The sequence below is a fragment of the Coturnix japonica genome, chromosome 8 (assembly GCF_001577835.2).
Source record: "Coturnix japonica isolate 7356 chromosome 8, Coturnix japonica 2.1, whole genome shotgun sequence".
In the NCBI taxonomy this organism is placed as follows: domain Eukaryota; kingdom Metazoa; phylum Chordata; class Aves; order Galliformes; family Phasianidae; genus Coturnix; species Coturnix japonica.
Genome location: NC_029523.1, coordinates 1 through 61449, shown reverse-complemented (window position 1 = coordinate 61449; position 61449 = coordinate 1). Strand labels below are relative to the sequence as shown.

General features: G+C 38.6%; 1 protein-coding gene and 1 long non-coding RNA gene across 12 annotated transcripts; both read left to right on the top strand.

Annotated features, from left to right (window-relative positions):
* Positions 1 to 14165: 14165 nt before the first annotated feature.
* Positions 14166 to 36659, top strand: LOC107317082. 5 transcript variants are annotated; one of them, XR_004308223.1, is made up of 6 exons: positions 14166 to 14332; positions 16251 to 16381; positions 16462 to 16656; positions 33462 to 33536; positions 33740 to 33837; positions 34471 to 36659. It is a non-coding gene; the product is annotated as an uncharacterized LOC107317082 (long non-coding RNA). The 5 variants fall into 5 exon arrangements; XR_004308225.1 differs by lacking the exon at positions 14166 to 14332 and adding an exon at positions 16003 to 16155 and having other exon boundaries at positions 16465 to 16656; XR_004308226.1 differs by lacking the exon at positions 14166 to 14332 and adding an exon at positions 16003 to 16155 and having other exon boundaries at positions 16462 to 16652.
* Positions 36660 to 37039: 380 nt separating this feature from the next.
* On the top strand, positions 37040 to 61252 carry LOC107317186 (pancreatic alpha-amylase). Of its 7 annotated transcripts, none has more exons than XM_032446272.1 (18): positions 37040 to 37091; positions 44797 to 44900; positions 46448 to 46516; positions 47923 to 48072; positions 49376 to 49643; positions 49776 to 49861; positions 52913 to 52958; positions 53062 to 53174; positions 55024 to 57378; positions 57825 to 57971; positions 58145 to 58342; positions 59012 to 59242; positions 59672 to 59805; positions 59893 to 60015; positions 60130 to 60229; positions 60395 to 60516; positions 60617 to 60742; positions 60933 to 61153. In XM_032446272.1, exons 9-18 carry the CDS (start codon positions 57211 to 57213, stop codon positions 61120 to 61122), a joined length of 1539 nt encoding a protein of 512 aa, XP_032302163.1. In that variant the 5' UTR covers positions 37040 to 37091; positions 44797 to 44900; positions 46448 to 46516; positions 47923 to 48072; positions 49376 to 49643; positions 49776 to 49861; positions 52913 to 52958; positions 53062 to 53174; positions 55024 to 57210; the 3' UTR covers positions 61123 to 61153. The 7 variants fall into 7 exon arrangements, with proteins under 7 accessions (XP_032302163.1, XP_015725024.1, XP_015725023.1 ...); XM_015869538.2 differs by lacking the exon at positions 37040 to 37091 and adding an exon at positions 44475 to 44580 and having other exon boundaries at positions 60933 to 61252; XM_015869537.2 differs by lacking the exon at positions 37040 to 37091 and adding an exon at positions 44475 to 44580 and having other exon boundaries at positions 48007 to 48072.
* Positions 61253 to 61449: the final 197 nt, after the last annotated feature.

Sequence of the window (61449 nt, the reverse complement as noted above, 5' to 3'; positions counted from 1 at the left end):
GTGACTAGTTCTGCTCCTTTAGCTGTTAATCCCAGTGGTTCTAGCACTCAGCAGTCCACTCTCCCGCGAGAGGATTTTGTATTTCCCACCTCATCACAAAGGTAAAATCAGTAGCTCTGTTTTTAAGTTCTTACAGAATTTAACATTTGGAGTCAACTGCAACTGGTGCATGAGTTTATAAATCTTTTAAGAATAGACTTTGTTAATTGTCTGGAATTAAAAATAGACATTCTCTAATTGCTCTCACTGGCTTTTCTTCATTATAAATTTCCACCAAATGGTGAACAGCAGATATGATAAAGTTATCCTCCCTAGGAAATGATTATTATAATCATAGGAACAAGGATATGGCTATTCTTTTGAAACTGTCTCCTTAGGATAGAAGAGGAAAAAAAACATGGGCTGACTCAAAACTTGTCAGTTTTAATGTGTTTCATTTTTATCTCAAAGAGGAGTTCTTGTTAAATTGTCGGGTCAAATACAATAGCCATAAAGCTGTGACTACAGTTTGATAGCCAAAAGGAGAAACTAAACATCTGAAGAGCGAAAGAAGATAGATCTTAGACTGAGTGAAAATAATTGTTAGAAACTGATAGGTACCATTCTAACAGTGAGTCAAAAAATATCTCTTTCGAGTGTGCAGTTGTGAAGCTGTGTATATTATTTATATAATTATTACTATTATTAAAAAGATGTCATAATGACTGAGTTAAGTGGAAGGTTAATGCTAGATATATTGAATACAGTATGGAAACATGCCTACTAATCTGACATATCAAGTACAAGTTCTCCAGAATATTGCATGTCTTTTGTAGAGGCTCAATGGATTGGGCCTAGGCGAGTGAAGTAACAACTAACAAAAAACATGATGCAACAGAAAGTTATCTAAACAACCAGAACAAAACAGAAGTAGCACAGAAGGGAGTTCTGACCACAACAAGCAGTGGAATCATTACCATTATGAAGGAAAAATATAGCTGAATTACACTGACCAACTTCTCAGAAACTATTGTGAGTTAGTAACATCTCAGCACAATGCAGCTTTGACACTGAAGGTTGTTTTGCTTGTTGGGGTGTCCCTGTGCCCAGGCATCCTGTCTGCGTGGGGTGTCTGGACTCCCACTGGAAGCCATGGAATCTCTTGCTGCAGCTGCACCATGGTGCCTGCTTCCACTTTACTGTAACTCCAAAGTAATTTTTCCATAAATTTGCTTTTGAGAAAAGATGACAGAAATATTTAGATACGGACCCACACACAGAGAATTGCTGGATCCCAGTTAGGAGCTTCTTAAACATTTGTTTTCTTAATCTGGTTCTTTAAAAAGGGAGCAAAGAGTCTACAACTTTATGTCAAAGTGCTTTTAAACCTGCTTTTTGTAGCTGCCTATATATATTATTTTTTTTAACATATTCACAAAATCCCACAGTATATTTCAATGTAATTTTTGTCAGGTACAATATTTCAAGACAAAAGAAAATCTATTTTTGCCGGTCAGGCAGAACACACATGAATGAGAGTGTCCATTTCCTTTATGTTTGAACTTTGCTTCCTTGATCATTTCCGTAATCTCTATCAATTTACCTGTCTGTGCCTCCACTTGTAGCATTGACCCTGACGTTTTGTAATAGATGTCTCATATGGCCTTTGCTCTTTCCTTCTCTCTCTCCTTTAATTTCCATGGTTATCCCCAGTGGTGTTTTTTTTCTTTTATAGCCTATTTATTTCCCAGTGATATGTTCTTCCTTAGACTCCCATCTAATTAAAGCTGTACTGTCAACTTGAAAATCACATTTCCATCTGAAAATGCTGTGTCTTCTCATAAGAAGCTCTTGATATGACTCTAACAGGCAGAGCCAATTTGGTGGGTTTTTTTTTTTTTTCCCTTCCCTTTTCTCATTTTGCTTACCTTGTATAACACCCAGCATTATCTGTGTGTCTGGTATTTCTGGTATCTGACAGGGTCCTATCTGTTGATAGGCCACTATCTGTTTGGGATGGAGGAGTAACCCTTTTTTCATCCCTGCATTTCTATTGTGGCCTTTCAGGAACACACGATTTCAAGAGCTGAATGAAAAAAGCTGTATTACAAGGCTCCTCTAAAGGAAAATTAAGCTCAAAACCCACTGCTCTGGTTGTTAGGGAGAGGCCAGAATGTGTGGGCAATTCTGCAAAGTATTTATTAATGCTTTTGTGACTTCTCAAATTATGACTACTTCTGTTCATTTCTTATTTTTCCCTGCTCTACCATTCTGTATTTATCTCAGTAAATATGGCCCTCTCAAATAAACTGTGTGGAATCAAGAAAAGGTTTTTGGTTTCTAAGTAACCTCCATTAAGAGAGAAATTACTCCTGATGCACCAAAGCTGTATATTGTGGGATGAGATTGAGTTTGTTTGTTGATTTGTTTTTAATTTCAGATTTTGAAACCTCATCCAAGATGGTTTTATACTGATACTATCATCTCTTATTCAGTTTGGCAGATGTACAGACTTAGGGAGTTATCTGTGTGACAGGAAGAAGAAAAATTACTTAAGAGTATTCCAGGTTTTCGTTAGAGGTTTTGTACCACTCATATCTTGCCAGCAGACTCAGCCATGACTTTTCTTTCTTGCTCAAAGGTACTGAACTTTATAAAGCTTTTACTCTACAGGTTGAAGGGTTTTTTAAAAACATGTTTTTTCAGAAGACCTGTACAGTGCAGACATCACTGATTTATTGCATGAACAAGGAATTTCTCCACAGTAGTATAATGTATTCAATTGCCTACATTTGTCAGTAGTCGTGTTTGTCAGTATTAACTGATGAACCGAAACTACGGTTCTCAGCAAAAGGCCTTTTACTGAAGTAATTTGCAAACTTGACCCCAGTTTAGATAGTTCTGTGCCTTCTGGTAAGAGTAAGTGCTCTCTGGCCTCATATCAGGTCTTTCTATGTGTGTTGAATTCTGAACTGAAAAATATGTTAATAAATAGACATGAATTTACTAAGAGCTGGAAATCAATGTCTTCCTCCATGTGGGGATGAATCTGAGAGGCACTTGGTCAGTGCTAAATGTGTGTCTACCAGAGGGAGCTATCATTGCTTTTCCTCTTGCACTGTCACAGTTGTTACTCCCTTGCAGGATTTCTGTTCCTATTCTGGAAGTGTTGTGTCAGATATTATAAAATATGTATCTTTCATTTTTGGTTTAAATGCATCTTTGTATTTCATATAAACTTGAAATCAAGCATTTTTATTCTGCATTTAACTCACTTTTTATTAGCTTTTTCTTAGAAAAGACACAGTACAAGATGAAGAGCACTACATTTTGGACTGAAGACAGAAAGCCCGTTTATAAGGTAAATAAAGTTTTCCTACAGGTAATATAATCAAAGTTCTTCAAGGCAAACTTTGCTCATTCACAGCCACAACCAGCGGTTCCCTTTTGCTTTGAATTTTAGCTTCAGTTCTGCTGTTGAGAAACATGTTAATGTGATGAGCAAGCACATCCTTGGGGTCCCTGGTAGGCAGCACTAGGTAGATGCTCTGCTGCTGTGGACAGTGCTTCTTTAGCATTCCCTGTGACAGTGCATTACTGTTGCCCCAAAGGGATGCCAGCTTTAGGTGAGTAACATTCTAACACACACAAAAAAAAAATCTTTTCACTGAAAAATCTGCTATCGTTTCCACTGAGGAGTACTAGCTATAGTTTTATTTCTATAGTTTTATTTTACAAATTTGGTAATATGTATTACCAGGCATACTGCTTAGGGCACTGAGTAATCCCCTTCTAATGTTTTTCACTATGTAACATATTAATAAATGCTTATGAGGCACCACTAATTGAACAAAAGTTTCAGTGTGTGTGGGTGTGGGCACTGTGCAGAAGGGATAAGATTTTATTTTTAGATTGGATACCTTTATAACTAGAAAAGGGAGGCAATTTTTAGTGTTGTTCTTTATAGAACCTAAACATGTTTTAACACCTGTTTTGGTTTTTTTGTTTGTTTGTTTGTTTGTTTGTTTGTTTTCTTATATATATTTGAATTGTTTCTCTCTGATTAAAATGAAGCGAAAGATACTTGGGTTCGATTGGAATAAATACACTAGGATTTTTAAGCACTAGAAGGGACACTGGTAGCTTAAGAGCTTATTTAAGTGTCAAAATCAGAAAGTACATCTTTCTACGTCCTGACAGTCTCTAAAATTTTATTCTAAAGATCAAAAAGAAAAGGATTTTATTCCTGAGGAACTTTCAATGAGAGCACACCAGTCCTCCACAGATCTGTCTGTACTTGACTTTCTGCAGCTTCGTGGAAAAGAATTACAGGATAAATGCTTTACTACCTGTTTGAAAATGTCTCNGGGACAGATCTTTGGTATAACTCCAGAACCAGTATTTCCTGCAGCTAATGGTGAATGACATTTTGAGGACATAAACGGTACTTGTTTAAGTTTCCAGTGAAATGCCATCAAATACTAGTGTTAAAATCTGATTTTCTTTGGATTGCTGGCAAGAGTTATCTATGAGAATCTAGGTATACAATAGCTAGGGATTGAAATAACTCGGTAAATAATAAATAAGTTGTTTCTGTCTTTAATGGAAAGACTATCTGAGCAAATAGCATGCCATTTTCTTAGCAGAGCTCATAGTTGAAGTGTCTTATTGGATATACATCTGCTGTTAGATGTTCAGACAGCAGACAAAATCACTTTTCCATCTTCAGTTGCCACAGATCTTGTGCCCTTTTCTGTCTGAATCCCTCACAATAGTAATCTGTGCCTTGTTGTTCCCAGATTAAGTTGCACTGGCCATATTTTGAAGTTCATTTTCAATTTTCGGTTCAGAACTGAAAGGATTGATTCAGCATTGGAGCACAGAACATATTAACATGTTAGATTTTATGCACTGTTTCTACATTCAGTGCGAGTTCCTAGTTTCAGTCTCTTCTTTAGACTTTTCAAATCTTTCTCCCTTGTCATGCTCTGCTGTTGTAACTGATGTGAGCTGAGGTTTGAGAAAAACCTCTGTAGGTATTTTCATATTTGGAAGAAAGGCAGTTTCATTGGCAGGACATAATTCAGAATTTCCTTCCATTTTTGACCTGCAGTATACATATCTCAGCCTATTAAATGTATCTTGCGGTTGCTTTCACAATGTACTTGAAAAGAGGGTGAGGTATGAAGGTGGTACTGTTATTCTGCCCTTCAGTCCAATTAAGTGAAACTTAAATCAGTGGAGATAAGTACCACTTAGTTTTTCCCTGCTGTTGGGACATCACAATTAAGAGGACTTGCACAAGGATCAGTATTGTCCATATGAATAAAAAGTAAAGGTTATTTTCTGACTGTGTATCTTAACACTTTTAACCTGGCATTATTGACGTATAGATGCATATGCACATACTCAGTGGTGTGCGTTCAGTCTTTCCATCTCTCACGTTAATGTAGGAAGAACTAATGTGCTGGCTGTTTCTAGAATGCTTGTTATCATAGTATGTGAGATATCATAAAATAAACTGTCTTTTTTCTCTTTCATTTTTCAAGAAAATTAATTTTGACTATTGTCTTATGTGAACTTGCATGACAAAAATTAGATTAAACAAATTTCATAGTTTTTCTACCCCACGTTAAGATGGACAGTTCCTTGTAAATCTCATTATCCTAATCAAATCCTACTACGTTATACTAGGACAAAACAAAAAGAGAAAAACAAAAACGCACACATTAAAGTCTACTTCACTGATTGGCATCTTTGCGATACCTAGGTGTTTTTGGGCTTTATTTATGAGACTTGAATTAGATGACCTGGAAGTTCAGAATAAATGTTTAAGCTTTACTTGTCTTTGAAAAGAGGAAAGACGGGGAAAGTGTTGCAATCCTTGTCAGTGAAACTACTCAAAAATTGGATTACATGTGCTCTCAGGGCCACATCTTCATGTGATTTACAGAAGCAAATTATCTCCACATACCTCCTGCACAAATAGTTTCTTGTTTAATGAAAACAACTGGAACATTTACTTTGACAAGCCAAAACTGAGAGTCGGTTTTTAAAGCCCAAAACCACCAAGCTATATATTAATAAATATCACTCAGCACTTCAAGCTCTCATTTCTTTCTGCAGTTGAGGGCACTTGGTTCCATTCTGGATGATGCTCTGTAGCTTGTATGAAGTGTACAAAGTGAGTTCAGCCTTTGGTTTTATTTCAAAATGATTAACTATCTTCAAAATGCAAAATTTTCTTTTAAATGGATTATGTATGTCCTAGTTTCCACGTTACACTTACCTTGCTACCTGGCTTTCAAGACAGTTTAGCTTATGTTCTGGAGGAGCTAGATAACACAGGCAATACAGCCTGCAGTTGAACTCTCTTACTAGGATGTAGATAGAGGTTGTCTGTGCTGCAAGTTCTTTCTGATATAGCCGTGCTGCCAGTGTGTGTAATGAATGTGAAATGTGCTTAGTTTCCTGTTGATGTAGATACACCATTTCCTTGAGAACATAAAGAAAATGGGCAAAAGATTTCTTTTGTAATAGATTTTTCCTTACCGACACACAGATACTCAACAGGTGGTCTCCTGTCCATTTGGCTGTAGCTTTCTGGAGTTGGACCCATTTGCATAGTCTCTCATTCAGCAAATTTGTTCAGACTGCTTAGGTGCATTTGTAGGTATTTTGTATTGCTGAACATGTTAAGGAAATGGGACAAGTGAAGGGCTACATTAAAAAGCTGTGCAAAGAAGATGTCAAAACAAGCATTATGTTGATGACAATAAGCCTCTTAAAAGAAGAATTGGTTAACAATTTAAATATAGAAGAATGATGGTATATCAACAGAATCGAAGATGAGAAAGGGAAGAGTAACTCTTCCAAGCTAAACTATGCCATTATATTATACTATGTTGCATTAATATCATGTGTAATTTTTTTTCTGATACCTAATGCAGGTGGAAATTTCCAGTATGATATACTTTATTAATTCATGCTCTTACAACCACTTCTAAAAGTTGTGGGCAGTACAGTTTGCTTTCTAGGAGACAGTATTTATTCTGTTAATAATATTTGGTAGACGAAAAGAAAATCCATGATAAAATAACGAATAGGAATTGGATTGCAACAAAATACAGTGCTTTTACTTCTAGTTCCAGACAAAGCTAATAATCAGAGAAACACTTTTTACTTCAAAGAATACAAAGGTAATAGCAGCAATAGTACCTGATACTACAGAACTGCAAAAGAGAACACATAGCTAATGTAAGACCCGCATGTCATGTTTTATTAAAGCTTTTGGTCAGGGGCCCTGCAACTTTACCCTTAATTACAGAACATCCCAAATGAAAGCTGAAAACCTTGGGTTTAATTAATAATAATTACTAATCTTAAGAAAGAGGCTTTTTTACTTGGATCCATAGAACTGTCTCTCTCTCTTCTTCTGGCATGCTCAGCCTAAGTCCAGTCAGCCAGCTTTATCTCTAAGCAGACTCCTCATAAAAATGATTTGACACAGTGAAAGTTTGTGGCAGGTAGGATGTGTGAATCGAAGCTTATTCTTCCACACTCTCTGTTTTTAATTTCACTCCGTGAAGCACCATATCTTCTATTACTTTTAAAAAACAAATAAGTAAACGAATTTGGAACTACTTTGTTCTTTAGTGAATTCTGATTCACGAACAATTATAGTCTAAATCAAAGCCACATTTAAAATGAGGCAATTATTCGGCATCATTTGTCACTTTGCATTTTAATGGTTTTGAAGAACTCTTCCGGTCCTCTCCTCCCCCTGGCAAAATAAACCCCGCAACAATGGAAAAAAACAACTTTTTTTCACTACCAAATTTTGCAATGAATTCATTTCCATATCTTTGCCCTTTGAGCATCGTCTTAAATCTGTTCTGTCAGAGAAACCATCATATATCCTTGTGATTTTCTTAACATGTTCTTTCTTATTATAATACTAATTAAATGGCTGGTGAAGCAAAGGACAGGCAGTGCTGGACAAATTACACTTAGCTCCAAACTATTTCTCTTATCTTTAAACTGACTCCAAAATCCATGACTTTAAAGTGCCACGGTAATAAAATTGCTAAATCGGTGGAATGCTTAAGCTGGATGATAATTTCTCTTATCACCATGTAATGTGAAGAGGGAAACTCTAATTTTTTTTGGAATAAAGTAAGTAATTTAGCTAAGTGTGAATTGTTCAAGTTATGATTTGTTGCTTAATTTTAAAAGTTTTCAAACAAAAAAAATAAATAAATAAAAATTGTTCAGTTTAGGTTCATTCTTCTTAAAAATGCACCAAGTGGATATTTTGGAAACAATGTGCAGATAAGAACAAACTTTCATCTAAGTAATTTTATCTGAAAACTACAAGTTTTTGATTGCACACAAGTGAGAAATCACACTTAGTACACAGGATCAACATATCATCTCACTATCTTCTTTTCAGATGCTCAGCTTAGCATTCTTGTGCCTTTGATTTGGTTTGAAATACACTGTTTTTCTATTAATCTCTTGACCATTTCCCATTTTCTTAAATACCAAATATTCTGAAATTTACAAGTTCACTTGTGTAAGATTTTTTTTCAGCTACCTGTATTTTTAAAAAGCCAGTTCTTCATGAAAATTACCTATAATAATTCTATCATTAAAAATGCAGGGATGGAAACTGTGTTGTAGGTGGGGAGTGAGCAGTGTGATTTCTAAATGTCTACTATATCTAGTGCCGTGACCAGTGATCCCAAGTCATCATAGGTTTTTATTTATGCAGTTTGATATGCAAATAATTCTGGAGCTCTGATCTCTAAACCTCCGTTCCTCATTTTTTCTTGCCTATAAACTGGTGATGCTGTTCATCAGGGTCTTTTCTCAGTAAGTACACATCACGGAGGAAAAGTACATCGTGGAGAAAAAAATGGTTGCAAATTGACTGGCTTGTATCACCCAGGGGTACAGGAGGCAGGATCTGCTTCTCTTCTGAAACTCTGTGGTAGAGCATAGGTTTAACTGCTTTGAAACTCATGGGCTGCTTTTCATAACTGCAAAGGCTTATACTGATGCAAATCCATTTGGCCTGATTGCATTCTCATATCAGCCTAAAAGAAACTATTCTGCAGTCAAGGAACTTACCTCAGGGTACAAAAGTAAAGTAAATCTTTTTTTACTTGGAAAATGTGTCATTGTGGGCATCTCAGGACTCGCATTCAACAGGCAGTGCAGTATTTTTTTCCCATTGGCAGTAGACATTCTGCAGAACTTCCCTCTAGCTTAGGAATAAGATCTCTTGTGTGAGCATGAAATGAAACAAGATTTTCTTCCTTTGGTTTCACCTGATGAAGCCCCACCACTTCAGAGCACATCAGTGCCAGCCTGCACTGTGTCCCCAAGGTGTATTTACTTCCCACAAAGACTCAGGTCCACGCCAAGCAGTGCAGCATTTTATCCTGCATGATGCAGGGCTTTGTCTTCTTTGCTCTGCTGTTTATTTTATAGCAGTGGTAATATAAAATATGTTTGGTTAATAAGAACCTTGCCTACGGTTACCTCAAGAGACCATTTGCTTTATTCATGAGACTTTGTGCCCAAAGTTGGATACTAAACCATAAATAGAATGATGGAGTATGAGGTAGGAAAATTGAGTTATTCCTGCATTATTCTGCAGGAATAAGGGAAAAAAAAGGAAAAAAAGAAAAAAAAATAACGAGCCAATAATTTTCATTTAAATCTACTTATGTATGGCACCTTTTCAAGAGAACGCATATTTCTATTAAGCAGGGATGTCAAGTCAAATAGTGCTATTTATGCATTTATCTGTAGCAGTTCTGCTCAACTTTTATCCATACGTTGTCCTTCAAAGATAGAAATGTATCTGGAGGCAGTCTTTTTTAACAACAGAAATCTCCTTGATCTGTCATTGTGGGACGGGGATGGGGGGAGAGCACTGAAGAAAAATTCAGCATTAGCAAGTGTTGTGAGAAAATCTTTACGTTCCTCACAAGATTTAGACAGTGCTTTTGTAATGCCTTTGCATGTTTCAAAATGTATTAAACAGGAAATAGATAGACAGCTTTAAAATGATAATCTTCCAATCATTTTTTCCCAGACAAAAAAAAAAAGAAAAAAAAGAAAAAGAAAAAGAAAAGCACATAAAATGAGTGTTTGTGTGTTGCTAAGTCTTCATTAAAAATACTGACACATATAATGCGGGTCATAATTTTTCACTGAAAGATGGAAGTGTTTGTGATAGCTCTCTATTAAAAGATAATTTAAGCTGACTCCTGAACGTACTCAGGTTCTGATTTCTATTGATATCTGCTTTTGTTGTCAGTTTTGCTTGCGTTTTCATCACAAGCGATGGTTGTTTAAGTGGAGAAATGCAACTCCTGGCCTGGAAGGATCATTTTGCTAATCTCCCTGAAAGTTTCCCCCAGGTATTCTTTCAATATGAGGTTGTTGGTAGGAGGCAACTTAAACTTAATATAAATCCTGGGTTGTTTTTTTTTGGAGTTTGATTTTAAGTTGCATGACATACCACAGTCATATAGAAGGCTATTTACTCGAATTATTCATTCGTTCATTCTGCTGTCCCCTAAATCTAAGACCCAGTTGGAATAATGTTTTCCTGTAGCTGCCCTGGCAAATTTGCCTTTTATTACAGGAGAATCACACAGCTTTCAAATCCAATTAGACTACTGCCATCCTGCTGTGACATACATTAAAATTTAGCAAATGAATCTTACAGAATGACCTGCTTCTTTTGCCATAGTATTTTTTCATTTTTTGCAGTTCTTTTAGTAAAGGTTTCTTCAACCTGGATTTTTCTTTTTTCCTGCTTTCCTACAGTGAGTTCTTTTAGGAAAGGAGAAAATAAGAAAACACAGAAAATGTTTTCAGAGGCAATGCTGTAAATGGTGCAGTAAATTCCATCTCAGATAAGCAAGATGACCCACAAGTTTAAAAGAAAACAACCCAAAGATAGAACCATTTCCAGGGTCTAAGTGGCAGGAGACCCCACAAGGCAAAATAATAACAATAATAATATTAAAAATATATTCACATGTGATTTAAAAATCCATATCTCATTAAGCAGGTGATGCCACTGTCCCAAAGGTACATTGTGAACTGATTTCACCAAGAAATCTAAGATTTATTGGAATTTTCCTCAATAAAAAGACACTGGCAAAATCACGGATCATTGAAGCCAGTTCCGGCTGATTCATGCTGACTGACTGAAGTCTTCATTTTTTTAGGTATGAGGTTTTCCAGTCTACCATATCAGAATATGAACTAGCACACTAAATATTTCATTCTGTGTAAAATTAAGTATCACAGGCTTTAATTATCTTCATCAGAAGTGTCCGTATTGCAAGTAAAGTAGCATCAGTTCAGGAGAGTAAGAGGGGACAGGCATAATAATTAATGCATAAATAATCAGAGCATGTGACTTCATTAAAATTTATTGTAGAAATATGTTTTTATAATCTAAACTCCCTTTAAAGGGGCATTAAAGCGTTCTGTTCTGGGGCACTGGGTTTTTGGAGCTTGCAAAGACAATCCTGGCAAATGGAATGTTGCATAAAGCCACACATAAAGCTTGTGGCACCATAAAGCCCCATCCTGCTCTCCTATGTCTTATCAAGGGAGCTTGGCAGCCATGAAAGGGGAAGTGTGCAGTCAGGAGTTCTACCTGTGTAGATCAATCCTTCATGAACCAGAGCATGCCTTTCAGATTTCCTTCAGGGACAGATCAGATTGTCTAGGTACCAAGAAGGCACAGGAGATGAAGTGCTCTGTGAGCTGGGAGCCTGGGAGTTGGCATGAGATACACACCATGTGTCTGCACAGTGCATGCCTGAGACTGATCAGTTCATGTACCAGCTCTGGGACTAATGAATTTAGCATAAACTTTGCCTCTCCTCTCCAGCAGACCAAACATAAATGCAGTGTGTCTGAGGCTCTTGTCTAGCTGCTGAGTTCTTATTTTGAGCTTAAAAAATGAAATCTCACCTGACCATGGTCAGGACTGTGTTTGCTTAAATACTGTGATAAAACTGTTCTATGTGAAACAAAGCTTTCCATAGTGGTTTTGTTTCATTTATCTATTACAGGTTATTTTCAACCATGGGTTTTCATTGTTTAATTCATCTTGTCTTGTGATATTATGAGATTTTTATGCTGAGACCATCCTGTTTACTCATGCACTTAGTCTGTCTGCACAGTTGCAGCTGTCCACCCTTTGCAGTCGTTATGGTCTTGCAGAAGCAGTCTGTGTACACCACTGTTCATGAGCATTTGGAGTCATATTTGCTTCAGCGAGTAATCTGGTATCACAGTGTACAGGAACTCTTTCTATTAGTTTTGTTATAATTTTTTAGTCAGAATGTAGAATCCGAGCTGACTTAACAGGGTTGAGATTGTGTTAATTTTGCTCTTCTGCCTTGTTGCCTTTTGATGCTGTTCTTTGTATTACAATTTTACCAGTTCTTCATCAAGTCTATTCAATTTCCAAGAGAGTGTGCCTGGAAGTAATCATCATCTTCTCCCTCTCTGATACCTGTGTTTTCTACTCAGTGACTCACTCAGAAACCATTTCTCTTCTCAACATTTTAATAGAAATGCCAAAGGTAGTAAGTCTACTTTAATGACTAAGTGCATTGAAAATCAGAGTGGATACATTAAAAAGAACGTTAGAGCTTGTCCTCAAAAAGCATTTGAAAGCTCACCAGAAATATGGCTAATCTTTAAGAGCGAGACTATGGCTGTGGTGTTATGCAGTAGGAGCCCATTCCATAGGGGATGGAGATGCCCTCCATCCTGAGGGCACTTTTTTGCAGCTCCTTTTGAGGTACAACGAGGTCAAAGAATTTCCCTGCTTGCCTATTCTACTGGGCCAGAGGGTGGGAGGATGAGAGCAGGTAAAGACCAGGGCCTTATTTTCATTTAAGTCTCTCCTCAGTGGTCTTTTTTCTGAATTGAATGGATAGTAGTTTACTGTTCCGTTTTGTTCAAGGATTGATACACAGTCAGAATCTAGTCTTCTGTCAGAAATGATGAGAACCAGTTGTTTTTAGGTCACTGATTCATCGGTGGCACTTTTTCCAGCTGAACTAATGGTGCTCCATCTAGCTGTTCTCCAGATCTTATTTATGTTTTATTTACATCAGCTTCTCTCCAGAGCCAACAGGCACAGTCATTAGCAAGGGATTCTTGTGCTCTTTCTGGCTGGAAAAGCCCTCGTAAAAGCTGGAGGCTGCTACAGAAGTGTAAGAATCAACAGTGTGTGCAGCCAAGCTCCTGGCTTGCTTTCACAGGGCAGCCCCTCTGGAAGCAGGGTTCTCAGTGTGAAGCACTCCTCCATAAGTTATTACCATAACGAGCAGTGATCTAACCCATAGGTATTAGACTTGAGAAGACCTCTGGAATCCCCTACTCCAAACTCTGCAAACAATGAGGGTTGACATGATCTACGATCCTCCGAGATTAACATTTGCCTTGAAATCAGTGACCCTTTCAGCTGTATTACTTCCCTGTTCGCTCATTTGATACTATTTAATCTACACTTTTCCCTTCAGTAATTTTGAGCTATTACTATACTTCTACCTGCTTTCCCTATGCTGCCAACAGCCTTCCCACAGCAGCCTCCAACTTAGTTTTGTTAATTCTTCCTAAGTACTCATTGTTGTATTTTGTCACTTTTTTCTCTAGACAGGGCAAATTCAGCTGGTGATTTTCTTTCCTAACCACTTTTAATACAATTGTGTCTTAGTTTCAGCTGGAATGGAATTATTTTCATCAGATTGTCTGGTATGATGCTATGCTTTTGGTTCAAGGAGAAAAACAGTGTTGATAACACACTGATGTTTATAGGTGCTGTTAAGCAGCGCTGCACAGAGCTGAGGCCACTCTCAGTGGAAGACTCAAGGAGCTGGGAGGGAGCAGAATAAGGACAGCTGATTTAAGCTAGCCAAAGGGATATTCCATACCATATGATATCCTGTGGAAGGAGTTTTGAAGGGGATGGGATTTCAGCTCTTCCTTTTGCTGTTCAGGGGCATGCTGGGCATTGGTCAGAGGGTGGTAAGCAATTGCTTGTGCATCACTTCTTATATACGTTCATATATATATGTATATACATGCATATACATATATTCAAACTGTTATCCTTTTCTTTTTCTCTCTTAGTATATAGTTTTATCTCAACACACAAGTACTACTTACTTCCATCCCACTGGGCAGGAGGTAACGAGTGAGAATGACTGAGCAGTGCCAAGGTACCCCCCGGGTTAAACCACAACAGATAGTTACTGGCCTCTGGTCTTTGGGGATTTTGTCTGTCTGCTGGCTGCCTCGGGTAAGTTTCTTTATTTTAGCTTCCACTGTTTGCTGGTAGGGAATGCTCACAGTAGTGCACATGTTGTCTTTACTTGCAAGGACTGTGTAAAATGTTATTTTGATTCCATGTAAAAAACCTTCTTTCATGTTGCCAATAGGACAGTAATCAACGGGATAAGCAGAAAGCAGTGAATTTTACAGAAGCCAAAGGTAAAGTCACTAAACACCATGGAAATCTGCAAATGATGCAGTTCAATACCCACTTGTAGGAGGGGATTGCCTTTTAATTACTATTAAAGAAATCAGAAGTAATATTTTAAGTCCCTCAATCCTTACGGTCTCCACAGAGCACTCTGGAACAAACTCCTTTGCCGATTAGCTGCCCATCTTGAGTCACATAAAGCCACAGTGCTTCACCTGTTGGCATGCAGGGTTCTCACCTGGTTTCCCTGTGCAAAGAATTGCCCAGAGTACCACATTTTATTGCCCAGTCAATGGCTCACCTCCCAAAGCATAACATTTACAGAGTGAGGTGAAATAAGTCAACGTCCAATTAGGTCACACTGATTTACATTCAGAGTGAAGAGCATATACTGATAGTAATATTACCAAAAGAAACACATGGCATATCGTTTTTAAGAATAGCTTTTGTATGGAAGGGATGGACGGGTTGGCATATAGTGTTTGTTATATTATATTAATTTGCAAATAAATTTGCATAATGTGCAGATAAGATTATTTCAAAAGAATTTACAGGACCCCCATCTTATTTCTTTTTCAATGCATTGTGAAAAACTAATGGGGGAGAGGAGAATTGATAAAAAACATAAACCTCTAATTAAAGGCATCTGTATGTGAAGGTTCTTTCCTTAGAATGTTATTCAATGTTGCCACCTTCAGGCCAAAGTGTGTCTAACAAGTAGGGAGATTTGAGCAACCCAGAATTTTATTATTTTGTACTATTACAGTTATTAAGCCACTCCAGTGCTTCCTCTTCTGTGTGCTGGAATGGCGATGGCTGGCAGTGGTAGCAGTGAGAATCTGGAGAAGTTAAATTCCTTGAGCTTAAGGGAAGAGAAGCCGAGGGGAGGAAAGAACCACAGCTAAAACAATAAACTTAGACAATAGGTGGTTTCCTTTAAATAATCATCTCAGAGAATTAGAATTTTTCTCGTTAGCTGTCTGCAGGTTTCTGCAGAACCACAAAGCCGTTGTGGTACCTTCCTTCTTGCAGATTTCTTTCCCAGACTTTGACTTTCTCCTTTGAATTCTAACTTGGCAGAGTAAAGGTGAATTGTAAAGTGTATAGATTTGGCTTGGTTGAAATTTCAATCAAAGTTTAACTTGAACTTATAGGAGGTATTCGCTTACTTATGTAGAGAGAGCAAATTCTGACAGAAAAGAAAGAAACTCGTGGTATAGAAACTACACATTGATCTCGATCTATTGCAGAAGTACTAAATGTGAGGCTCTCTTTAAGGGTTCGATATTAAAACTGATTTTAAATAGCTAACCCTCCTAGGTAGGCACTCACATTAAGTAACATTCCCTTTGTCCTCACCCTGCCTCTGCTGGTTTCTTCCAGTGCTGGGCAGGGAGACCGGTTTATGGCGCTGAGCTATTGATTAACTGGTGGCACAGTCCCATTTTCTGTGTATCCAAAATTAAATCCTTTTGAAATACAGCATTGCAAAAAACAGTGCCTTCCACCCAAAGAAAAATGTCATACTGTTCTGTTACAACAATGGCAAACAGTCTCTTTGGACTGAGGAATAACGCTTCACTTCCTACTTAAATGGTTTTGCACTGTTGCTCTAAAGAGCTGCACATTACTCCCCACAGGTGGCTGCATTTCAGTGCCTAGGTGAAGCGAGTCTATTTCATCTTTCAGCCGAAGTGAGTACTAAACATAACATAGGGCTCTTCTATTTCCACAGGCTATTAACCTTCCAAAACATTCACCTCGGAGGCTAAACTTCGCAGTACTTCAGCTTCAATTCTGAGAAATGTCTCTATTCCACAACAACATGATAAGTGAGAGTGAATTAAGTCCCTTGTGCACCAAATGGTAAGCATATGCTAAAGATAAGTAGGGCTTAAACGGCTTTCTGAACTTAGTCCTTCTCAAAAGTAACATTTTTATTTTAGCAGGTTTGAGCAATACCTCTTCATCCATCTTTAAATAACAAGAGAATGGCAATAAGAGACGTGATCTGACTGAACTTCTCTCTATGAAAGCATTTTAAATTATTGCTTTTCGCCCACAGTATTTTATGAGGATTTGCAAAATGCAGCAGAAATTTGGAGGAACTGACAACAGACCTCTCCGAAAGAAACCAGTAGGTCTGCAAAGACTTATAAGTGTCCTTGACCTTAAAAAAAAGGGGGGCAGGGGGGTTGGGGATTGGAAGGGGGAAAAAAAAATGAAGACACACAACAAACTAGATTTCCTATGGGGTGTCAGGGGGAAATCATAGGATCAGAGAATGGCTTAGGTTGGAAGGAACGTTAAAGATCATTGAGCTCCAGCCCCACTGTCATGGGCAGGGTTGCCATCCACCCCACAAGATCAGGCTGCCCAGGGCCCCATGCAACCTGGCCTTGTGTGCCTCAAACTGACAACAGGATCACCTAAACAAGTAGTTTATACTCTGTTAGTTGATGGTAATCTTTGCTTAAAAGGACAGCTGGAAAGGGTTGTTTACAGAAAGTAGTTGAGCTGGTTATTAAACCACTGCTACTTCAAGAGCTTAAAGTGAGTACTATCCCAGGCAAACTTCGTGGGAGGAGCATTGTCATGGACAGGGGGTATGTCTATATAGACTACATCTGGGTTAAACAAGATGATGCAAATGTCTATAAACTATTGCTAAAAACTGTTATAGAAAAAGGTAATAGCTAAGTATTCAATATCTCATTTTCATTCCCACCATTGTTTAGAAAAAGAAAAAGATGTAGCTGGAGATGAAATATACTCTGCATTTCTAAAGCAGACAATTATAACCAGGAAAATGAAGTGATTAGTCAGAAATACTTCCTACAATAGAAGGAGGAAATAAAAGTGAAATTAGCTGCTAAGGGGTGAAAGTGCCTCCAACAATAATTCAACATTCAGTCACTGGTAAAAGGAGCTTAGTGGTCCAAATAACAGATTTTGAAATATTTAATCTTCAGGATCTGCGGATTTATGTATAGGAATAGAAGTTTTGACTGTTTTCTCAAATTAAATTGATTGAGCTCTGTGCATTATATTACGTGGTTTTATGCTGATTAGATTTAAAACTAAAGGTCTTTCTGCCCAAGAGATATTCCAAGACTCAAGATTTCATCATCATCATTACCACTATTATTATTATTTTAATATTGTGGGTTTATATCAGGGACACTGCAGCATTGTATCTTCATCCACGGTAGCTCAGAAAGCAGACTGCCAGTAGGCTGTCACTTTCCACTCGAAAAGCTGCTGTGGTTCAGCGTGACTACATGGGGGCATTTATAATACACTCATCACAGTGGTATCTGTGCGCTGTATAATCACTGAAGTGCTTGAGAATGAATGGCTTATATGTATGTAGAATATTATTGCTGTATGCTTAATTGGGACATGCTGAATAGAGATAGCTGCATTATTGGGTCGATTTCCTTGGAAACTGATGACAGTGTATAGTAATAACCGTTCATTAATGAAGATGGTATTGGCATATGTTCTGCGTAAGAGGCCTGATTTAGATTCTTCCAAATAAAGTGTTGTTTAGCCTGGTGACAAATGTATGTGAAATACGAAACTGTTTATTGTTGTTTTTTTTTAACATGCGAATTGTGAGACCAAGATGAAGAAGTGTATTCTCCTGGATCCTCGGGTGGCTCAATTCAGGTTGGCTGAGTTCAGTGCACCGGCTGAGAGCAGGGGCAGCCTGCCAGCACAGCTTCACTTTCTTTGAATGTTGCACTGAAATGCTCGTGGCAATAGTTCTCGCTTGACGTTTCTGAGCTCATCATAGGTGAGTAAGTGCTTTGCCATGCCATCCAGTTATGAGTTTGATGAAGATCACCGCGGTGCATCTTCCCCCCAGTTTTCCCTAGTGGAAGACTTCAGGGTTTTGGAGGGCATATGCAAGCACGTGGCTCTCTTCAGTGAGTTTCCTTGTCAGAGCCTTGCAAACTCAGCTTCAAGCACAGATGGGTCCAAGTAGACACTTTCATTTGAATTCAGTAAGTCTCCTCAGCCTGTGGTTCAGTCAAGAGCAAAGCAGGAGTTCTGCTAAATTAAGCTGCTGTCTGTGGAAGAACTAATGTAATTTTTAGTGTTGAGAAACACTGCGGTTTGATAGACTCGGCACATAGGTGGAACTGCTTCCACACTATCATGACAGATAGCCTTAAATCATTTGCTTAGCTGTAATATAGGAATGTATGAATACATGCCTTCTTCCATAACAATTTTGATCATCTATCATCTGAAAAAACACCTATCTTCTTCACAGGAGAGAAACACAAAGTCTTTGATTTCTTTGTTAGAAAAGTTGCCATATTAGTAAATGTTGTATTATTTGTAGCAAGGTATTAAAATAAAAAGTCCACAAATGGTCATTAATAATTTACAGCCTCACTCTACAGCTGGTTAAGCACCTTGGACTGTCTTGTTTTACCAAGGAGCTAAAGAGAGTTTACCATTGCTTCTGTGTGGAGAAACCCTAGAGATAGTGATAAAATCATTTCTCAGTAAAAGAATCTGCAAAATTACCAGAGGGTGTGATCCCAGAAATTGTTTCAGCTTTCTTTTCAAAATCGGTGTTTCTTCAATACCAGAAGTATTGTTTTCTGTATCAGAAATCCTTTAAATATCAGTAAATCCTTTTAAATTATAAAATGGTTCTGGTAATTGCTGGAAAGCTGTCTTAGTAGGACTGCTTGAAATATACCTTGTATTTTTCTGTGCAGCTCCACGTACTGGAACACCTACCTGCCTCCCTGGTGAGCAGGGTTACTCAATGTGTTCAGTGCAGTGGCTCTCCCTGGCGCCAGCTCACTGCTTTTTGTGGAAGTGGGAAAGAATCAGGGGTGCCTCCTTGAGGAAACTCTCAGCATGACTCTTGGGACAGGCCATAAAAGCATTTCACATACTAATATTCTACTCACAGTTGCAGTTGTGTCATCTAGATGAGTATCTCCAGATTTAGAGATGTGAGAACAATGTAGCCCTGTTAAATTATCTGTCAGTTATCGGTAGTCAGATCCTAGATAATTAAAAACAAACTTCTTGTTAACAGACAGTGGGAATCAATTCTTTGCACAGTCCTAATTTATTGTATTTCGCAGAGAAGGTGAATCAGAATCCTGATTATTGTTATTCTCTGTAAGCCCTTTGAAGTCATAGGATGAAATAAAATTATGACTGAGCCTAGCGATGGGCAGGGATCGAGACGGTTTTTCTCTCTATCATGAAGCAGAATGGAGTGTTATGAAAAGGCTTTCTTGCAGTTTAGATTTAGGAAAAAAGAGTCAAATTGCAAAACAGAACATTAAAGAAAGGGAAAGCTATATTCCGAAATAGGCAGAGAGAGACCATTTCAACTCTTCCCAATTTGCTAGAAAATATCTTTGCCTCTCTCATCATCGCCTTTCATTTTCCCCTCTCTACTCTCTGTTAAAATAGTCACTGAGTACCTAAAGCTACAGCAACTAAACAGCTTGAGTGTGGGGTAAGTTTATTGCAGAATTGTCTAGGGTCTTGAAAGAACTGTACATCATTATGCAAATGTATATGCAATAGGCTAAATGGTGTAGCAAAGAGGAAAAGAAAGGAAATCCCTCATGGATAGACCAGAGAATTGACACAAGCATTTCCTCTGAAGCAATTGCGTCACATTGTGAAAATACATGCTCGGACCATTTTAATACTTTCTGTTATTTACGCAGTAGACCAGAACGGCTCTGAAGCTTACTGCAGTGTTTATTCAATAGACTAAGTCTGGTTTCTTTGGCCTATTTTGTAAATATTTATTTGAGTAATTCTGAAAGGGTGTATTTTACTCAATGGGCCATAGTGGCTTCTCTGGAGCCTGTTATGTTGTACAGTATTTTCTAGTATATTGCAGCCCCTATGTTAATATAGATACAGCGATCTTCATGGCATGCTTTTTAACTGTGCTCTGAGGACTGGTTCCCTAAGTCTCTCAAGTACCTGAATGGAATATCAGATTGCTCCAAGCAGTCTTACATTGTGCCAGGCTTCTGTCTTACTCTTTAAAAAATGAAAACCTTTTGGAGATGAGAAGGTGGGAATTACACCACTGTCCAAAGATTCCTGGAGGAGCTTACAGTTAAACTGGCATGAAAGAAGCCCAGTTCCCTCCAGCTTCCAGTAGTCTCTTCATGCTTGCTTGAAATATTTGTTTTTGAGGTTTATCTATGAATGCCTTAATAACATTAGCTTAAACACAAAGAATTTAATGTATTTTTCTGACAGCTATTGACCTTTGTCTTTCACTGATTCTTTTCAGTATTCCCCACTGAGGATCTGCATGTTTCTTAGCGACCCAAAAGCAAAGCTGTAACATCCTAGAAGTGTCCTAGGTACAGATGTTTACTTACAAACATGTTTTGGGGAGAGAGGCACTTTTGTGAACAGTAGCTACTAAAGACTGCAAGGCTTTTCACCTCTGCCTGGCTTTCCTGCAGAGTGGCAAAGCCACAGCTTGAGTTATCTTAGATGCTGTGACAGGGTGAGGATCCCATATTAGCCATGAAAACACCTTTTAGGTTAAAAGCTAGATTGGACTCTCAGTGCATTTTAGTTGTATCGCTGGAAGCGTTTTATATTGTCATCTCTGCTCTTTCCCTCACGTTAGCAAAACAAAATTGATTAGTGTTTGTTTGTTTGTTTGTTTCTGCCTTTTCTTTTTTCTTATTTCTTTCAATACTGTTGACATTACCAAGGCTAATGCCCTGTAAGAGAGAAGTTTGCATATTCAAATTTTACTCCCTTAATTACAATCAGGCACACTTGATTATGCTGCTGAGCCCCACAGCTGCAAATTTGTAAACAAAGGTTACATGCTTAGAAAGGAAAATGCTTTAAGTCATGTTTCTGTGATAGGCTTTTCTTAGTCCTTAGTCTGCTGTTAATGTGAAACCCAGAGCCAATTTAAATTCCTCATTCCTAGACTGGAGCACATGTTATTCCAGGGGCTCATATTGTGGTCATTTTGTTTAGGCTTGGGATTGCTTTATTTCCATTTTGTGTTTGCTCACCTAGCTTGGAACCCGTTGCTTTCTGGTTGGTTGGACTGAAGCAATTAAGGTCAGGTGAGTGTGATGAGGCATCTATAAAAATAACAGGAAAAAGAAGCCATGGATTTTCAGCTTTTTTACTTTGTGTTTTTTGTTGCTGTTTGTTTGTTTTATTTTCTTTCTCTTTTTCACCTCTGCTCTTCTCCCATTGTGTGGTCTTAATCCTTGGGAAGTCAAGAACGCTGCGTTTCTGCTGGAAGTTGTGTGCTCCATTCGTGGAGCTGAGGACATAGGTTGGTGAGATATTTTCCTTTTTTGGAAGACGTGTTTTTTTTCCAAAATGCTTGTTTCTGCCCTTGTGCATTTGTCTTTAGCCCCACTCGGTTACATTTATACAGATCTTCTTTCTAAATGGATTATTCAGAAGATCCGGTAAAATGAAAAGCAGTGAACCCAGTAGAGCATCCTAGTACTGTGTATTTTCTCTATACCAATTAGCTTTAGTGATTTCATTAAAAGTACAGCTCCATAACTAGTGCTGGCATAACCAGGTGATGTGTGAGCTAGGTGGGATGGGCACGGGTGAGGAACAGTTACTGTTTAGATCACATAGATTAGATCGAAGTCATGAGTGTACTGTGCAGATGGACCCTCTCTGATGCAGACAGTGGCATTAAGTTTTTGGGTTTTTTGAGCATAAATGCTATAGCAGTGCAGAGGGTTTGTTTTTCTAACAAATATGCAGCTGATTGAACCATCAAGTTCTTTTTGAGCACATATCTCCTAGTCTTTACAAGTAAATCCTGTTGTGGAACAATAGATGCTTATTCCCACAATCCTAGGTGTTTAAGAAGCCATGTATACAGTGCAAAGTAGGTCTGATGTTCTACCTTGCTGTTATACTATATTTGTTTTACAAGGAACAAGTGACTGTACAAGCTATTTGTCAGTAGAGAAGGAGAGTGCTGTAGGCCAGAAGCTCTGAGATTTTGGAAGGTTAAGACATGATATACAGTGTTAAAATCTCTTCTACCCTTGTTCTTAAAAATTTTTTTTTTTCCCCAGCATTGATCAAAACTTTAACACTTTGAGGTCTTCCATCCTTATTGTTTATGTATTGGCTTTTGCATGTTGTGAAATATATGTAACAAAATTTAGTACCTTCACAGACAATTTTTCCATAAAGAGGTGGATTTGGAAAATAGCAGAGTTCTTCAGGAACAGAGAATTCTGCAGCTGATGCAGGGCATTTCCAGTTCGTAAGTTCTACTAGCTCATTTTGCTGAAGGATACAATGTAAGTCCAAGTCCACTCATCACTTTTCACATGCATCCCCTAATTAGTTAGGGAAGACCAACAAAAATTACCACAAACTCCACAGGCCTTCTGAGATCATCTAGTGGGAAGACAGCTGGCAGGACCTAAGTTCAAGGCATATCACAGCTACCTACTCACCTAGCAGAGTACAGCCTTAGGTAAATTAATTGCAATTAAGAAATACAACTTTGATCAAATCCCATAGAAGCAAAGTGTATACTCAGCCGCCCTGCATGCTGACCCCACTGTAAATATGCAAATTGCTGTGCTCTCATCTGCGACATAGAGACTTCACATCATGTGAAAAACAGATCTCTGCATTTTGTCTTAATTTTGCAGAATATTTGGATTCGTGGTCACAGCAGCAATACCTGAACTAGATTATTAATAGAAAGCAATGCGTTTTCTGAAGATGAACTAGTATCCAAACAAAGGGCAAGTTTTGGTTATCAAGATAAAGTATCTTCTTGTGTCAGTTCCTGCACACAATGCATTAACATTAATGACAGTTTCAGCCACACGCATGTGTATCTCTCATTAACTCTAATGGACAATACATGCACATAGATCTCTGGTTAATACTGAGGGGAATTTCATGTACGTGCAACACTCATTAGTATTAATGAGGGTTCTCCTGTGGGTACCTAATGATCATTAATGGGAGTTACACGCATGTGTATTCTCCATTAACATTAGTGGCACGTGCATCTCTCATTAATATTGATGAGAAATACGGGAAGCCATATCTCATTAATATTAGTAAGTGTGATGCACACACTGTGGGGAGACAGCTTTTCCTGCTATATCCTCAATGAAGGAAGTCTGAGCCGTAGTTAATTATTTTCTAATAATTGGTGTTATCTTTTCTGGCGAATTATCCAAGGTCTCGGCGACCTTTGCCAGAGTGCACAGGTTTCCTTCCTGCATGGATGATTTATTTGTGAAAAAGCCCAAACATTTTTTCTTTCGTACTAGGAGGTATGTCATCTTTGTAATTTTTCTAAGTAAGCACATTCCTGAATTGCTGCTATTTCAAAGAAAATTCTCTGTGTGCTTTTCACATCATAGGGGTGGCGCGCGCCACCTGCTGGGTTATTGTTTATAGGCACATGAAATTTATTTCAAACTCTCATGATTGTAATGTTATTTTACCTTGTACACTAAAGCAGTGTTGTGTTAAACTTTGACATAGTTTCTGATGAATGTAGTGAAGATTAAAGGACATAGCCTCCCTTCGAAGAGGAAAAAAAAAGTATGAATTTACTACAGTACAGAGTTCTTCATCCTTCCAGTTACAAAGAGATTAAAGTTCAGATATTGCATTCAGTTCTGTGTCCCCCACTACAGGAAGGATATTGAGTTGCTCAAGCATGTGCAGAGAAGAGCATTGGGAGGACTATAAAATGAGTCATAAGGAACAACTGGACTGAGAGGAGGCTTCATCACTCTCTACAACTACCTGAAAGGAGATTGCAGCGTGAAGGGTGTCAGACTCCTTTTCTCAGCTGATAGGTGATAAGGCACAAGGAAACAGCCTCACGGTGTATCCAGGGAAGTTTAGATTGGATGTGGGAAAGAATTTATTAGTGGAGAAGGATGTTTGAGCATTGGAATGGGCTGCTCTGGAAAGCAATGGGGTCAATACCATTTGTGAAGGCACCCAGGTGATGTGTGGATGTGACACTAAGGGGCATAGTTCAGTGATGTGACTTGGTAGGCCAGGCTGACGGCTGGACTTGAGGATCTTGAAGATCTTTTCCAGCCAACGTGATTCTGAGATTCTATTTGATTTGTTGTTGCATTCAAATATGTATTTGCACACTTGCCAGATTGTCTTCATGATGGGGCTGACTGTGTTTTATAACTCCTTTTTGAACATCTGCCATTGGTGCTGCACACTGCCATTGCAGAGATTCATATTTTATGTGGTGGGGCAGACTTGTCCTTGTGAGCTGTTCCTGGAGAACGCTTCCTTCTCTCTCCGCTTTGGGGCATCAGCATCTGCATCAATACTGAAGAGCCAGGGAGAAACTGCACATGGTCTCCATGTGATATGAACAGACAGGGCTAAGGAGGAAGGTTGATCTACCTGTCCGCTTATGTAAATGGAGAGTGGGGAGTGGTTGTGTAAAGTTATGATCTGGCAAACAAGTGATCTACGAACAGTTCTCACAGACGTACCCTATCATAAGTTAAACTTTTCTTTTCCTGTTCTTTGTTGTATCTACCACCTTGTAAGCAGGAATTATAACCTGAATTAAGAAATCTGGATGCCACCATAATACTAACAGTAACAGCCATGCAGATATACGCTGTCTAAAGCAGAAAATAATATATTTAGTTTTGAAAATGGATTTTTGTTATATAGTCTTATTGCTTTTCTCACTTGCTTATAAAGAATTAGATTATCCATTGCCCGTGCAAATTAGTTAAAAACAAAAGAAAAAAAAAAAAGAAAAAAAACCTACATTTGCAAATAACGAATGAAATCTAAAGGATTATGTTTAGCACAGACAACTATACTAAATCAGATTCCCTAAAGCTGAGGGAGAACAGCACACTTTCCTGTGCCAGTAAAGCCTCTGCTGCACTGGAAGACTTCAGTGCAGGGAGTGGGAAGATGATATTAGTGTGGCTATTCCATTTCAGGAGCCTTCTGGAGAGAGGGAACGAGAGCAGTTTTAACTCCCACAGGAGCTGTGCAGACAAACTGCCTTGTGTAAGCCTTTTCCATCTGTCCCAGCGCTGCCCCTTTGGCAGCTTGCACAGAGCATCCTTTTCTTATTGTATCGGTCCCTCATTATTACCGTGGTTTGAGAGATGTCACCACTTTCTTTAGTGGCAGATGTTTTATTTCTGCTACCTGACCTCAGCAGGGTCCATATGGACCCTGTACTTAATTTCCTTCAATTCACATGAAAATCAATAATGAATTTAGATACGGCAGCCATCAAAGCCTGAAACTCTATGTGCACACATGCAGACTCAGACATATGCTTGTATAAGGCATGCATCCACATTCACCAGTTCTTGAAAGTCAAATGCAGGAAAGGTGATTATAGTGCTTAAGGGTGACAGATGTCAGAAGACATCAAGGAAAATCATAACAGTAATACTCTGTTAGGCTACAGCAGCATTAAAGATTCTAATCTGTAACTACAGCTTTCACTTATAATTCAGAATTCAGCTGCTAAACAAACTAAATAATTTATCAAGTACAATATGTTTTAACTCTGCAGCTTGCAAAAGCTGTAGCCATGCTGTTGTTTCAAATAGTTACCAAATGGTGGAAATGTCGGGCTCTTCCTTAAATTGCATCTTCCTGAATTCCCTCGGTAGATGCGACTGATTTATTTTTTTTTTCTTTCTAAAGATGTTTTATTGTTTTTCTACTTTTCATCAGGGTGGGGTTGCCATGGCAATAAAGTAGGATGTCTTGCTGGATTTCACCTTTGCTGTCTTGCTTCATATGGTTCTCTCTCCTCTGAGCAAACATGGTGGACGCAGTGCACATACAGATGTCTGATTTCAGATTTCTTTCTTGAGTGTGCTTGGCAGCTGCTCTCCTGAGACAGACGAGGCAGCACTTCACAGGCAGCGATTCGCATTCATCTTCCCACTCTCTAATGGCCACCATCATGCTTTGTGAGTTCTCTTTTAAGATGGACAAAGCTTTTCATGAAAGACTTCCACTGTAAGCAGAAAGTTTTGGTTAAGTATTTCAAGTAACTAAGTGACCACATCAGTTCTCTTTGCCTGGAAGCTGGTCAGGGTTAAATAGTGAAATATGCCACAACAGAAATGAGAATCATCCATCTCGCATCCCAGCAAGATGCCCAGAACAAAGCTGGTTACAGGATTTGTAAGGCTAGTTTTAGGTTGTGACACTGCTGTTGCAATTGCAGCTCTGAAATGGATCTTTCTCCAGTTTTCTCAGTTGAGCTTCCGGGATATAACTGGTTCAAAATTTAAATCACCGAGATTAAGATTTTTCATGTTATGTCTATCTTTCCCTACATGTTTCAAATAATAGTTTGTAAATCTTTTGTCTATGTTGGAATTCCACAGTAGTAGCATCTCCAAAATCCAGATAAAAAAGGATAATAAATGCTAACCTGCATCACAGTTCATCGGTTTGGACCTTGCAAATGAGCTCTTCTCTCTTCAAGGATTACTGTCAGTGGAAATAGTTGATATTTTAGGATACACTAAAGAATAATGCATCCCAGGAATGTATCATTAATACCATTAGAATTTTAAATCCTATATCCCAGTGATGTGAAACTTCACTGAAGTATTTAGATTTCTCTCTACAATTCAGCCGAAGTAAAGCTGAAGTGATGTGTTTCATGAATTCCTGTGGTTTAGCTGCGATGCCTGCCTTGGCCTCTTCTTAGTACCCTACTTTAAATGGCAAAGCTAACAAGATGCTTCCTAATTTCCAGTTCGTGGTCTTTTTCTCTGCTTTTTTTTCTGTCTTATTCACTGGAGTTGCATTAAATTTCCGAAGTCCTCTGATGTCACTTATGTTGCCCTGGCAGAGCATCAGTGTCATTTTAAAGTATCATTATAATATTTGCTCATCTGACTGCATTGGTCTCTGACTGCCAGTCCTACTTTTTCTCTTGACTAGATAGTATTGGCATAATTATTATTCACATGTTATAGCACCCAGGAGATACGGACACTGTCTAGTTCTCACTTAGAAAACTTGCAATCTGGGTAGAAGGCAAGGAACAGGACATAAATAGCAAAACAGAGGGAAGGACTGGTGCAAAGAGACTATACGAATCTGCATACTAAGCAGCAATATCCGCACTGTGATCCTAACGCATTTTGTATATTATGATAGAAGACCGAATGTGGGGAACCTCCAGAGCTTCTATATGGTTGGGTAGCTGTTCCTTTGTGAGATATTTTTTAGGATCTTGTGGGCCATCAAGCGTGCAGTTATTTGTTTGAAAATCCTCCAGTTAGCATAAGAGGTTGTCTTTCCAGATGAATGGGTGATTGATTTCTTAATGAAGAAGTCATTCCAAAGATTGAACAAAGTTTTGTGCGATGTAAGATAATTTAGAGAGCTTGATTTTGCTGAACTGGAACTTGTGTTTTGAGCCTGGTAATAATGACCTGCAAATACAGAATCATCCCTGCCATCATGACAAGAGCTGTATGTCCTGTACAAGACAGATGGTGCTTTTAAACCAGCCCTCATTCCAGCTTGATATATGTGGCCCAGCTTCCCTGGGTGTTGATAAGCCTTTCATCAGGGCAGCTCACGGTACACAGTTTTAATAGAAGCAGGTTCCGTACACATGCAACAGCATGTGTAGGTCTCTTGTCCTGGAAAAATGAAACTGTGGGTGCTGACTGCAGCTATTTCAAGAATGCACCAAATTCTGCATAGCGAGAAGAAGAAAATTTAAGGCTTTTAAGGGTAGTTACATCGCTTAGCATCTTCAACTGGAGAATTTCAAAGGTGAAATGCTCTTGAGTGCTCTTGCTCTTTCAAAGGTGAAAAACTCTTGAGTGAGTTTTACAGTTATCTACAGATTATACGTGATGAGACACAGAAAATGCAGATCAACTACTTCTTCAAATACGTACAAGAGGAAGTGATAAAATCAGAAATCTGATCCACCACCATTAGACGTTATAACTATCACATAGCCTGTGTCATGTTCACCTCATCTATTTATGATTGTAACTCATCTGCGCTCCTTGCCATTTAGTGCAAAGATAATGTGTACGTTTGGTGGCAGTAGAAGGGAAAGGGAAACCACGGCTATCTTTTGGGCAAGGGGTGAGTGCTGCTTATAGTCTAAAGTCCATTTTGAGTAAAAATCTGATGACTCTTAAAAATATGTTCCTGGACTTCTGTGCTGATCCTGCCAAGAATGCCAATAATCAACAGAAGTGATGTTTGTAACAGAAATTCCGGCCGTGTGTTTTGTTTATATTCCTATGCTATTTCTCTAGAAGAAAAAATGAACTTCAAATTAAGAAATACAGAAACTGTAAACATGGTTTTTTACTTACCATATTTGCCCAAAGCAGAACATAGCTTTTGCGTTCAGTTGTGTTATCAGAAACATCTAGCAGTATGTGATTAACAATTTTTTCATGGCCCAAGGATGCAGCTGACTGTGCTGAGGTGTATATTTCAATGCAGTTTCACCTGTGTGCCAGCGTGTTAGTTCTGCCCTTAGGTGATTCAAATAGTAAAGCCTGTGAGCTAAATATCAGCTTTGCTGTGCGTATAGTGACCGTGATATCTGCAATATCACATTACAGCAGAGATTCAGTCAGGTGCTGTTAATTTCCCCTAACTCTGTACAACGTTTTCATTAATAAATAACTAAAAAGATAGCTACCTCAGATTACCTTAATCTAAGGAAAGGAAATCCACATCTGTTGCTGGAAAATATTCTTTCCTGATACTACTGTATGAAAAATTTTCATAGGCATCACTGCCTGTGATGAAATGCCAATAAAATGTAGCAGTGCAACTAAGTAATGGTGGACCATGTATAAGCTTTAAAGTATGAAATATATTTTATTGTAGTCTGTCAAAGAGTTTTGCAAAGCAGATAGTGAAATACCTTAGATATATCATACTATGTAACAGCGGTAATAGGTAAGTTATTCATGTGGTAGTTTCTTTGTACTCGAGAAAGAATTGTCCCCCTGCACTCAGCTCTGGTGAGGCGCACCTCAAGTATTGCGTTCAGTTTTGGGCCCCTCAGTGCAATAAAGACATTGAGGCCCTGGAGCATGTTCAAAAAAGGGCAGTCAAGCTGGTAAATGGTCTGGAACACAGGCCTTACGAGCAGTGGTTATGGGAGCTGGGATTGTTCAGTATGGAGAAGAAGAGGCTCAGAGGAGACCCTATTGCTCTCTATAACTGAAGGGAGATTGTACTGAGCTGGGGGTCGGCCTCTTTTCTCGTGTAACTGGTGATAGGAATAGAGGGAATGACTTCAAGCTGTGTCAGCGGAAGTTCAGGTTGGATGTTAGGAAACACTACTTCTCTGAAAGAGTGGTCAGGCAGTGGGACGGGCCACCCAGGGAGGCGGTGGAGTCACCAACCCTGGAGGTGTTCAAGGAACGACTGGATGTTGTGTTGAAGGACATGGTTTAGTGAGAACTATTGGTGATAGGTGGGTGGTTGGACTGGGTGATCTTGTAGGTCTTTTCCAACCTTGGTGATTCTGTGATTCTGTGAAAGCTGCTTATAAGCTATTACAACTTTCACCTGTGCAGCAAATTCCCTTGTGCAGTACATGCTTCTACTTCAACTGTTATTTTACATATGCATGAATCAGGTATTTATTTGGCAGCCATTAAGTTGCAGTGTTAAAAGATTTATTAGTATTAATATTAATATTATTTACAATATAGCAGTGACTCTTCCTAAGGTGACAAATACTCAGTAACCCTTTTATTCACTTTCTAATCCTTTGGATGAGATGACCCGATACTGGTCACTTGTGACAGAAGCGGCAGTACAAAGACCCACGACGCCCTCTTTCCAGCAGCTGTAGAGTATATGTTTAAGAGGTTAATTCCAGCTTCCTTGTGCTGACCTTCAAATTGCCAGCCTAAAAGGAAAGGTCTGGGTGAAAGCCATGACAATCCTTGAATGTATTTATCTTTAGGACATTTTAGCAGGGGACGAGTGGAGATGAGTAAGACACTAAACCCAGGAGATTGCTACTCTTTAAACAAACGTTGAATACCTGACCTATAATTGAAGACAGGCCATAGTGTCTTATTTCTTGTGGATATTATAATACCCACAGTTAATCATAGAGGCAAAGGTTTTGAGATATTAGCACAATTCATATTCTGATGAGCTAGAGATCTGTCATTTAAAAACTGAGGTACACTTTGTCTGTGTGAGAGGCATTTCAGATTACATGATCCTGTTGCCTGTAATATTACCCCTTACTTTCATTTTTGTATGTTAGCAATACCCTGGAAAGAAGTATGACATACATAACCTTACATAGATTAGAAATTTGCTGTTATGTGCTTGTTAATGTTCTAATTGCCTTGCCGAACAATATCAATAAGCAAGCATCTTTTGCTTGGAAAATATTTCACATAAATTAAGCAGTGCATCTGTGCTCACTTCTTTCTGTGCTAGTAGCAAACAGATGAGGTCTGAGTATTCTAAATACCAAGAATATTTTCAGTGTTGATTACAACAAGCAAGAACAATCAAACAAACAAAGCAACAATCCTTCTTGGTGGCTGAAGAGAACAGAGCAGAGTAGGTCAATTGTTGAGTTGGAAGCTCATATTAGACACAGCTTGAAGACATCGGCAGTACAAATCTGAAGAATTTAAATATGTCTTTTTTAAAAAATAAACAATAGCCACAACTCTTGTCAACCATACTGCTGAGGACATTTTTCCCACTTTCAGAAACCTGGAAGTGCTCCTTCTGAAAACAGGACCCGGCATCTATATCGCAACACAAAGAGATGTTAGTGAGCTTCAGTCAAGCATCTCAGAAAAGGTAGATTTACTCTTTAGTAACAGCAGTTCAGCTTTAGCGCAGATGCCACTCATTTTAAAGTTGTGAGAGGAAAAATGACATGCCACATATGTGAAATCTCAGTAGACTGTGTTTTTTTTTCTGGTTTTTTTTTCTGGTTTTTTTTTTCTGTTTTTTTTTCCCCATGAAGCATTAGCAAGGTTTTGAATAGCTGCAATTGCATATTAAAAATGTCCACGTGTATAATACATGAATGAGGGCACCTTGGCTGAATACATTATGGAACAGAGCTGTCATCTTTACCCCCTTCAGAAACTTGCTTTCTCTTGCTTATGTGTATAGACAATACTAGTGAGAAGAATGTAGTAACACTTAAATTAGACAGGGAAGCTAAGGCTTTAAATCTGTTTTTTTGTTTGTTTTGTTTTGTTTTGTATTTTCTTATGTGAACATCACTCCATGAGTTTCTTTATTTCCCTTTTTTCCTGTCACTTTCAGAAATCAGGCTGTTTCTCTGAAGCTCTTTATTTAAGCACAAAACCTGTTACAGGATCATGTTTTATCCGCAGACTGGCTAGTAGGGTTTTTTTGTAGGGTTTTTGTTTGTTTTTCCTTCTGTTACTCATTAACCTCCTACTTGAACAAAGACATGATCCCATGTTTGTTTGTGGAACTAAGAGCTGATTCAGATACAGGAAAGGAATTTATGCTGCTGAATGGAGGCTGTAACATCTAGTGTGCTTGATAGTATTGAAATGATATATGAAAAAATCTCTACAGTTGTTTGTGTTTAGGATGAGAGCATGTAATAATGCACTTAGTAGGCAGGAGCGACTCAGTGAATGTTTGGACAAGATATGTAGATTTTTATGCTGTGCCATTCAGTAAAATAAATATATTTCAATAAGCCATGTATTTTGAGCTCATGAGCCTGTTTCAAGGAAAAGATGCACAAATCTTGGATCAAAATTGCTTTTATTTTTTTGTTGTGTTTTTGTTTTTTGTTGTTTTTTTTTTTTATGCCCTAAGAGTTGCTTTTCCTGTATAACCATTATTTTGTGGCTCTGTGCAAAGGCTCACAATTCAGCTTTTTAAAGATGCATTCTCTCTAATGATGGAGGGAAAACAAAAGTTTTCTGTTAACTGCGGCTTTTGTCTATGACACTGTTTTTTAGCTCTCGAGTGAGTAGAATTCACTTATGCGTGTATAGCTGCGAGTGACGAGGCTTATGAATTGCTGTTATCATTGAGAGCTTGCTGAGAAAATGAAGTGCATGGCTACACTTCTATTTCATATTTCATGGAAATTAAAACTATTTGAGGCCCTGCATGCAGCCCTATACAGGTATCTGAACCAATTTTTTTCCGTCTGACTGATGTTTCTCTGAGTCATTCATGCCAGTTTCATATGCAGAGAGATTTTGTAGGCTGTTTATGATCCTCCTTAGTGTATGCTTAAGCTCTCCTTTTTAACAGGGCTGGCAGTGCAAGGAAATGAAGCTCCTTCTGGACAATGTTTTTCAATGAAAGAAGTTGAAATGGTGTTTTGAAAATGAAAATCCCTGTATTTTGTGACAAAAACAAAAACAAAAAAAGAAAAAAACAACAACAACAACAAAAAAAAAAAACAGTGTTGAAGTAGGAGCAGACTCTTTACCTACATTTCCCAAATCTAATTATTAAAGAAGCCTGCTTTGCTCCTTCTTATCTGACCTTGAAAAATCTCACAAACTCAGCAACCTTAAGTTTTCACAGATTCTGGAGCCTTTTGCAGGCTGTTCTGCACCTGTGCCAGGGCACTCCTTGGCAGGGGAGCAGCGGCAGAGTTTGTTAGCAACCCTGTGAGGCAACACTTTGCAATTGTTATCATACCTGTGAACAAACATCAGTACTGTAGGAAAAAAGAAAGATGAAAGATCACTCAAATGGCAGAGGTACTGTTTGCTTAAGGGAAAAATGAAATCCGCAAAGAAAAGCTTTGGCAAGTAAAGAACTTGGGGTTTGTCATTACCTGAGGAGGAGGTTTAACTGTTCTTGTGTTGTTCAGTATCCTATGACACTAAGGATATGAAATTAAATTTCCTTTCTTCTCCAGGACTATTTGCAAGCTGCTTCGGAGTCCCACATCAACACTCACTTATGTCTTGAAAATGGACGTCAAATTGTGAAGGTAAGAAATCAAAGCTATTGATTCCTGTTTAAAATGATCAGATACTAGTTAGCAAAATAATGTTTTTGGCTGCTTTTTCAGACTCCTACTGAGATAAAAGGGGAGCGTGTGTGTGAACAAATCCAAAACTCCAAGACACAGCCTTTTGTGGGAAGTTTGGAATGGTCTTTTCACGGCACTCTTTTTATTTTGATAATTTTCAGAAATACATCTTAGAACAGGCCAAATAAACTGGTTAGATAACCCGAAATGAAGCATGAAACAACATTTAAATGATGTGTGACTTCATTCTTGCCTGAAGGTATGCTTCATGAAGAAAGTCCTCTGGGTATTTCACAGCGTGGTGGTACGCCTCCTGATTTCCCAACCGGTTCTTACTGCCCTATCTCGCTGAGCTCCAGTGCAAGGCACTCTGGTAGCTACTCTGTCTGCCTCAGTCTCAGATAGCCTATGTAAATGTCAGTTGAGGACTCTTTCTGTGCAATAGCACAGGAGCAGAGAAGCTCCAAAAACATCAGTGATTGATTTGCATTGTAGAACAGAGCTGTCTAAAAAGAATTCTCTCGAATTTGGCAGGCTTGCAGACAGGCTTTTTACAAAACTTAAGTGTCTGATATGGGCAGCTGCGTGTGATGTACTGAAGTACACTTCTCTGGCTTTATGCAAGGTAGTAGACTCTAACGGAGCTGCTGAAAGAAATTCATTGAAAAGGGGGAAGGAACAGAACAACAAATACAGAAGAATAGGAGGGTTGAATTTGAGACACAAAAGCAATGTATTAAGATGGATGAAACTGTGAGGAAAGAATACTTCATTATTGGGCTATGTTGAAGGCACAGCTCACAGTTGGCAGAAACAAGAAACAAAACAACCCTGCCTTTCTGTGTAGTGTTTTGTTTCTCACATAAGAAAATCTGTGGTTGGTTTTGCACAGCCATCCCTAAACCTAGGCTGGTGTATCCAGACTCATGGGAGATGTCATTGGCGCTGATGACCCCAAAGAGAGAAGAATTCCCCCGCAAACCATGTTACTCTGGTAAGGAATGACCTTGTAGCCCATTAGCCCAGTCAGGTAGTAAAACAGTGACAGTTTCTAGTCACACATATTTGGAGACTGGGCTGAGTTTCATGAACTTTAGTCCATTGGAATTTTGCATTGTTTGTACATATTATTAGCGAATAAAAGCTGTTTTTTCTGTAGATTATTTAAGAAAAACAGTCAGATTCTCTGATGGAAAACTACTAGAACTCTGAACGTTGTAGTAATAGATGGGGAAAAAATTCTTTGCTCTCCAGTAAAATATCTAGCTTACTGGAAGCAGGCAAAATTTGAAGGCTTTAAGATATGCTTGTTATTTATTCTCTTTGTGGTTGGATTAAGAAACTGAAAAATTAATCTTCTGTCAGCGTTAGTACCCTCTTAAAGCTAAAATTTAAGTTAGTAATAATAACAGACTTTCATGTAATGATGTGGGGGTTAAAGAAACCAAATTAATAAGCTAGGCTTTTATGGTATATTAGCCAATTTCTGGTTTTGACTAGTTGAAGTAATTGTTCAAACCCACTGTTGGATTTTTGTAACTCTTCTGATGGTTTGGAAATTAGAGTCACTTATTTTTTAAGAGGCAGTAAGAAAAACATGTAATTAGTATTACAGTGGGAAGCATAACCTGTGATCCTGTTGTACTTACTTTTAGTCTGAACAAACTTCCATTATTATAATGGAAATGAAAAATGTTTGAATCAATAAAGGATGCTGCAGTGTTACCTAGCAGAATTCAGGAAGCACAGCTGAGGATAAAAAATATCTATAGGCTGCCATGTAGTAGTTACAAATCCACCTTGTGAAGTCTTCACCTTTGTACTTTTTCTTTCTTCTATCTGAAAAGTAGGCTTAGTCAGGGTATTGATTTGTTTTTACTGCAGTTTTTAAACTGTTACAGTAGTTGTGACTCCTAGATACCATCACCTTGACAGCACTTGTAGGCTTGAATCACAGCTACCTGCTATGTTTGGAAAAGTCCTTAGGTTATGAAGGCCCTGCTAGATCATAACCAAGGTTATCTTACTACTTTGAAACACAGCGGTATACATCAATGGAGTATACAGCAAATGTGAACTTTAATAATAGTTTCTGATTTAAGCAGTAGTGGTTTTAAGCTGGCAACACAATAAAATGAAGACAGGGGTTGTGAAGTGCAATTATTTATCAGTGTGGATTAAGAAAGACACGGAAGGGTCCATGGATTTACCAAATTATGAGATGGCTAATCAATTCACACTCGTTCTTTCATCCATTTTAGTGAGTTAAATACCACAGTTGTCCTTTGTAGTTGCAGATGGCTCCTCTGCTGCACAGACAGCCTGGTATATTTCTACAGGACAGAAAAGGGACAATGGCCACATGGGTATACGTGGCCAGTGGAGTGCACAAAGGTTAATTTTTTGCTCACACAGTAGTAATGACCAGTAATATATGTCATAAAGTCTAATTTTAGAATAAATGTAATGATACGCATGCAAAAAGTGAACAGGTTTTTTTATTCTAGTAACTGAGCTATTGAATAAGAGTCATGCCTTTTCGTACTATATAATGAAGCTTCCTGCCTCATGTTTCCCATCTTGAAATGCCCATATTATTTTTTGACATCCAAAGATGGGTAAAAACACTCTATTGATTATGCAAGTTTTCTTCCAGGACACTATTTCTAACTTAAAATGGTTGCCTTCTTTCATGCCTTTTTTCTTTTTTAAAAATAATCATTATTTCTTGTTTCGAATATTTATGTCAGATTATTCTCTCAGCCCAGTCTCCTAAGTTCTTCGTCCGGCATGGTGGTGGCTGCCATACCGCACTTGGTCAAAGTTCAGAGACGTTACATAATTCTCATAAATGCTTCTCATCAGTCAAAATGTTCTGGTGCTTAAACATTTGCATTGCTTCTTTTTTTCCCCCTAAGCTCAATATCTCACCATCTATCGTTACCCTTCATTTATAGCTTGTCAGACAATTTTAAATCCACGAGACAGTGCTCATTTCAAACTCTTCCGAGACTAATTTTTCAAGTATGATGTCATAGTTTAATAATTTTGTAATTTTGCTATCAGTATTCCACATCATAACATCATATAAAGCATGAATAGTTTTACTGAATCTGCAACTTACAGAAGAAGACTACATCTCCCAGAGAACAACACGAGGTCACGGGACCTGGACACTATATTAACTCTGTCGCAGGCTAGACTGACGTCTTTCGAGTTCTGGCGTTCAGGGGAGTGTGTGGGAGCCTTCGCCGTTTCGCCTAGATTTCACAGTAGGCCTCTCGGTTACGGGACTCATTCTCTCTCCTATTTTGCTTGATTCGTTAGCTCAATTTTCAATTTTCAATTATATTGTATTATCCTGTATTTCGATATAGTATTTAGTAAATAAGTGTGCCTCCTTAGATCGTTGCCGCTGTTTTCTTTTCCTAATTAACTTTTTCCTTTCGGCCTAGGGCCCCTGTCACGGACGCAGGTGGATTTTCATTCAAACCGTGACATATGATTTCTGAGGTATTGCATCTGATGTCTACTAATGCTACACATGATTCAAAATTGCTCTTTGTTACAAATTCTTGACCCCTATTCTCATCACCCTGTGTTCCAGCACATACGTGCATATCATAATTTCACTCACTTATGTGTATTGCTCATGTTTCTCCTGTCAGCTGCTTTTTTAAACAAAAAAAGAAAAGAAAAAGAAGAATTTTTTTTTAAAAAAAGCAAGCTCACTTCCATTATTTTTCTAGGGATTGTAACGTGATTTATCAGATGATAATTTCCACGATTACTCTTTATTCGTCTTCTAAAGTTCAATGCCATTCAGCCATCTGGTGTCTCATTAGTTCTGCAAAAGCCCTAGCCTGCAAACAAGAGAAAGCTACTCACGTGGTTAATTTTAAGCATGTGAATCCTAATGATGCAAAGGAGACTGCTCATATTTTTAAAGCCAGGAATACAGATAACTCTTGCAGGACCAGGCCATAAAATACAGTCAATAGATTTCTTTGGTTAATTGCATGAAGTAATTTGCTTGAACTCTGCAATGCACTTCATAGAGAAGCAGTAACAGTTCTGTAGTAAGGCTTTTCATGCATTTCTTTACTAGCCTTTTATCAGTCTTTTAGGCATTCGATATGAAGAGAGGTATAAATCAGTGTTAAAGTGAAGCATGTTGATGACTGCATGTTTTAAGGGGAGTTGGTATCAGATGCAAAGTCTGCATCACTACTAAATTAACCATTTTGATTCTCTTCCTTGTAGCGTGAAGAGACTTGCGCAACATTACGCTGAGTTTAGAATCACTGTGATTATTCTTTTGGTCCTCTTTATTAAACAGTAGATTTTCTGTCTCAAATGACTCACCCTCAGTGATATACATGTAAAACCTCTCGTTTGTCCTATTTTCTGCAACTGGTATTATTTTTTTTATTATTTTTATTTATTTATTTATTTGTTTGTTTATTTTGCCTGTCTTTGAAAGGTATTAGTGCAGAGGAGCAGTTATTTTCCATACCTCCTTTCCTGACTTTTTGGGAAATACCTTTCAAGTGGTTAATGCACTGCTCAGTAAATGTATCTAACCTATGTCAATTTTAGAGTGTTATTATTAGGGTGCAAACCATTTTGTGAAAGGCACCTTTTTATTGCTATATATTGTACGTATATTTAAAACACCCACTGTTTGAACTTGTGACTCATCAGACTGGCATCTCAAACTTCCTTTTGCTAATTACAGAATACTGATTGTGCTCATTACCATCATAACTATAACACCTAGTTTGAAAAAGAATGCTGTCTTTTCTGTCAAATGGCAATGTTTCACATTTCTTTGCTTTCTACCCCATAACTTATTAAATCATCTAGCATACAATTTTTCACTCACCTCTGTAAAATCCTGAATATTCTCTTGTAGGCTGTAGAATTCAGGCAGGGTAACCTGGAGTATACAAGTCACTCTGCCCTAAGCAGCATGTTCACAAAACAAATGAATCATAGGTTCAACTACAGGGGGCTCTAAAAGGTCTCCCTTTGATGTTCTGTTGCAGGATTTAAGGTCAGGATAACTTGGGTTTTCAGGAAGGTATCGCCAAGGGAAAGAAATTGTAGCTTTATAACATTGCATCAGAAAGGAGGTGTAATTAGGTGTTTACTAGTACTATTTTCTTCATTATTTTTTTTCCTAAAGACTTTCATTAAGTTTGAGACACTGTGTGGTCTGTCACAGACAAGATAAAGAAATCTGGTCATTACACTGATGATCAGGAGGCCTGGCTGTCTGTTTACGATACTTAGAATACATACATTAATAGATGTTTCCTGATTAAGAATTAAAAAAAAAAAAAAAAAAAAGCCATTTCACCTTAAATGATGCTATTGTACAAGGGATGCTCTGAAAGTAATGCTTCCTATTTGATTATGCTGGCCCACGACATCAGAGACAGATGTTGGTGTTATTCAGTAGAGATCGAACCTTCTCACCACAGATTCGTTAAGGTTTGGTGCTACGTGACAGAGGTGGTAGTAGAGGGTCACTCTGGCATGGAAGTGCATATGAAGCAAAGGTGTGTCACTGAATTCTTCCATGTTGAAAAAATGACACCTACTGACAGCAATTCTTGCTATGCATTTATGGAGACTAAATGGTGTATGTGAGCACAGTGAGGCGTTGGGTGGTGTGCTTCAGTGTTGATGACAGCGATGTGGAATACAAGCCACGTTTTGGATGGCCATGCATGGCTGTCACACCACAAATTGAAGAGCATCTCAACCATCTGCACAAACTAGCTGATTTCAACCAGGACTCTGTGTACAAATCTGAGGATCAGCCTCGATGCATTAGAAAAAGTGTTGGCAGAATTGTAATATTTCACATTTTGTACCTCGAGTATGAACATAAACATAAAGACACTGTACATAAGTCTGTCAGGACCTATCAAACTGATATGAGGCTAAGGGTGATGATGGTGTCACTGCTATGAACCATAGTGTAAATGGCAGTCCGTAGTGTGGTGACATGAATTCTCTAGTGAAGAAAAGCTTCAAGATGCAGGCCTCAGTGGGTAAAGTGAAGCGCATTCTTTTGGGATAGGACAGAGGCAATCCATCTATCTGGTTTTCCCAGAACCTGAACAAGCCATCAACTGTGATCGCTGCATCACGATGCTGACTGAGCTGAAGGCTTGAACTTCCAGAGTCAGGTCAGAGAAGAAGACAACCTTTCTCTTGAAACACAATAACACCAGGCTCCATACCAGTTTGAAGACCATGGTGTGTACCGCCAGTCTTGGCTGGGCTCCTGCCATACCCACAATATGGTCTGGATGTGTCATCTTTGGAATTCCGTTTGTTTGGGCCAAAAAAGATGGACTGTGCAAGCAATGTTTTCCTAGCTATCACGGCACCTTTGAAACAGCGAGTCACCTTTGTTGGTGCCAGTGTTTATGAGCACAGCATGCAGGCTCTTGTTCACTGTTGGCAAAAATGCATAGCTTATGCTGGTGATGTTTCATGTTTTCATCATGTTTTCAACTGATGTTGAAAAAACAGTGGTTTTTCGCATAGAATTTGTTCTTTCAAATAGTGTATTTTCTTTGTATCTGTTAGAAATAGATTGGAGGCATTAGTTTTAGAGGGATCTATGGAAATTAGAGTTGTCTAGAAGGGCTGTCAGTGGTGTGTTTTGACATTGATGTATGTCACTTTCTCAGAACATCTCTGGAATTATGTTGATTTCATTATTTTTATGACAGAATATGCTTTCTTTCCTTCCATCTGTCTAGCTCTCAAGGGCCTGAGCCTTTCAGGAAGCCTCGGAGCTCCTCCTTAGTAAGAAGGCTCAGTGGAAACCCTGCTGCAACCCCTCTGCAGCTCCAGATCCCCAGATTAGGCAAACTGTCCTGCAGCCGGGCTTCCCTGCCAGCCGCTTTGCCTTTTATTGCAACTTGGTTTTTTTGCTGCCTTTTCATGAGCTCTATTCCTCTGGAAGATGGGCTGGACCTGCAGTGAAGATCTCTGTTGCCTTTTTTTTTTTTTTTTCTTTCAAAATAAAATGCTGGTGTTTTTTGTTTTTTATTGTTGTTTTTTTTTTTTGGTTGGTTGGTTGGTTGGTTGGTTTGGTTTTGGTTTGTGGATTTTGTTGTTGTTTTTTGGGGTGTGCATGTGTGTGGTTTTGTGAGCTTCTTTTCCATGTATGGATTATCCTACGAATGGTCCACTCTTCTTCTGAGTTGCCCAATAGAGAATACTTAGAGTCTGAGGAGGGATTCGTGAGTATCAAAGATCAAGCCACTTTGGATAGATGTTGGCAAGGAACATTAGGGTACCTCAGAAAGTGTCATGAACCATATTTTACATGATAATTGTCAGTCAGACAAGTCAAGAAAGGAATAGCTGAATACTAAAGATCCTGTGCAGAGCATATAGGTAACCTTTAGTCACAAGTAAATGTCAGATAAACATCCTGACCAAAGAAAGTAGTCATTTTTTTTGGATGGCCTCCAAATTAAAAGTGCTCTGAATTAATTTTGGGCCTAGCATAAGTCCTGACAGACTGGTGTTCTCTTTGGAATAAGAAAACCCAGCATCTCAGGAAGAGGCTTCAGTGGAGCCCAGTGAGTTTATGATCATTTAGTTTAAAATCTCCACATAATTTACTTTTATTTAAATCATTATTAAGAAATATCCTTTAGCTTATCACATGTGAAGCGTAAGCTTCCTTTGTATTAACTTTTGACACATGCAGAGCGCTGGGGGGATTATATTCATTTAGGTGATGGCACCTGTTAGTGAGCATTTGATTGCCCTTAGTGTAGAAGGATTTACTCTTGTTATTGATCTGTTGGCAAATATATTGGGTGGAAATCCCCCGGTATCGCTGGTAGCTGCAGGTTCCAAATTTTATTGGATTTGTGAGCTATTTTCCTCCCTGTTTAAACTTGTGATTGCTTTATAAAAAGAAGAGCCTAACAGTGAGGTGAAAAACAAATGCTAGATTTTATTCTGTCGAGAAGGAAAGTTTTCTTGTTTGGCTTTTCTCCTGGTTGTTTATTGCATTCATCTGGCTTTTGTCCTGGTGATTCTTAGAACAGGCACAGAATTGAGAATGCTTTGCTACGGGAGCTAGAAGGAAGCCATTGCAGCAGTTGGGCAAGGGCTCATCAGGGCAAAAACCGTCCCGTGCGGAGAACAGAAATCAGGCCCGTCCACCCCTTATGTATGGGCTGCCATGACTTCCTTCGCGTCACCATTTTCCTCCCAAGTAATTTTCCTTGATCATACAGACAGTAATTAGTGTAAGCCAAGAATAGGCCAGATACAAGCTTTACCATCCTGACACCAGACAGTATGGCCGCAGGCAGCCATGCACCAGCCTGGGGCCGATCTGATACAGGTTAGCTGCAGTGGGCTGTGGGTGAGACAGGGTTAGGTAGTTCTGTGGGCACTTGGGGGCATGGTAGTCTTCCCAATTCCTGTGCTACACCTCGGTTTGTTCTCCAATAGGCGCTGTATTCTTAGTTCTTATTATTGGATTTTCAGGAAAGGTAAATTGATTTATTCATTCCTTACCAAGGCCCGGTCTTTCTGTCCCTATGCACTGGAATTTCTGGGAGAATAGTACAGAAATGTCATAAACAATGAATGCAGAATTGTGCCTCTAGGATGGAGAAGCGTGTTCTCTTCAGATTTTCTTTATGACTAATTTGCAAAACTTGATTAAAATTAATTACAATATGAAACAAATAACAACAAAAAGCAACAGCAACAACAACAAAAAAAAAAGGAGTTTAATTAAACCTGGATTGGGAGGTGTCCGAAGAAATTAGGTTTCATTATGTTCTCTTATTGTACCCTACAATATCCATCCACTTAAAGGTTGCACTCAAATTATTTTTAATATGCAGAATGAATAAGATAACCTAAGATTTTGTATGATTGCTTCAGCTGAGACAGAATAGTTGAAAGTCATTCTTTCCAATGGAAATAACAGCGAACGGTGCTATTAATTCATGGTGATGATGCCACTGGGAGAAGTATACAACTTCCACTGCTGAATAATCAACATAAGAAAATTAACTATAAGCAGCAGTATATGTATGTGCGTATGTCTTTGTCTGTGAGTGTAAATGACCTTAAAAATAAAAAACTGAGAAAAGCAAATTAAATGCAGTTTTAAGCAATGTAACAATAAATATTTAAACTACATATTTTGATAAGTAGTCAGTGTGAATTCAAGAGTCCACATGGCAAAGTGAATTGTCGTTCTCTTCTTGCATATCTGAATTAAAATGCATAGATATATACTTCTACCTGAAACATGTCAAAATTTTAGCTCTGTCACATGCAGAAATATGCTTCGTAGCGCATTTCATTTTAACTTTGTACTCAACAACTGGTTGTTCTTGTGGTTGTATTTTAAATGTTGTTGATTGTAGATCCATACTCCAGCTACATAGCTTTTATTGAAGATCAAATCAATCATAGAGTCAAGAATAACAGAGATGTACCAGCAAATGAAATATGTTATGGGTTTTAGAATGAGAAACTAGGTAAGCTTTTGTTCTGTTTCAAATGTTAAACAAAAATATTTGTATGTGACTTAAATCAATATATTATTAATAGAAAGACTTTATGTTAAAATCTTTTCAAGTTTTTCATAGTTATGTTTTAGTTTTACTCCATTCTGGGGGGAGGGTGCGTGAGGGGGATGTCTTTGTAAGCACTTAGTTCCCAACAGAATATATATTGTTTTTCAACCGTAACTTTTGTCTTGTAAATGTAAAAATAGTGTTTAACTGAGTTTGGAAAGGAATTTTTGAACTTAATTAAGCTTCCTTAAGGTATTAAGGGTTGAGATTTGTTAAAAAAGTGGAGTATTAAAAGCTAGGCCTTCAGCAACCATGATGCAATTTTCCATCGTAAATTTATTTCTGGATATCTAAAGTATCAAATATGTGTTGAACCTAAGAGGTATTCCTGAATTTTGGGGAGAGGTTTAAGATGCACTATGCTAACATTGTTACGGTTCAAAAAATGGTACCTTTTGTCTTTGTATTTTCTAATGTGCTAAGTATGTAGATATCATTAGTAAGTTTATTGCTGCTGGTAACAATGGTTTTTTTCTCTCTCTTGAATAGTGAGATGAAAGATTCTCTTTCAAGTTAGGTAGCTGTTAAAAAAGTGCATTTTGTGGTATTGGTATTTTGATCAGATGTAGTATTTTAAGTATCCATTTTTTATTATATTTTTTTCAGAACTGTCCATGTATCAGGTAGTATTCCCGCTAGTTCTGTCATAATAGTGATGATTTTGTAGCGTAGGAAGTTTGAAATTATTTCATCCTTATGAGATATGTGTAATTATTTAGTGTTGAAGGAACTCTGTAATAACCTCGACCATCCCTAAAATACGTAAGGAAACTAGATTGTAGGTTGCAAAATTGTCACTTGCTTTGCTTATCACATTTGATACGTAACTTATTGGGGACAACATTCAACAGTGTATTAATTACCAAGTAACCTTAGTTTATGAGATGCTTATTTATTTCATGCTGCTAAAGTACATCAGAGTTCAGATGTTGTTCTGATGGCGCAAGCAGGATTTTCACCTGCTTTCCACACAACAGAAATAATGGATGAATGAAATTGTCCACCATGCAAATTCTTTCCCGGAATGGTAAATGAGTTAGTGACCTAGTTACTGAGCAGAGGGGATCACCACAGTATTGATCGATGCTCTTATGTGACTGCAGTTATTAAGGAGCATGGCAATTTGGGCATTAGTCAAAAATTCAAGGCTTTAGATAAAATATGTGGATGTTACATTGTTTTTCAAATTTCTTTTGAATATATATATAACATGATGTCTTATTGATTTGTGAACCATTCAAATGCCTTTTTGTTTTGTTTGTTTGCTTAATGTTTGTCAGTAGGTTGCATTGTTGTTAATTATCTCTATCTGTAATGGCCTAGGGAGTCCTGTGGGCACTCATCTAAAGTGACAGGTAAATATTGTAGTAGAATCTACCTATGTTTCACGATATTTTTGATTTTGACTTTTCTTTCTCCATGTTCAGTGTTAAATGAATATGGTGTAGCATCTTTACGTAGTTTTGCATGTTTTGAAGTTGTTTCATCTTTAGTGTGTTCTCCATTTCATGTTGTTTTGTTCACCTGTGAATTGCTTTGTTGTGGACTTGCTATTTTTTTCCCCCATCCAGTTCCTCATGAGGTGGTCATCCACAATTTTCAATTTGGAGCGCTGAAATGGGTGTTCGTCACGAGTAAAAGGAAAGAGCATCAACCAACTTTCAGATAGAAACAGGTGCGGAATGATTGCAAACTTCATTTTTAGAAAATTCACTCAGAAACACTTGTGAATAATTATATCATTAGCCACCTTGTTCTAATCTCATTCAATCATAACTGCACATTAGCATAAGGCTTAAGCTATTTGCAGGCTATGTTCGACAATTAATGTTGTGTGTGGAAACAAACACTCTGCTTGTTAAACAAATTTGGGATTTCTAGCGATATTTATGTCTTGTCCTTTTAAAGAAGGAGTAGGTAAGAAACGATGACAGCATCAGTACCGGCATAGCACTCTCCACATTCGGGGTAAGTAGGCAGTATGGTGTTGAGCTGAAAAGCACATTTTTAGGACATTTCACACTAAAGTGAGAAGAATCAATTTCTGGCAAAGATATATTGTCTCCAACAACTGAGGCAGCTCTTTTGCTGAGTTCTTCATAATAACCCAGTTAAAGAGTCTGGATGAAGTCTACTTGGAAATGCCAAGGTGATTGAGGAGGAAAAATGTTATCATTTGTTACATGAACGCTGCTTTTAGAAATGTGTTACCATGAGATCATGTCAATTGCTGACCACGTAGGATACGGAGTTTGTTCTGTTGTGGTTTCTAGAAGTCACTGTGGAGGGAAGGTGAAGACATTTTTTTTGGAGCATTTTGTATTAGTTTAATAGACAAATTTCAGCTTCTGAAGCTGTGAAAAGCAGGGCAACAACTATTCAGTGGATGAGTGTCCTTTGCAGGTAATTTCACTTCATGCAGTGTGTGTGTGTGTGTGTGTGTGTGTGTGTGTGTGTGTGTGTGTGTGTGTCTTTAAGTGTACCTACGCAAAACAGGAACAGATACACTAGCAGAGCTTTCTGAGCTCTATGGTCAAGTGGTGTTTGTATTTTGTATAGTGAGGCGTGAAAGCTTCAATGCTGGTTGAACATATTATTTTGCCTTGAAAGTATCCCTATGCTGTCTCTCTGAGGAGAAGCAGTATTGGTGATATACTTAGGGTCTGTTATTTATGGTTTGTTTGGATTGTTTTGTTTGTTTGTTTGTTTGTTTGTTTGTAGCACTTTGTTGCATGAAGTAGTTGAAGTAGTTTCTGATAAGCTAAAAAGATGAAGTTGTAAAGATTGGTTTTTAAGAAATTGTTTTGAGGTATTATGCTGAGTGGAATGAGGTTTTCTCCAGAGTATATTAATGTTGACAGATAGATAGTAACAGTGACGAGTGGTAGCGTGTCTCATCTGTGTCCAGGAAGACCCACATCTGAAGCAGTGATTCGGAGATGTTACCGATCTGATGCAAATGGGCGTCAAAGTTTAGGTTCAGACAGGAGAGTCCTGAAGACCAAAAGACCAAAATGAGAAATTGGATCTTCTCTAAATTCATTTCTCTGTGGTATTTTAAATGGTCACATTCAACTTGCTGGCTATGTCTAGATATGATATTTTAGCAGATGAGTTTTGGCACCCAAAATGATTTTTGTACGTACATCTGAAAGTCTTTAAAACAAATGGCTCTCAATTACATGTTTATCTAACATGTTGGTTATGTTTGAATTTGAACAGAATTTGTTGATTTGCACTTTGGCCTTGTCTAGTGAAAGAGGAGTATACTACATTAAAAAGATGAAGCAGGTATGGATACTAATGTTTTTCTACAGTGCTTCCAAGCTCATTTTTAGTTGGACATTTACTTGTGTGTGACTGAACGTGCTTTTATGGAGAGAAATGCTTCACAATTTGTTTCCCATGGTCAGCTGGAGATCTAATAGGAACTTTTCAGGTGAGGTGAATAAGTCTTCCTAAGCAAATGAAACTGTATTAGTGGTCTAACATATGCCTTCAACCATCGGTGTTTTGCTGGCTTATAAAATTTTTATGAGATTTTGTTTTGTTGACAAAAGCAGCATTTTCTCACGCGTTCTCTGCATGAGACTACAGACAAGTGTAGATATCTGACACTACCATTCCATAAATGAAATATTCTCACTGACCTGATTTCTCTCGGAAGCAATGTAATAGTTGCACTTCTTATCTTCTCCACTACTTATACGGCCATAGACCCAAGTGTTAGGAACATTAGAAAGAAAACAGCTTTCATATTCATATAGATTGTCTTTTCCTTTTTTCTGTTAATGCAAATTTTATCAAAAGTAGTTCGTAATTCTAATCTAAGGATTCCTCTGTTCATGATTAACAAAAGCTAAAAGAGTTTAGTGCGCTCGTTTGACAAAGAACATGAACAAATTAATATTATATGATTCATGTGAATGTCTGGAACTAAACTTCCTCCTGAAAGGAGATAACGCATTTATTTTACAGAACGAAGAGGAAGAGGGCTCCAGTATCAGATCTCTTTGATGCTTTAAACATGCCTAACAGATTTAGAGCTATCTCCCTTTGTCTAAATCTCCAGCACTGAATTTTTTGTTTTATTAAACAGAATTGTGAAGCCACTGTGGCAGATTTCTCTGTTTCCATAAAGTTTCTAGGAACAGTCATTAAGATTGTTCTTAAAAGCGTCCTTGCTCTTCAAGCCTTTCTGATAAATGTAATCTTCCATTCTTGTGACTGAGATATTCAGCTGAGAGCCTTTAAGCTCAAAAATAGACCCTAGAGTCTGAAGTGTTCTCTGAACTATACATTTTGCAAACGTGCATTACAGTGTTGAAGTAGGTTTCTCTTTGTAGGGCTATTCAGCGTAAGTTCCATGTGTTCTTACTTACTGACTTGTACTCATCTGGTCAGTACTTCAATAGCATGTTGTGAAAATAAATTTTCAATGTCATGTTTTCTTCTGTATAATCAGGTTTTGTGCTTACTAAGTCATTTCCCATGAATAAATGTTCTAATGACAAGATAATTATCGATTGATTCTTTAATAGGAATGACAAAAAGAAGACCTTTGTTTTGTTGTGTGATGTTTGTTTTATTTTTCATTGAGTTTGCTGATGTGTTTTTAAATCTTCTTTTTGAGATCTTTATTGAGGGATTTTGAACAATCATTTCTTATACTGGACTCTGATCTTTCTAAAAAACAGCACAAGATAACTGAAGATGAACTTAAGACCAAATGAGAAGGTGCATTGTACCAAAGTCCCTATGGGATTTTTTCTTATTCGCAGGATGGATTTCGTTCTGGTTATCTGGGAGGAACAGGAATGGTGAGGGAGAGGAATACGAACTGAGAGGTATGTGCTTTCTTTTTGTTGGTTACAGTTAGATGTGCGTATTCAGTGGATACTGAACAGTTCACCACATGTTGCTGATTACTTATTCTTCCCTTTTCTATTTGTAGCAGTTCCTACGATTATGTTTTTGGGGACAATATCAAGGGGAGCGGGGTGGAAACAAAACACAGCCATTCAAATTGTTTTAATTACTATGAAGCAGAAGGCTGTAAGCTGAAATGATATTCCAAATATTGCAACATGTGCAAATCTAAACAAAGACTGACTTTGACAGGACATTGGTACAAGCATTTGAAAGGGACTGTTGTATTCAGAAGGGTACATTGACCCCAGCATGTACATTGAACTCCGTTGAAGCAGCACATTTGACTGACTTTCTTTTGCTCTGTAAAATGTCAAAAACTTCGTCATCTTTGAAAAGCAGAAGATAGACCTGAGTAGCAGACCGAAAAGTTTGACAAATTGCAGACTTTTGGCAGTCTTGTAAAGAGCTGGAAAAAGAAATTTTACAAATTATATGCAGAGATGTAGATGAGTTCAGTCATATTTTTTTGAAATGCATTGAGTAAACAAAGTTATAGAAACAATATTTAGTATTAGTTTTGGATGACCAGGACTTGTCGTGAAAATTGAGCGTGAAGATATAATATTATGTTACATTGGTCTTTTCTGCATGAGTGACTTTGTAGGCTAAGTACGGACAGAAAACACAGAGTTACTAATTCCACTTCTGGTGCACATCTGTGAGTATTAGCTATTGCTGGCTGAATGCACACAACAGCATTTTCCTTTTCTCAGCACCCAGAAGTGTGTTACTTTCTTTGTAGGTTACATCTGTTGTGTGGTCCTAATGTTGCAGTTTTCTGGTGGCGCTATGAAGCTGCAAGCAGCAATACATTTTAGTAACTCAGCCCCCTCTACCAAACTTTGTGCAAGAGAAATCTCAGTTTTGAGTTTGGTTGGCTTGGTCCTTATTTTCTCCATAATACGTTATCCATTCTTTACATTTTCCCATCTTGGTCACTGTGGGGCAGTTAAAGCAGATGATGGGATGTCAAAGGTGCCAGATAAAGTCATTGTGAAAGATAGTTCTTCCCAAAATGACATTACTACGTTGGGCAATGGATATATCCTGAAATCTTTCTCAGTTAGCTACATGCCTTGCTGGAAAACTTCTTGTAAGCTTGTTTTTTTTAAATGTGGGAGACTCTATATGGCAGCTACTAGCTTCTCCAGTATCTTTGAGCTTAATATCATTTGAAAAGTATGCACAAGGTAACACACAGTCTCATCCATTTTTCAGCCTGTGTGTTTGGATCTCCAGAGCATGAAAGGCTTGGAAAAGCAAAGACAATCTGACCTTCCTTTCCGTGTCCCTTCATTCTTCCTTGAGTGTCTTCTCGAAGGCCTAGCATCTTCTGCCATCTTAAATGCTAGAATAATACTCAGTCTTCTCGCCTCTGTGGAAGCAGTGTTGCTCTCTAACAGCAAAGGAAAACTGAGTTTGTTGCTGTAGTAAGGGACGTCTACCCTGAAAGCACTGTGAAGGAATGACCTGCACTATATTTAAGGTAAGATATGAATGAGGAGACTAGAAACCCTCATGCTTAAGAGGCATAAATTAGCTACTGTTTTTATATATTTCTCACATATGAAGTTATCTCATAATTTGTGATATCGTCTTTTTTTCGCACTTTCTGTAGAAGCAGCCCACTTTCAAAGACAGAATGTTAGGCAAGATGGACCACACTTCTGCTTTGGATCAGCAAACTCTGTGCTCACAGAGAAGGTAAGGTATAGCACAGCTGTTGTCCTCTGGTCCTGCAGCTTTCCGTCATCCTCTGATAAGGTACAGCAGCATGACAAGTCATCTAGATGTATTTAATGTGAAATGAAGTATGTTGCTTTTTGTTGCCTCTACCTATTAATTTTTTATTTTAATGGCATGTAATCTTAAAATATATCCTTGAAAATACTTTTGAACTTGGGAGTATATTAGTCTACAGGTCACCTTGTGGTTTTTTTTATGCTTTTTTCCCACACTGTCAATGCTGCCATAATTGCAACGGAGAGATTCTGAGTTTTAGGATAACTGAGTAATGTTGCAGTGCAGTTAAAAATCATTCATTGTATCAGGTGTGGGTTTTTTTTAGGGTGATTCCTCCTGTTTTTTGGAAGACTCATACAGGCAGTCTGGCACGAAGTCTTTGTAGCAGAAGATGGATACGTTCCATTACCTTGTCTTTTCCTGTTCTGAGCTTTCAGATCTTCTCTGAGTCAGTAGTCTCTATTGCCTGCTGACCTGCAGAAGGTATGGCCTGTTATGGTAAATCATTGAATGTCGTAGGGTTTTTTTTCATTCCATCTGTTAGTGGAATAGAGTTTTCTGATACTTCTCCTGCATTTGTGTTAGTGTTGTATGAGAACACACCTGTGTATTCATGCACATTTCTCAAGGAGTCGGTATACCTTTTGTGAACCTCTGTCTGGCTGTTCTGTCCTTACTAGTAAAAGTCACCAGCTGGTTTTTCATAGCTGCCTATGCGTAAGCAGTTTGGTATGGTACGATTCTTCTTTTCTGAACAGATAATATTTGTAAGTAATGTAGAACACAGCTATACAGTGCCTGAGAAAGGAGAATGCAGTGGTGACACCAGAGTATATATTATTTTTTGTTCTGCTTGCTCTGAATAATGCCCTTTGAGGTGATATGTGTTATTTGGTTGAAATAATACTACATTCACTTACTATATTGGTGTTCTGTTGTCCGAGAGGGACTGGAATTATCAGCATAGTAGCTAATCAACAGAAATAGGTGTCAGATACTATTCAAAGGCATTAAGTTTTTCTTCTGTAGAAAGTAAGTACACAGAAAAGAAAACAAGTGTGCAAAATGTTCATTAATTGGTGTGTGTTAATTTTTATCTTTTATAGGGTTTGTGTTTTAATCCCTCAACATATTTCTATTGCTGTTTCAAACTCAATATTGAACCAGATCCCGTTTTACATTACCTGTTGAAAGGCAAATTAAAATAAAGTCTGAGGATGCTGTTAAGTTCTGATTATCTGCCTTGGCAATCACATCTTGCACAGTAGGTCTCAGAAAGTGTTGTGCTTTCTCTGTGTTATGATGAATGGTCCTAACAGTGATGACTTGGTTCAGTAAGCTTTATATCTGATACAGTAGTGCCATCTTGTGGTTCTGACGAGGCTTATCAGTCTGTTTCTTTTTGCAGCCTTTTGTTTTTTGGTATTGTGATGGCATGAATTTCTGAAAATCCATGGTACAGTAAATGGTTTTGATATTGCCCTCTTGCAAAATGTTTACAGAATAAAATATTTAAGTACGTCTGTTTTTGAATGTCATAAACCATAGCAGCAGTCTTTCACCAATACAATCGTATTATCTTCCAGTGAAAGAAGCAGAGTAGATACGTAAGGCTTTTATTTAGAAGGATGATTGTGAGGTGTCAGATTGTAAGAGATGTCTTTTTAAAGATTGCTCGGTTTCGGTAGGGAGTTTCTTCCAGGCAATATCCTTCAACAAGTGTGTGCACTTCCCGTCTGTGCATTGTGGACCACTGTAAGTTCAGAAGGTCATTCATGGTATAAAAAGTGAACTGTACAGTCTGAAAAGTAATGCTGTAGATAAAGGCTTTGAAAAAACATAACAAAATTCAAAGTGGCAGAAGTTGAAAATGTGTTTCGGAGGGCTTATTTATTTATTTCTTTATTTGTTAACGTGATTTTTTGTTTGGTCGGTTTAGTTGATTTTAATGATTGTTTTACATATTTACACATTGCTAGTACAATGGAACCTTGCTCTGACTCATCCAGTGCATGCTGAGGGAGCGGGGAGTTTTTGTTAGGACATTCTTCATTTTCTTTGTTAAGCTGCAGGGAACGGGAGAGATGCCTATGGACCACAAATGTCACTCCAGTCTTCAGGAAGGGCAAGAAGGAGGACCCAGTAACTATAGACCAATCAATCAGCCTCACCTCCATCCATGGAAAGGTGATGAAACAACATATCCTTGGCTCTGCCTCTAGACATTTCAAGGATAAGAGGGTCACTAGGGGCAGTCAGCATGGCTTTACCAAGGGGAAGTCATGCTTGACTAACCTGATAGCTTTTTATGAAGAAATACTGTTCTCACTAGCCTTGCAGGATGTCTTCTCAGAGTGCAAGATGTGCATCCCATTTGGCAATAATCGGGACCATTAGATACTTTAAAGACTGAATGCAATTAGTATCTTCATCCAGAAGATTGAAGATATGATTAGTATGTTTCCTATATTGAAAAGAATAGCTCAAAATATGTTACAAGTCATGTTTCAGATAACTAGAGAGCTGTGCCTTACCAGATGAATTGCTGACTACCTGATGTGACTTAGTCCCTCTGTAAGAAAGGGGCCATGGTTTCTGATGAAACTTCAGAGATGGTGGGGATTATTTGTTTTTCTCCTTTCCATGAAAACTATCAAGCTGCTAATCATCTGGTCTATTTTCCGCTCGGGTTTTGACAGAAATTGTTGTCACTTAATCTGTAAATTGATATTCCTGATATTAAATGTTCTGATATCACCAAGAGAGTGTCATCCGTGCAGACCTGTAGCACATCTGAGACAAAGACACTGTAAAGAAGCAGTGGTTTTTGTGGGGATTTGCTGTGTTCTACTGCTCTGATAAGAGTTCTACCTGTTAAAATATCAGTACTGTCATTGATCTGGATGTGAGGATCTTTTGCAATTTGTTAGTTCTGAGCAGATATATTAAAAAATCTCTTTTTCATTGATCACTGTATTGAGGACTGAATTAATTTTCTTCATTTTCTTTCAGGACAGTTTCACGCTGAGTTTGTGAAGATGGTTGGCCAGTTTTGCAGGTATGTAAGTTTCAGTGTTCTGGGTGGAAATTGTATGGAGCTGGAGAGATGTTCTAGATCTAAGATTCCTGACAGACTTTCTTCATTTTAATGCTTGTCAAAGTTGTACACGCCTGAGAAAGATTTTTATTGTAATGAAATCTATACATTCTGCTGAAAAACAATCAATCTCAGGAGTTCAAACAGTCCTTGGTCTACAACATGGCATGTGAAGAGGTATGTATATTCGGCATTTATCTATTTTTTAACATGTAGTAGCTGTCCTTATAATAAATCCATAAAGAGAAGTCTGTGGTAGTATCAGCTTTCAAATAGAAAGGCTCAAAATGAGTCGCCCTCTAGTGGAAGTGAGCATAACTCAAGCAACAGCTTGTTTTTCCTTTTCATAGGAATTTGTGTTTGACCTTAATGAATGTTTTGGATGTAGATTAAATATGATGCTGTAGCTGAAGTTATCCCTGAAATCACAGAATCACAACATTGTAGTTGTTGAGAGGGGCTTCTGGAGATCATATAGGCCAGGCCTCTTGCTCAAACGGGTTCCTCACAGTAGGTCACATAGGAAATTGTTGAGACAGCTTTTGTGTGTCTCTAGAGAAGGAGAATCCTCAGTCCTCCTGGGCAGCATGTTCTATTGCTCCGTCACTCTCCATGTAAAAAAGCTTTTCTTTATGTTTGTTTGTTATAGTTTGTGCCTGTGCATACAACATAAGTGTGGATTCAGATCCCTTAGTGCTTATGGCTGACATTGAACAGTATGGAGTCTTTTAGGACTGTAGGTGATTCACAAGGAACTAACAGAGGTCCTGCAGGCTAAATGAATGAATGTATTTTTCTGTATATGTTAATGCATATATATGTGCCAGTGTATTGATATACACTGGCTCGTGCTGATATTGTACCTAATTTTGCATTTGTTGGGTTACTTATTTCCTAATAGTCAAATAGATTAAATCAAGGTTAAACCTGTGTTGATTGCAGGATATCTAATGTAAGTGATATAAATAGCAGATACTGTGAGAGCAAAAAAGGTACCCTTTGATGCAGGATTTGCAAAATCCCATCATTAGGTTTTTGTGTCTTCTTACTTATATTTTGAAGTTGAAGAAGGTTGAAAATTGAAGTGATTGTGACTTTGTAAGCTTAGACATTATTCTAGCAAGTGTAAGCAGCATTGATGTACACTGTCATTCAGCAGAAGCCTAGATTCTAATGTAGGGAAAGGGGCTGGTATGGTAAGGCAGGGCATTTTTTATGGTGATTGAAGAGTAACGATCAGAACCGTAAAATTAATTTTTTTATTTTATTTTATTATTTTTTATTTATTTATTTATTTATTTTACTGTTTGAAATATTGTGTCCAAGAAGTCCATTAAGCAGAAGAGTAGCTTCTCAGAATGAGTTACTGAAGTTCCAACAGAGGTCAAAGCAAACCAGGTGTAACACTTAAGGGATAGTATTGAGATCTTTTATTAACTATAGTGCTGTTGTAATGATTCCCGTGGTTTTATCTGACCTTGTGATCAGTGAGTGGGGATTGATCGGAATGTGTTGTTTTATGGTGAAAAGAGAATGTTCAGAAAGTTACCTGTATATGTAGTCTTTTTCGTGAGCCAGATCCGGAAGGCTGGGCTGCGTACAGTCCTTGAGCTGTGTATTGAAAAATGGAAATTGCAGAAAAGTTGAAATGGGGGAACATTTTGGAAAGGGAAGGAGAGGAAGATGCACATTCCTTCACGTGTCCATTTGAAATAGTTGTGGGTTTGTGATTTCTCAGTACCTACAGTACCGCTGCACAAGTGGTTTTTCGGATGAGAAGCCTTTGATATTCTGCACTGTAGTCACTAGAAAGGTGTCTAAGTGTTCAGCCTGAGAGAAAACACTCCCTGTCTTTGGTTCAACTCTAATCATTACACATCCTGTATTAAAAAAAGTGCTAAAAAGGGGGGAAATTTAATTAAAAAAAAAAAAAAAAAAAGCATTCAAAGTACTGTCACCTGATATGTCCCTGTATTTTTCATTGTCTGCACTTCTGATATGACCTGTGGTTCCATTGTAATTCCAGGCAGTGGATGAAACAGACATTCCAAGAGATTTCAATTACACATCTTCCCAGACTGAGTGTCATGGTCCTACTGTGTCCGGCAAAGCCTTACAGCTGCATGGAGAGGACTTGCAGGGTGCCTTCAGGATAAGTCTGCAGTCTTCCCACTGGCCTTTTATATTCCTGCCAGATCTTTTCCGCTGCAGGTGACAGTTTTCACAGAGATGAAAGTTATCAGTGAGTGTTTGTCTAGCCAGCTGGGTATCTTGCTTCCACTTTGCTTTTCCTGAATTGTCATGTGACTGCTGATATTATACATACTTGCAATGTTTGTGTCTTATCATGAAGCACATACCGGTGAGCAGTTCTTGTGATTTGGGTTTTGTATTTTTTCTGTTTGTATAAATAAATAGTAGTTATCAATAGCTATCCAAAATGCAACACGTGGACCTCAATGAGGGGACTCTGGAGAAGGATTAGGAAATTTTTAGAAGGCAATTGTTAGTCTCATACCTGTCAAAGGGGGAATGAGTTTACCGGCATGCGGAAGCAGTTTGCTTTCAGGATTCATTTGAGCTTGAACTCATGTACCTGAGCAGCTGCTGCAATCAACAGGAGATGCTTCACAGCGTACAGTGTTGGAATTTTTTTAGCAGCTGATTTGCTTGCCTTTTCCTCAATGTACCTCACCAGGGAATGGCGTTCTAAAAACTGACCTCAAATGTTTTGCAATGATGTTGTGTCACAAGCAGAAAGTGTAATCAGCTCCATTTTCTTGCTGTTGGAAAGTGGTCAAGGTTATATGTGGAGCCAAGGTACAGCTTTGGAGAAAGAAATTGAGAGTTGTATTTCCTGCAATATTGAAATCCTTGGTCCCTCCAGCTTCTGACTTCTACAGTAGTCAGCAGTGAACCCCCCTCCACAAATTGAACTGAAGTTTCCAGCAATTGGAAAGTGTCAAATACATTGGTGTTTGTAGTTAAAGTAGAGGGAGTGGGGGGCTTTTGGTTTACTTTTGATTTTTTGTTGTTGTTGGTAGTGGTGGTGGTTTTTGTTTGGTTGGTTTAGTAATAGAAAAAAAGACCTGTGATAAGGTGTATTTTACAAAATTTTTCAGGTGGACAAATGAGTTCCACCTGTATATGTCTTGCTTTCTTTTGAATTGTGGGAAAGAGAGAGATGTATCGGAATCATATTCAGTGTCATGGTTTGAATCAGAGGAAAACATAGTTGTGTCAGTTAAGGATCAAATTGAAATTAGGGTACTTTTCTCCTGGAGTGGGTGCGCGTGTTTTTGAGTTTGTTATTTTTGTCATGGTCATTTCCCAAGCTTCCTGTTTATTAATTGTTTGTGAATGTTTTTTTACTAGTGTGCTGACTGTAGTCACTGTGGGCACATTGTACGTTTGTCTTTATGTTAAACATCAGTTCTCATAGACTAGCTGATACCATGTATCAAGCAAAATGTGCAAGGTTTCAGATGCAGAAAATGTTTGTTTAATTCAAAAGGAGGAACAGACTCATTCAGCATGTCAGTTCTGTTTTGTGTCTGGTTTCAAATATTTCATTTGCAGTACCTGTGTATTCTGAGGTCTGTGTCTTCTTTCTTGTCTCAGACAAATCATTGTGACTTTGACAATAGGTGCAGACTGCAGCAGATTGTGCGTCGGAAGTCCTCGATGCCGATCACTTTCAGGTTGAGACACCTTTAGTGTGTGTGGTTATGTGCTGAGAAAGTACTTATGAGTTCATAGTGAGCACGAGACAGAAACAGCAAAAGAATGAAAGGCCAGTTTCTGTCTAAAAGTGAGATGCAGATCTGAATGTCTCACAATGTGATGTGTGATACAGTTGCTGATGACTGACAGCGGTTGATCCGATACGTATGTTTGTGTGCATATTAGTGAAGAGAGCTAAATGCCTCATTTTGTTGATGTTGTTTAAAATAATTTTATGCCAAATGTGGGTGCACTGTTCAGAGCGTGCTTGGTGTGTGATAAGGTTTAAAAACTGGGAGAAGTTTCATTATCTGCAGCTGTGGGTTTATTGAAGCCAAAACAAATGGTATTATGGATACTCAGGTAGCTAGACAAACAATTACTGCTAGCATTTATCTCTGTGAAAGCTGCCAGCTGCAGTAGGAACTTCATCATCTCGCATCAGTATAAATGGACGGTGTAAAGACCACAGCCTCACACCGAGGGCATCATGCGAGTCCTCCTCCTCCTCGTGGCCGTAGGGCTGTGCCAGGCACAGTACAACCCCAACACTCAGCCTGGGAGGACGTCTATCGTGCATCTCTTCGAATGGCGCTGGGCCGATATTGCTCAGGAGTGTGAACGCTATTTAGCTCCGAATGGGTTTGGAGGAGTTCAGGTACGTAGTTTTCTGCCCGCAGGTTGTGATATTGCTTTGCAGCGTATGCTTATTAATCCAAATGGTCTGAATTGTATACAATGATCTCTGAGTAACCTGCTTGTTCTAAGCAGGTATGCAGGTTCTGTTAGCCTGTAATGATTGTATGTTTAGCTGCAGATCATCTGCAAGCGGGCTCATTTTTTTGTGTGACACTTCACTGTCAAGACTGTTTGTCTGTGTTCCATGCACATACATCCATTGAGTTTTGTCTGTTCAAAGGACGTCACCATTTTGGGTGATCCATGATGATTAAATAGTTGCCAGTCTACAAGAGTGACCTAACGCAGACCTCTGCTGTTTCATGGGAATCGCAGAGGATTCTCAGCACTGTGCACAATGTTTGCTGTTTTAAGACAAAATGTATAGGACTGCTTTCTGATTGAGGTATGTTGTTTCACCCGCAGGTTTCTCCTCCGAATGAAAACATTGTCATTACCAATCCGAACAGGCCCTGGTGGGAAAGATACCAGCCCATCAGCTACAAGATCTGCAGTCGATCGGGCAATGAAAATGAGTTCAGAGACATGGTGACCAGATGCAACAATGTTGGCGTAAGTGTTTTGAATATGTTTAAGTCATATAGTGAGAAGGTCTGGTTTTTTGGAGGGCAATTACCGCTCCTATTCTCTGAGGAGGCTTAAATGGACAGTAAAGGCAGCTTTTTGCTGGTTATGGCTTCAACAGCACTGCAACTCAGTCTGATTTGCAATCCCTGGTTTTTCAGGTTCGTATTTACGTGGATGCTGTTGTCAATCACATGTGCGGGTCTATGGGCGGCACGGGCACCCACTCGACGTGCGGGAGCTATTTCAACACCGGGAGTAGAGATTTTCCTGCCGTGCCCTACTCAGCCTGGGATTTTAATGACGGCAAATGTCATACTGCAAGCGGAGATATTGAGAACTATGGGGACATGTATCAGGTTAGTGTTTGTGGTTGCCTTTTGCTATTGTTAATTTTTCTTTTAAGAGACAAGTTGTGTAAGCAGTAGAAGAAGTGAAAGGAACGGGGTTAATCACTTTGTCGTCTTACCAGTGATTTGAGTGCTGGATGTTTCAGGTGTCTTTTGCAGAAAATCACCTGTGTTGCACAATATCTAAGGCACTGAGAAATCAGAAATGGTCACCATGTTTCATGTAGGCAGGTGAAGGAGCGTGTGTCTGAACTGAGTGAGCCCATGCCTCTCAGTTCCACCAATGTTATTTCTTTATTTGCCGGTGAAAAAAACTTTGCTTATTCAGGGAGCCTTTGAAAATGTGGAGTTGTGCAGGACGCTGCCCTGGTTGCAGAGGTCGGTCCATTTGGATGTGCCACGGGTGACAGTTCTTTATTGAGTTTAGGATGCAGTGTTTGTGCACTGTGCTGTGATATGTAGTCCCTGTTTCCATCTTCAGACTTAATGTCAGTGAGAGCAGGAGGGGATGTTTGCGGGGCAACAGTTGTGTAGCAAGGAGATTGTGTTAAATCTGGGAAGTGTTTTGTTTTTCCCTTCTTTTACGTGTATTTTGTCTTCCTTATTACTTTTTTTTACTGTCTGAATTGTGTTTTGTTTTGTTTTGTTATGTTTTGTTTTCTATTTTTAATTTCACAGGTTCGTGATTGTAAGTTGTCTAGCCTTCTCGATCTGGCTCTGGAGAAGGACTACGTACGCTCAACAGTTGCGGCATACATGAATCGTCTCATTGATATGGGCGTGGCAGGCTTCCGGCTCGATGCCGCCAAGCATATGTGGCCTGGGGACATCCGAGCGTTTCTGGATAAATTGCACGATTTGAATACTCAGTGGTTTTCAGCTGGAACAAAACCCTTTATTTACCAAGAGGTAATTTCTATGGTTTATGTTCTTTAAGTCTGTCCTTCTGCTGTGGTTTGTGTGTTCTTTTTGGTTAAAGTTCTTCTTCTGATAAATGGAAGTAATGACATATGTTCATTTATATGCTCTGGCAAAGATGGAGGTTCTTTGTGGTGTGGGCAACCGCCCTTTAGAGTTGGTAGGCATATTGAAATTCTCACGTGCTTATTTGAACTAGGAGGTGTTAGGATGGTATTTAGGATGACAGCTATGCCCTGTGTTACCGCAATGTTTCACCATGGTGTGGTTTTTAAATGTTCATTGCTGTGCTAGCCAGAAATGTATGTGTGTGTGTGCAAATTTTTCTTGATGTGATGCTACAGAGATGGTTGTGTGTTGTGCACAGCATTTCATATGAGCTAAGTTTACAGATGAGTGTCAATTTTTTTCCCATGCAAGGTCATTGACTTGGGAGGAGAGCCGATCACAGGCAGTCAGTACTTTGGTAACGGGCGAGTGACAGAATTCAAGTACGGTGCTAAACTGGGGACGGTGTTGCGCAAGTGGAACGGAGAGAAGATGGCCTACTTAAAGTAAGGGTGAATGTGTCATAATTGATGCAAGAGAAGACGGGCATTTAACATGAGGGCGTGGAATAATGTTCTTGTTTTTTTGTGTAGGAACTGGGGAGAAGGCTGGGGCTTCGTGCCTTCCGATCGAGCCCTGGTCTTCGTGGACAACCACGACAACCAGCGCGGTCACGGGGCGGGAGGAGCTTCCATTCTCACTTTCTGGGACGCCAGGTAAGCAATGCTGGGGTATGGTCAGTGATGCTTATGTTTTGGTTTTTTTTTTGGACTGCTTGTTATTTGGTGTCATGTTTCTTGCCACCTTATGTTATGGTTTTTCCCCGACAGGCTGTACAAGATGGCAGTCGGTTTCATGCTCGCTCATCCCTATGGGTTCACACGAGTGATGTCAAGTTATCGTTGGCCGAGATATTTCCAGAACGGAGCGGTGAGTTTTTGGGGTTGAAGTATGTGTCTTGTCAAATGTAAATGTACTGTTTGTCCCGGGCTGGATCTGGCGGGCAGATGCCAGGAGTCGCCTGTTACTTTTGCGTGTGGTTTTGCTTTGTGCGTTTTCCAGAATGGAGTGTGTTAAGTTTTGTTTCTTTGCTAGGACATAAATGACTGGGTTGGACCACCGAGTAACTCGGACGGATCAACAAAGTCTGTTCCGATCAACCCAGATACTACATGTGGCGACGGTTGGGTCTGTGAACATCGCTGGAGACAAATAAGGTCAGGGAAGGATGCGGCAAAAGCCGTGACGCTTGCATTGCATGCCTTGTGTATGTGGAAAGCGTATGTCTGCAACGATGGCCCTTTCCTGCCTTTACAGGAACATGGTTATCTTCCGTAATGTGGTAGACGGTCAGCCTTTCTCAAACTGGTGGGATAACGGGAGCAATCAGGTGGCTTTTGGCCGTGGCAACAGAGGCTTCATTGTGTTTAATAATGATGACTGGTGAGTGATTTCAGGGACACCCATGTCTGAGGTCACAGTAGAGAAAGTGAGGCTGTGGGCAGGGTTGTGCCTGGGGATATAAGCCTTAGTAGTGTTAGTTGTGGTTGCTGTAGGTGTAGAGGATGGTCCTTTACCTCCTTTGTAATGGCTGTGTTGAAAGCCATGATTACATACTGTACTTTTTACATAGGTACATGAATGTTGATTTGCAAACGGGGCTGCCTGCCGGTACCTACTGTGATGTTATTTCCGGACAAAAGGAAGGCAATTCATGTACTGGAAAGCAGGTGCATGTTTCTTCGGATGGAAAGGCTAATTTCCAGATTAGCAACAGCGATGAAGACCCATTTGTTGCAATTCACGTTGATGCTAAGTTATAAATAAATTTGGCATGTTTTTTTTCTGCTGTTACTCTGTCTGTATAGTGATTGTGCTAGTTTTGATTTCCTGGTCTGTAAGCTGGAATGATTTTTTGCATCCAGTGATTAATAAACTGCTTTGAAGCTGAAATGTGTTGCTTTGTGTGTGGTTGTTATTTTCAGTGTGCCATTGTGATGTCATAACTTTTGGGCTAAGATATTGGAGGCTATAGGCAGTTTAGCAGAGCCATGCAGTGAGCAAGTTTGTGATGACACAAAGTTGGGAGGATTGGCTGACACGCCTGAAGGCTGTGCTGACATTCAGCGAGACCTGGACAGGCTGGAGAG

Excerpts from the sequence above, each read along its gene's own strand:
- LOC107317186 (XM_015869538.2), top strand. The coding sequence starts at position 57,211 with ATGCGAGTCCTCCTCCTCCTCGTGGCCGTAGGGCTGTGCCAGGCACAG. Across the intron at positions 59,806-59,892 it reads GAGAAGATGGCCTACTTAAA|GAACTGGGGAGAAGGCTGGG; the intron begins GTAAGGGTGAAT and ends TTTTTTGTGTAG. Across the intron at positions 60,743-60,932 it reads GTGTTTAATAATGATGACTG|GTACATGAATGTTGATTTGC; the intron begins GTGAGTGATTTC and ends CTTTTTACATAG.